The 72,089-nt window shown below is 36.1% G+C and overlaps 3 protein-coding genes and 1 long non-coding RNA gene across 4 annotated transcripts; 2 read left to right on the top strand and 2 right to left on the bottom strand.

Annotated features, from left to right (window-relative positions):
• Nucleotides 1-29,343: 29,343 nt before the first annotated feature.
• On the top strand, nucleotides 29,344-31,063 carry LOC148210056 (aspartyl protease family protein 2-like). Its single transcript, XM_088126660.1, has one exon. The coding sequence runs from the start codon at nucleotides 29,448-29,450 to the stop codon at nucleotides 30,822-30,824; it is 1,377 nt and encodes a 458-aa protein (XP_087982786.1). The 5' UTR covers nucleotides 29,344-29,447; the 3' UTR covers nucleotides 30,825-31,063.
• A 5,502-nt stretch (nucleotides 31,064-36,565) lies between these two features.
• LOC111024409 (uncharacterized) lies at nucleotides 36,566-37,502 on the bottom strand. Its single transcript, XR_002603329.2, has 2 exons — nucleotides 37,345-37,502; nucleotides 36,566-37,228 (listed from the first exon to the last, which is right to left on the bottom strand). It is a non-coding gene; the product is annotated as an uncharacterized LOC111024409 (long non-coding RNA).
• A 2,564-nt stretch (nucleotides 37,503-40,066) lies between these two features.
• LOC111024414 (phosphoinositide 4-kinase gamma 4) lies at nucleotides 40,067-42,941 on the top strand. The gene is made up of 2 exons (XM_022302103.2): nucleotides 40,067-42,087; nucleotides 42,243-42,941. The coding sequence occupies exons 1-2, from the start codon at nucleotides 40,672-40,674 to the stop codon at nucleotides 42,627-42,629; spliced, it is 1,803 nt and encodes a 600-aa protein (XP_022157795.1). The 5' UTR covers nucleotides 40,067-40,671; the 3' UTR covers nucleotides 42,630-42,941.
• A 2,248-nt stretch (nucleotides 42,942-45,189) lies between these two features.
• On the bottom strand, nucleotides 45,190-48,488 carry LOC111024411 (E3 ubiquitin-protein ligase SINAT3). Its single transcript, XM_022302101.2, has 3 exons — nucleotides 47,957-48,488; nucleotides 45,729-46,115; nucleotides 45,190-45,608 (listed from the first exon to the last, which is right to left on the bottom strand). Exons 1-3 carry the CDS (start codon nucleotides 48,152-48,154, stop codon nucleotides 45,279-45,281), a joined length of 915 nt encoding a protein of 304 aa, XP_022157793.1. The 5' UTR covers nucleotides 48,155-48,488; the 3' UTR covers nucleotides 45,190-45,278.
• Between the last annotated feature and the right edge of the window lie 23,601 nt (nucleotides 48,489-72,089).

Below are 72,089 nucleotides of genomic sequence, written 5' to 3'. Positions count from 1 at the left end.
CCTCAGTCAATCTTCTTCTTCTTCTTCATTGGAGCCGCCCGCGAGCTGAGATGCTCCAGTATTGACAGCATCCCCTCATGTTCGTAGGCTATGGTAAGTTATTTCTCCAGGCGATCCAACAAGGTCTCCTTTTGTATCTCCTCACTCAGCAAGTCTTCTGCAATTCTTAAAAGAGAGCATTCTTCTACATCAGCAAGATATTTTACTGAATTAAAAATAGAAAATGTAGCATGTTGATCATTTACTCTCATGGTTAGTTCTCCCTTTTGGACGTCTATATTAGGGCTCTGCAAATGAACAAGAAAGGCCGCCCCAAAATAATTGGGATTTCCTTGTCTGCTTCGTATCGAGGATGCTGAAATCAACTGGGAAAACTAACTTGTCCGCCTGCACTAACACATCTTCAATCTTGCCCTCTAGGTGAGTGATTTACCTGTCAGCTAATTGTAGTGTCACCGTGGTGGGCCTTGCTTTACCAATACTCAACCTCTGATATATTGACAGTGGCATGAGGGTTATGCTTGCACCCAAATCGCATAAAGCATGGCCCACATTCTTTCCCCCAATGGATATTGGGATAGTGAAACTCCCTGGATCCCATATTTTCAATGGAAGCTTGCTTGTTAAAATTGCACTGCACTCTTTGGTTAAAGCTACGGTTTCAAACTCCCCTAACCTCCTTTTCATCGACAAGATATATTTCAGAAACTTTACATAGTTGGACATCTATTCAAGTGTCTCAACAAGTGGTATATTAATTTGGAGTTGCTTCAACACCTCCAGAAAACTATCAAACTGAATGCCTTTGTTCTTCTTTTGGAGTCTCTGAGGGTACGGAGGTGGTGGTTTATACTCAACTGGTGTTTTTACCCGTTTCTGATTTGGTATCTCCCTTGATACTTTCTCCAATGGTTATGCTTCTGATGCTTTTTTCCTTTGTTAATCTCTGGTTCAAGCTGAACTTCTGTCACTTTTATCTGCTTATCTGATGCTCTAGCATCATTCACTCCTTTACCAGTAACAGGCACATTTTCTACAGTTTTCTCTGCTTGGCAGTCTGCTTTGTCTGCTCGCATTTCTGAAGGATATGGTGGGGGTAAAGTCTTCCCACACCTTAGACTTATAGCCTTGCACTATTCCTTCCCTTCTCTCCTGGGGTTTTCAGTGTCACTAGGCAAAGTACTAGGGGACCTATTTTTCAACTCATTAGCCATCTGTCCCAACTGAACTTCCAAGTTTCTTAGTGACGCTACTTGGTATATTGCGTAGCTTTGGATCGTTGCATCATTCTTTGTCATGTATTTTCTCATCAAAATTTCCATAGAATTGGATGAGCTAGCTATTGGCTTAACTCCCTGCTGTTGATTTGGCATTAAGAGACGAGCTGGGTGACTCGCTTTTTTGCTGAAATTGAGTAGTATTCTACTGTAACTGGTTCCCTTGATTCCCTCCCCATTTGAAGTTACGTGTCATCTCCATCCTGGGTTATATATATTTGAGTAGGGGTTGTTTCTGTTAGGATTTCCTAGGTAGAAAACAGTGTTCGGTTCCCTGGGCAAGCATCATAGTGATGTTCACCCTCACAGTACAAACATGAGATAGCCTTAACACTGTTGATCCCACCATTAGCCAAGGATGTTGTAGCAACATTCATGTTCTTGACCATTTGGTCAAGTTAGAAATCTAGGTTTTTAGCGCAACCATTGAATCCTCATCAATAGTTCCTTGGTTGCTTCTGTCAGTTGTAGCTCTTAGGTCTGACCATTGATGACTATTAAAAGAAGTCCTCTATAAAATGTCTACAGCTTATGTATATGCCTTGGATTGTTAGGCCCCATTTGCTGGTCCATCCACCACCATCTGTGTTGCTTCATTCAACCCATTGTAATAGGTTTCAATTTAGATACATCTAGACAGACCATGGTGTGGACATCTTCTTAACAGCTCTTTGAATCTCTCCAAAGACTCACTCACAGATTCTCCTGGTCTCTATTGGAAATTGTTAATATCTCCCCTATACTTAGCATTCTTACTTGAGAGGAAATACTTCACCAAAAAAATTTCAGCAAGATCATCCCAAGAGGTAATAGACTCGGCTGGCATTGAGTTCAACCAGTTCCTAGCTCCATCACGCAGTGAGTAAGGAAATAATTTCAATCTCAGTGCTTCCTTAGACACCCCTTGTATTTTAAATGAATCACTTACTTCCAAGAAGTATCTCAAGTGTAGGTGTGGGTCCTCAGCCGCATGCCTATGAAATTGTCCCATAATTTGGAGCATTTGGAACATCGCAGGTTTCAACTTAAACTTTTCTACTTCAATTTATGGTTCTGCAATAATCAGATCGAAGCCATGAAATACAGGAGCAACATATGCTCTAATTCCCCTTTCTCTATCATCAGCTAACATAACGGCATTAAGAGGAGGAATAGCTTCTAGAATAGCTACCTCTCCCCTATTATTTCCTTCAACTGCTGGATTTTGAACCTCTAGGTTAGGATTTCTTGGTTGTTGATCCATTTGCTCAGCCTCTACTTGCTGTCTACGTTGTTCTCTTCTTCTTTTATGGAAGATGCGTTCTATCTCGTTGTCAAGTAGATATTCCAATTCTTGTAGATCGTGCATTCACCTTCAAGATTCACCAAATAGGAGTTAAAAGAACTCTTTCTAGCACAAGTTTTCTTAAGTAAAAATTAAAGTGTAAAGTAGAATCAATCCCCGACAACGGTGCCAAAAACTAGTTGAACGATTTATAATTCTTGTGCAAATGTACACAACCATTGTAGCAAGTAATAAAAGATCGAACCACTTCGATTGATAACTAAACACTACGATTACTTAAGAAAACAAAGCAAACTTAACAATTATATGGTTTAATAAGAAAGACTATGAAATCTAAACAAAATAGTGCGTAAAGGATTTGCTGAGTAAAAACAAGCAGAGGAACAGCCAAGCAGAGTATAAAACAAGCAGTAGGTAAAGAAGAGTCAGAAGGCTCAACTTGAATAGGTGTAGGATTTGTGGGTGTAATAGTAGCACAAGGGTTAACACCAGAAGGCATAGAAGTACTAATATTATTATGAACACCATCAGGGGATGCAACACTAGAAAAATCAGTGGGAAGAGAAGAATCAGTGGTAGAAGTTGTGGGAGAATAAGAGGCAAAAGAGAAAGTGGAAAGAATAAGAGAAAGATAAGAGTAGAAAGAGGGAGAAGAAGAAGAAAAAGAAGATGGAAGAGTAGATGAGAAAGGAAAACAACTTTCATAAAAAAGACATAACGAGAGGTATAGAATTTGTGAGTGCTCATGTAGTAGCATAAGTAGCCTTTTTACTCTAATGGATACTCAAGAAAGACACACGAAGACATTTTGCGTTGAAGTTTGTGGGAATTGTATGGCTTTAGGAGAGGATAAAAAGTGCAACCAAAGGTTTTGAGATGAGCATAGTCAGGAAACCAGCTAAAGAGGCATTGGAAAGGAGATTTGTTGTCCAATGAGGAGGAAAGAAGATGGTTAATATGAAATACAGCTGCATCAAATGCATAACTCAAAAATTTAAGACGAAGGGAGGCACGAATCATGAAGGTAATGACCATTTGAATAATGTGGCGATGTTTACGTTTAACCACCCCATTTTATTGAGGTGTATAGGCACTGGATTTTTGATGGAGTATGCCATGGGTATCAAGATAAGAACGAAAAGTATGGTTTACAAATTCTCCACCTCCATCACTACGAAAGATTTTGATTGTAGAGGAGAAAATGTTCTCAACAAGAGGTTTAAAATGCATAAAAACATAAGGAACATCAGATTTTTGAGTAATAGGAAAAAGCCAAGTATACTTAGTAAAATCATCAATGAAAGAGACATAGTAATTGTATCCATTAACAGAAATTTTAGGGGCAGGACCCCATACATCACTATGAATAAGCTCTAAAGGAAAGTGAGAAATAGTACATGAATGGGAAAAATGAAGTTTTGTCATTTTGCCAAACAAACAAAACTTACAAACATGATTCAAAGAATTAACAATAGATAAATTAAGGAGACGCATAACAGAATTTATAACATAAATGCTAGGGTGTCTTAATTGATTATGCCAACGAAGGGGAAATCTTAGCTCCAACATGAGCAGCAGGAAGTGGCAAGAAGAAGCAGAACCTGTGGATGACAGAGCAGCCAGAGAATGAAGAGGATAAAGGTCATTGATGCTAGGGCCTTGGAATAAAATCTTGCCTGTGGACTTGTCCTGAACAACAAAGAAATCAGAATCGAAAATAATGAAGCAATTATTATCAAGACAAAGTTGGTGTACAGATAAAAGGTTAGAGGCAATTTGTGGAACATGAAGTAAATTGGATAGGGCAAATTTAGAGGAAGAGGTGTGAAGAATGCCACGACCTGTACGAATTATGGGAAGAGAATGATCACTGCCAACAGAAATATTCTCCTCGCCATTATATTCAGATGCCACGGACAAATTGGACAAATCTGAAGTAATATGTGTGTTGCATCCGAAATCGAAAAGCCATTGGGAAAAGGACATTGCATTGAAATTAGGTATTTGACAACCAAGATTGGTGGCTATAGTGAGTAAATTATACCAAGCCACTACTGCAAGACTCTAAGAGGCTACCATGGTGGCTAGTTGAGTGGGTGGATGCATGCTTTGAAAATTGTAATTCATTATGTTAAAACAGTCAAGAGCATAATGTCCAAGATGGCCACAAATCTGACATGAGATACGATTATCCATCTGTGAAAAACTGGAAGAACGCCCACCAGAATTACCACGGCCTGGAAAATTCCTAGAAACACGCTCGAAATTAAAGCCACGACCCTGATTGCCAGAATGTTTACCATGACCTAGATGTCCTCTACTGCGGGAAAAATTAGGGCTAAATCCATTTGAAGTTGGAAACACACGACATTGAGACGAATTTTGAGAGGCCAGTAAAGTAGTAGTATGAGTGGGAAGATCCACGCGTTTGATTAATTTCTCCAAAGCATATTCCTCCGATATCATTAATACATGAAGTTCATCAAAAGTAACAGTTTAAGAGCAAGTACACATGGAAGTATTAAAGGTTTTGAACTCAGACGACAGACCATTAAGAGTGTAAATGAGAAGATCTTAAGAATCAACAGTAATGGAAACATTAGCCAACTTATCTTTAAGTTCCTTGATGCATTTGACATAGTCATCAACTGATTCACCAGCCTTCTTTAATATGGATTGAAGATCTGATTTGAGATTGACGATATTTGTGCGAGAACTCGAGGAATAATGTTTCTCAAAGGTCTCCTAAATTTCACGTGAGGTAGTGCCACCGACAACATAAGCAAGAGCAGCAGGAGATAATGTTGCGTTAATCAAGGTCATGAGAGTTTGCTGTTTGTTTCCTCACAACTCAGAGAAAATTAGTACAAGTATATACTAAATAACTCGTTATAGTATAAGAAAAACAAGGTCATCTCGTCAGGGAATTAGATTATACCTTGATTTAATATTTTTAGAATACCAAAAGAAAAATAAACAAATGGTTTAAATCAGATTTTTGTATTGAAATTGACTTAAAATAAGAAACAATAGATTGGAACACAGCAGGTTATTTCTAGACAAGACCCTAAAGCATCCAATACAAACAACACACAAGTTACTCAGAAGAAACGATTTGAATGTATATCGAGGGGGATTTCGCTCACTGCTTTCACTTAATGCTATTTATGCAATATCAATTCGCAAATACTGAATGCCCAGATCGTCATGGCTCTATCCCGAGATACCCAAACATGCTTTAACCTAACTCCCACCGTGATTAAAACAAGCAGTAATTTTAATTTATAGGCACGGTAGGGTGAACCTCATTCCTGAGTATTCACCATCCTATTTCAGAGACAAGAATATACAACTAATAGAAGCTATTACACTCAACAAGGACTCTTCCGAGCCTCAAACAAGTAAACAAACTAAATAAGTTGGCCAAATAAATTTAGTGGGATGAAAAGATAAACACAGTTCTATTAAATCAGTAGGTGAAGTTCTAAAGCATAACAAGCATTAAATCTATAGCAAGCTATCCCCCCTCCCGAAGGTGGGATTTAGTTCATAACATAAAAGAGAAAAGAAATGGAAAAGACATAAGAAATCTCCATCCTTAAAGTATTCAGCGGAGAGTTGGAAGCTTCCTTAAGAGCATAATGTGACCCACAAGTAGGCAACCAGTCTCCCCAGCTTCTTCTTTGATGAAAAATGGATGATGACAAGAAATGAATGTTCCCTAAAATCGATGCGTCCCAAAATGAATCACTCTTTGTCCCCCTCTTTTGCGGCTAAACTATATTTCCCTTTTATATCGGGTCCTTAAAATTTAGGGCACCCCCTGGAAGTTGTATGGACGATAAAAAATCAAATACATTGGGTTACTGCACTGTTATACGTGCTAGGGCATCTGGGCAACAATTGGCTCTAGCATAAACGCCTCTTCCAGCTACGCTCCAGCATCACCCTCACGACTTTGGCAGCAATCATTTCGTCTTTACAAATTCTACAATTCCTGCACAAATCATCAATAATTGAGCATAAATCATTATAATTGAGGAAATTAAGAATTCTAAGAGCTTGGGGACCCAACTAAATGATTTCTCATATTTTCCTTAGTTTTTTAACAAGTACCCTCACATTTCCACACAATTAATACCCTAAATAGCCCGCAAGACACTCTCTTACAGAGAGTTATCACTTGCTCACATGCAATCCAGTCCTCGTATGCTGGATTAGGGCTCCGAATCGTAGAATCGGAGGAGGAGGCAAGTAATTTCTCCGGCCGAACAGAGGAGCCATCAATGAATCCGAAAAGCTTGTGTGCTTTAAGAATTGCAGTAAGTTGAAATTTGCAAAGAACAAAATTAGTGGAATCAAGACGAATGGAAATCAAATTACAGATATTAGAGAGAAGAAAGATAGCAGAAGTGAGATCTTTCTCAATCGAAGAGGATGCGATGGCGATATTTTTGGAGAAAAACAAAGAAGTTTCAAGAACACGAGGGAGAAGTCGTGTCAACCAGGTGTGGAGAATACGAAAAAAAAAATTTCAAGATCACAGCTCTGACACCATGTAATCTTTCACTAATTTGTGAAAGAGTTATTCTCCATTTATGAAATCTGTACACTAAAGGGACCAAATCCCGCAGTGGAAGTGTGCGAACGCTTGTGCTTCGATTTTGTTTTAGAAAAACTACTAAGAAAAGAAATCAATGGAAAGAAACAAGAGAAAAGCCTAGCTATAAAGACCGGTCTTCAAAAACGACAATGACGAACTCGACACCACCAAAGGATCTTCCCTGCTATTCTCTAGGCAAGAATCATCTTTTTGAAAGGGAGGGTACTTGAGAGAGAGCTTTTAAGAGACGTTTTGTTCTTGTTCTAAAACACTGAAACACCATCAATTTCTACAAAATGCAACTTTGCATTTTATAGAGATGAGGAAGAGTGAGGAGGAAGTAACCTCCCCCACCCACCAACCTCCCACTCCCTTACAAAATGTGGGAATCGTCATTTTGCATGGAAGTGAGTTGATTTAATTTCAACTAAAATTACATTAATTTTAATTTAATTAATTAATTAATCAATTATAATACTAATTAATTAATGATAATAATTAAATATCATATATTAAATTAAAGTTTTACTTGAATTATATTCAAATGTATATCTCTCTCCTAACCTATAGTTTTAATGTGAATCTCATACGCATTAATTTTAACCTATAGTTTTAATATGAATCTAATTCATATTAATTATTATTTGAATCTTATTCAAATATAACTCATAATATATATAGTTTAATTATGAATGTCATTTATAATTAATTTTATATTATTATGTATCTATATACATTATGTTAATTATATCTTATACAATTAACCTACAATTAACCTACAATCCCTCATTTAAATTGAACAACTCAAATTCTTTCAAAAAACTTTGATCATTGTTTTACCCGTTGTGAGCTAGCGGATGACCTAATGGACCTATAGATCAGAAGCTCAACGTTACGACATTAATCGGTTAAACTCATTAACCACCTTAATCGACATACGTTAATTGTGGGTTACTCCACTAAAAACCCGCAGCTGCATTCTTCTCCCTATAGAATATTTATGTCCATTTATATCAACCATTAACGGCAAGTCAATCCTTAACGAGTGCTCGTAACTCTAGTTGGGTCAAATTACCATTTTACCCCTGAGTTACATCTTGCTCCTTAAATACCATTGCTCCTCTAAGGAACAACCCAGTTATGGTCTGACCAATAACCGAAAGTCCCTCTCGAGCCAGTGAGAGGGTGGGGCCCCTTTTTCAAGTCCCGGAGTCAACACTTAAGGGAACACTCATCTACTCCCCTAAAGTTAAGAAGGAGTGAATTTCGTCTTATGTAGTCATGGTCTCGGCTCCCCACTCAATCTTGTCCCCAAAATGGTAGGACTGTTGAGTCGGCGACTCAGGTCACTCTCACCCATACAGATCAAAGGACGAGCCCTCACTGGCAGGAGTCAATAACTCACTCAGGATTGAGAATGAGTTGTGATGCAAACCCAACCACGGATCCATTGAATGTACCCGAGGGAGCAATTACAAGAAGTAAAGGAAAGAAGATTAAAGAGGCTTTCATATTACATCTTCAAAGGCTAGTTAATGCACACGAGGATACGAAGATTTCTGAGGCTAAAATTCTTTACAATGTTACTTTAATGAGTCAAGAAGAGAATGGAGCAAAGATGGTATGGGAAAAGTTGTCTATTTTGAGAGATGGCACGGAGGACAAAAAAAATGTGCAGATTTGTGAACAGGTGCCTTTACAGATTGCACCTCTTGGGAGTTTGTAAAGTCAAAGCTTGTCAAAACTCATCCAAATGTGAAGCGCCTCCTACATGTGATTTCCAAGACAATTTAAAGTCATTCTATGTTTTTTTTATCCGCATTTAGTTGTCTAGATTGACGTGCAATCAAGTTTTAATTTGCATGTCTTATTTTCTTCAATTTGCATTAAGTGGGATATTGAAAGACTTTTGGTATTCCTTTGTTGAACGACCCTTTAGCCTATTTAAAGGCTTGTAATCACCTTGTTTTGGTAGATTTAACATATTGAAATTCAAGAACTTTTGTTCCTTAACACATTTGGTGTTGCTTCTTTCAAATATTGTTTTAGGTTTTATGTTAAACTGATTCATTGGATTCGTCTTGATCAAGCTAATTCTGGAGTGAGTCGTCTTAGGATCTAGGAGTGACCATCGTAGATTCTAAGTTCGATCTTAGAGTGATTCATCTTCTAACCTTACTCTTGGTTGGAATCATTCGGTAAGTTAGTTGTTTTTGTGAGAGTTTGCATGGAAACTAGAAGGACCTCTAGCTTTGTAAACCCAAGCAACATTGGCGCTTATCATTTGGTATTAGAGCATTGGTTAACATCCTTTGGCCGGCTTTAGAGGTGAAATATCTTTACTTTATGTACTTTTATTTTTTGTTATTTTCCTTTTTCGAAAGTAGTTTCTTACAAAGTGTAACAAGACATACTACAACTTGTCTTGAATTTCATTTATTTTTGCTCTTGGATCATCATAAAAAAATAATAAAAAATAGTAGCAAAAGAGAAAGAAAAAAAACAATAGCAAAAGAAAACAAAACAGTAGCAAAAAAAAAGTATTCAAAGATCCGAGGCACAAGAAAAGTTTTCATCATTTTATTGTGTTTCGTTCCAATTTCAATTTATTGGTTCTAAGATTGAGTCACTCTAGTCTTAGTTTGTGAGAGTCAATCCTTTTATTGGTTATATCAAGCGTTAAGCAACATTGCACCAAATTTTAAGTCAACCCTTACATCTTTGACCTAGTACCAAAAGCCTACCCTTGAGTGATAAACACGAGTGTCCTTGAGTGAAATCTTGGTGAGAAGAGTGGTAAGGTCCTTATTGTCATTATTATTGTTTCTAACAAAATGGCATAGGATGGAGTACCACAAGTACCGCAAGATCCTAATGCGGCTATTCTTCAAGCAATTCAAGGTATGATGGAAATGATGATGGAAGATAGGCAAGAAATGAGAGCACAACAACAAAGAGAAGAATGAGCCTTACAAGAAGATGATGTGTTTTACCTTGCTGAACAAGAAAGACAAGTTGGAGGAAGAAGAAATGGGAGAGGAAGAGGACGAAATAACTTTGCCAACGTTATGCAACCTAGAAGATTGGAAAGATTAAATGAAAATAGGGATGACGAAGTTAAACTCAAAATTTCACCCTTTAGTGGAACGACGGACCCCGATGCTTACTTGCAATAGGAAAGAAAGATAGAACATGTGTTTGATTGCTATACATATAGTGAGAATACGAAATTAGTCATTACTGAATTCACCAATCATGCCGGTGAATGGTATCAAAATCTCAAAGTATAATGGAGGAGGAAGGAGGAGGATCCATTAGACACTTGGGAAGAACTCAAAGAAGCCATGAGAATGAGGTACGTTCCAAAACACTATGAAAGATATTTGAAAACTAAACTGCAAGCTTTAAGGCAGGGAACGAAAAGTGTTGCTGAGTATTATCAAGATATGGAGACCTTAATGCTAAAAATCTAAATCCGAGAAGAAGAGGAAGACACCATGTCTAGATTTCTTGGAGGTTTGAATCGGGAATTTACTCATGCTGTTGATAGAAATCCACTATCTTACCTAGAAGATATGTACCATTATGCTGTCAAAATTGAAGATCAATTGAAGGAAGAAAATGAGTATTCAAAAAGGTACACATCTAAAGCTAATACATATTCCAATTTTAATGCTTGGAAAAAGGCTAGTTTTGTGAATAGGAATGAATCAATGCAACCAAAAGGAAAGTTCGTAGCTGCCAAAAGAATGGAGGGAGAGAGTTTCAATACTAAAAAGAATGAAACTCCAAATGAGGTAAGGGAAAAGACTAGTTCTATTCAATGTTGGAAGTGCAAAGGGTTTGGACACATGAGTAAAGATTGTGTCAATAAAAGAGTTATAGTGATAAGAAATGGTGATGACTATGAGGAACATGAAGCACAATTTGAAGAATCGCAAGAACATGATGTTGAGTATGTTGAAGAAGGTAATTTCCTATCCTTGATAACAAGAAGGGTACTTAATGTACAAATCAAGGAAGAGAAAGTTGAAGATCAAAGGGAAAAACTTGTTTCACACAAGATGCTTAATTGAAGGAAACTTGTGTAGCTTGGTGATTGATACTGGAAGTTGCACAAATATGGTAAGTAGTTTTCTTGTTAAGAGACTTCAACTTGCTACACATCCACATCCAAAACCATACAAACTTCAATGGTTGACAAACAAAGGAGAACTAAAGGTAAACTCCCAAGCTCTTATTCCTTTTACCTTGGGAAGATACAAAGATGAATTCCTTTGTGATGTTGTCCCTATGCATGCGGGGGATATACTGTTGGGTCGACCATGGCAATATGATAAAGAGGTCACATATAATGGGTTGTTGAACAAGTATAATTTTACTTTGAACGGAAAGAAATTTACTTTACTTCTATTGTCTCCATTTGAAGTACATTGTGACCACTTGAAATTAGAGAAGAAAAGAAAAGAATTTGAAGAAAAAGAGATGAGAGAAGAGAGCAAAGGTGAAACTAGTGAAAAAAAAATAGAAGAGTGAAAGGCAAAATGAGAGTAAAAACCAAAAAGAAAAAAAAATATGAGTTGAAAAGAAAGAATGTGAGTTTGATTGTAAGAAAGAGTGAATTGAGAAATGTGTTGTTAACCCAAGAGCCACATTTTGTGCTTATGTGCAAAGGTATGTGTTTAGTAATTGAACCAAAGTCTCATGATGTTTTGCCAAGTGCATTTAAGTCTCTTTTGCAGGAATTTAATGACATGTTTCCCCATGAAGATGCACCTACGGGTTTACCTCCTCTTAGAGGGATTGAACATCAAATCGACTTTATACCCGAGACAACTCTCCCAAATATGACTGCCTATAGGACCAAACCCACCGAAACCAAGGAGATTCAAAAGCAAGTGGAAGAACTCATGGAGAAAGGTTATGCTAGAGAAAGTATGAGTCCTTGCTCGGTTCCGGTAATTTTGGTGCCCAAGAAAGATGGTACGTGGAGGATGTGTGTTGATTGTCGAGCCATCAACAAAATCACGGTAAAGTATCGACATCCTATTCCTAGATTACATGATATGTTAGATGAATTACATGGTGCTAATTTGTTTTCAAAAATAGATCTTAAAAGTGGTTACCATCAAATTCGAATGCATGTGGGAGATGAGTGGAAAACAGCTTTCAAAACAAAGTTTGGGTTGTATGAGTGGCTTGTCATGCCATTTGGCCTTACTAATGCACCAAGTACTTTTATGAGGCTAATGAATTATGTTTTGAGAGAATACATTGGAAAATTTGTTGTTGTATACTTTGATGATATTCTTGTTTACTCAAAAAGCTTGAATGATCATATCTTGCATGTCAAGACAATTTTACTAAAACTTAGAGAAGAAAAGTTTTATGCCAACTTCAAAAGTGTAGTTTTTGTCAAGACCAAGTCAACTTCTTAGGGTTCATTGTTGGAAAGGATGGGGTGAAAGTCGATGAGGAGAAGGTATAGGCTATTCGAGAGTAGCCAACACCCACCAACGCCATCGAGGTAAGGTCCTTTCATGGTTTGGCTAGTTTTTATAGGAGGTTTATTAAAGATTTCAGTATCATAGCATCACCATTAAATGAACTTGTTAAGAAGCATGCTAAATTTGAGTGGAAAGAAAAGCAAGAAAATGCATTCAATGAATTGAAAGATAAATTGACCAATGCACCTTGTCTTGTTTTGCCTAACTTTGACAAATCTTTTGAGATTGAATGTGATGCAAGTGAGATAGGTATAGGAGTTGTTTTGATGCAAGAAAAAAGGTCAATCATGTTCTTTAGTGAGAAGCTAAATGGAGCACAGCTTAACTACCCAACTTATGACAAGGAACTTCATGCACTTGTGAGGACTTTACAAGTTTGGCAACATTACTTATGGCCAAAAGAGTTTGTTATCCATACCGATCATGAAAGTTTGAAGCACCTCAAAAGCCAAACAAAGTTAAATCGAAGGCATGCTAAATGGGTGGAGTTTATTGAGACATTTCCTTATGTCATTCATTACAAAAAAGGTAAGGACAATGTAGTGGTCGATGCATTATCAAGAAGGTATGCTCTATTTTCTTCACTTAGTGCAAAAATTCTTGGTTTTAAGCATATGATTGAGTTGTACAAAGTTGAGAAATCTGAATTTTATGATGTGTATGTGCAATGTTTGGAGGGGAAAAATATATATATGATTATCTTGTGTTTGATGGTATGCTTTTTAGGAAAGGTAAGCTTTGTATTCCTAAGTGTTCCATTCGGAAGTTTCTTGTAAAGAAGGCTCATGGGGGAGGACTTATGGGACATTTTGGAGAATTTAAAACATATAGCATGCTGTGTGAACACTTTTATTGGTTAAAAATGAGGAAGAATGTGAATAAAGTGTGCAAGCAATGTTTCAAATGTAAGGAGGCTAAGTCTAAGACTCAACCACATGGTCTTTACACACCTTTAGAAGTTTCTAGTGAACGGTGGGTTGACATTAGCATGGATTTTGTTTTGGGGTTACCAATAACTAGAAGACATCATGATAGCATTTTTGTGGTGGTTGATAGGTTTAGTAAGATGGCACATTTCATTCCATATAACAAAATGGATGATGATACTAATATAGCTAATCTTTTCTTTAGGGAAGTGGTTAGACTATATGGTAATCCTAAAACCATTGTTAGTGATCGGGATGATAAGTTTTTAAGTCATTTTTGGAAAGTTTTATGGGGCAAATTGGGTACCAAGATTTTGTTTTCTACAACTTGTCACCCACAAACTGATTATCAAACTGAGGTGGTTAATAGAACATTAGGGGCCTTGCTTAGGTCACTCATTTCTAAAAATCTTAAGTCTTGGGAAGAGACTCTACTTTTTATGGAGTTTGCATATAATAGAGTCGTACATAGCACCACTCATTGTTCACCATTTGAGGTTGTTTATGGCTTTAATCCTCTAACTCCTTCAGTAACACCTTTGCCACCTAATATGTTTACAAGAATGCAGCTTTGTCTAAACCCGAATACATCAAAACATTACACAAAGAGATCAAGGAATGGATTGGGAACAAGAATCGAAAGCTAGTAAGTCGCAAGAACCAAGGGAGAAAGAAAGTTATTTTTAAACCAGGTGATTAGGTTTAGGTTCGTCTACGAAAGGAACGGTTTCCAGATCAGCGGAAGTCAAAACTTCAATTGAGAGGAGATGGTCTCTTTCAAGTTCTTGAACGGATCAATGACAATGCGTACAAACTGGATCTTCGAGGTGAGTATAACGTAAGTTCTACTTTTAATTTGGCTGATTTGACTCCATTTGATGTAGGAAATGAAGACCTTGATTTGGGGACAAATCCTTTTAAAGAAAGGGGGATGATGCAAATCCAACCACGAATCCATTAAATGTACCCGAGGGAGCAATTACAAGAAGCAAAGCAAAGAATATTCAAGAGGCTTTCATATTACATCTTCAAAGGCTAGCTAATGCACATGAGAAGATGCAGACTTCTGAGGCCAAAATTCTTTACAATGTTACTTTAATGAGTCAAGAAGAGAATGGAGAAAATATGGTACGTGAAAAGTTGTCTATTTTGAGAGATGACACGGAGGACAAAAAAAATGTGCAAATTTGTGAACAGGTGCCTTTGCAGATTGCACCTCTTGGGAGTTTGTGAAGTCAAAGCTTGTCAAAACTCATCAAAATGTTAAGCACCTCCTACATGTGATTTCCAAGACAATTTAAAGCCATTATATGTTTTTTTTATCCACATTTAGTTGTCTAGATTGACATGTGATAAGTCTTGAATTTTAGGAAAAAGTGTTTACAAATTGTGCATGTTTAGTGTCTTCTGAAATTAAATACGTATGTTTCATGCATTGAATCCGATATAAATGGGACTATTTCTTAAGAAAGACCTGTACACTTGGTTTTGGATAAATAGATGGAATTATGAGGAAATATATATGTTTTATAGGGAAAAATGAAGGAGAAAGCAGCAATGCACCTGCTGCAGATGAACAGAGGCTATCTTAAAGCTAGCAGCGATGCGTCTGACGCATCGCTAACACTCCAAAAACTTCAGCATGGCGCCTGGCGCATTCTCCACCTACGAATAAGGGCTTTTGTTGACCGGGCAGTTGGAAGAAATCTCAACCCATCCCTTGATCGGTGCAACCAAATGCTATTAAGCCCCATTGTAGCTCCTCCACTCAAATACCCAAGATTTTCTCCACCAACTTGCAAGGTTTAGCTTATAAATACCAAGTTCCATCAAGCTTCAAAGGGGAGCTCACTTGACATTTAAATTCCAGCTTGCTTTCTTTCTAGAATTTACGCTTTTATAATTTGTTTTGTGTTTAATTGTGTTCAACATTCTTGGAATTATTTTTGTTGCAATCCCTTTTTGTTGTTATCATTTTCTTTAGATTTTGGTTCTCAATTTTAATTTAGCTATTGTAATTATTTCTTAAACTTAATATGATATTTTATTTCAATCCACTTCTTATTATTTCTATTTTTCATGTTTTTATGAGTAGCTAATTTGCTTTTCCAACCCTCTTACGAATGACTTACTTCCCATCATTTTAATTACATCTATCAGATAGCACGGCGGTTACGCTCAAATTGCTTATCTTGATTGAGTTAATTAATCTAGTTGATTTTACTTGCTGGCCACTTGTTTAAATCACAACAGTTGAGTTTAATTCTGAAAAGGTTAGAGTCAACGGAGTTCATCAAGATAAAATGGGAAGTTACTTAGACATAAGAACTTAAACAAGATCCTAGACATAGGCTCTCTTACCCATTAAACGTAAGTTGGAGTTTTAATTACTTAGGATTCTTCTAGTATTTTACAGACATGTTGTAAATACTAGCCTAATCTTCTAAACAAACCAAAAGCGGTATGGAATAGGAGTTGAACCAGTTTGCAATTAGAGAGTAAATTTAGTGTGATATTCTGATAGGTTTAATTCATTTCTCTTCAAACTAGTCAGTAGTATGAGGGTTGGTTTCAAAATTCTATTTTATTAAATTATAAAACGTGCATTTCAACCAACCAATTTTTCCCAAACTCGATTGCTCATTCAAGCAGTTTACAAAATCAAAATTTTAAAAGAAAAATAGTCCCTGTGGAGACGAACTTGGAATAGTTCCAGATTATTACTTGTGACAGTGTGCACTTGCACTCGTCCCTCTTGCTATTAAGTAGAGGCGCAACAACGTGCAATCAAGTTTTAATTTGCATGTCTTATTTTCTTCAATTTGCATTAAGTGGGATATTGAAAGACTTTTGGTATTCCTTTGTTGAACGGCCCTTTGGCCTATTTAAACGCTTGTAATCACCTTGTTTGGTAGATTTAACACATTGAAATTCAAGAACTTTTGCTCCTTAACACATTTGGTGTTGCTTCTTTCAAATATTGCTTTAGGTTTGATGTTAAACCGATTCATTGGATTAGTCTCGATCAAGCTAATTTTGAAGTAAGTCGTCTTAGGATCTAGGAGTGACCATCGTAGATTCTAAGTCCGATCTTAGAGTGATTCATCTTCTAACCTTACTCTTGGTTGGAATCATTCGGTAAGTTAGTTGTTTTTGTGAGAGTTTGGAAGGATCCTAGAAGGACCTCTAGCTTTGTAAACCCGAGCAGCATTGGCGCTTATCAACGGTGTTACATCCTATGAAATAGCAATCTATTAGTCAATGGTATTACATCTAAAGATTGGCTATTTCGCCGTCCAGTCTTATACAAACTTATTATATAGGATACCCCCACTCGCATGTCTCTACACGAACAACTTGGATCAAGTCGTTTGTAATGTTTACAAAGCGAGCTATATCCGTAGTGTTGCCGGGATAAGGTACTCAGACTTATCTTTATACTACAGACCCTTTAAGTTATTCCCGAGACATTATCCACTTGTGTATCGATGGCATATAAAATATATACCCAGTATATATACTGTCTCGGCCACATAAAAATAACCTTGGATGTTTAGTTTATTTGATTTGGACAATGCAATGTTGTAAACTCAACAACAATTTGATTGAATAAGAAAACATAACTTTATTGAATATAAATTTGTTTTTACAAAATTACAAACTACGAGTTTAGGGCAACACACCCAAAAATCTCCCACTTGAACTAAACTCTAATGGGGTGTACAAAATCATAAATAAAAGGAACAAATACAATAAACTTGAGCATACACTATACCCATACATTTCTCCCACTTGCCCTAGACTAATTGTACAATGCTCGTAGACCTAGACTCTCTAGATGGCCCTCAAACACTTTAGTCGTGAGTGCCTTCGTAAAAGAATTAGCAATGTTGTGCTCCAAAGTGTTCTTTGTGACGATCACGTCTCCTCGTTGCACTATTTCCCGTATAAGGTGGTACTTTCTTTCGATATGCTTGCCTCTCTTGTGGCTTCGAGGTTCTTTAGAATTTGCCACAGCACCACGGTTATCACAATAAAGTGTGATAGGCAAGTTCATGTTTGGAATGACTTCCAAATCGGTTAAGAACTTCCTAAGCCAAACCGCTTCTTTTGCTGCTTAACAAGCTGCAACATACTCAACCTCCATGGTGGAGTCTGCGATGCATCTGAAGGGATCAAATCCCCATCGGAAACGGTTGATCACTTGTTATTAAACTCGATTTAGAAACAAAACAAAACCGGTTTATAAAACAGAACCACTTCTATTTTAAACTAGAGGTTAAGCTTTTTTGGGAAGAAAAAGGCTCACGTTTGAAGCCCGTTGGCAAATGTTTTCCCCCAAGTAAGGATCTTGTGACAGCACGAATAAACGTTCTCAAATGCGCGATTAAACACCACCACTTTGTAACCTTGCTATATCTCTAGCAACAAGAACGAATTGTGGGATCCTCTTTCTCTTAGAAAGGAAAAATGCAGGGAAGATAATAGAATTATCGAAGATAAGAGAGATTGAGAGCTTTTGCTTTAGTAAAATGAAGAAGCAACCCAAAACACATAACTCTGTGTTTTTATTCAAAGATGGAGGAGAGGGTGTAACCTCCCACTCTCCACCTCACCACTTCTCGGCAAAATTGCTGGGATGTGGTGAGTTTTATTAATTAACTAAATGAATTAATTTAATTAATTAATATTATATTTATTTAATTTAATTTAATTTAATTAATTAATTATTAACTATTTTAATTTAATTAATAATTAATTAAATCTTATTTAATTAATTAATTAAAGAAATGTAATTTAATTAAATCATATTTAATTAAACCAATAAATATTTGAATCATATTCAAATATACATTTCCCTCGTGACCTATAGTATTTAATATGAATCTAATTCACATTAAACTTTAACCTATAGTATTTAATATGAGAATCTAATTCACCTTAAATTTTACCCTATAGTTTTAATATGAATCTCATTCATATTATTCCCTCATAATATATAGTTTTATAATGTATCATCATACATTATATTAAATTATGCCGTACACAATTAACTCAAATTTCTTTTAATTAAATTTGAACAATTCAAATTCCTTTCAAGACTTAATGTTCTTAATTACCCTTTACGAGCTAGCAAGGGGACCTAATGGACCTATAGATCAGAAGCTCCAATGTTACGAGATTAGTTGGTTAAACTCATTAACCACCTTAATCAACATACGTTAACTACGGGTTACTCCACTAAAAACTCGCAGCTGCACTCTTCTCACTATAGAATATTTTGTGTCCATGGATATCGACCATTAATGGCAAGTCAATCTTTCACGAGTGTTTGTAACCACAGATGGGTCAAATTATCGTTTTATCGATGTGTTACATCTTGTACCTTAAGTACCGTTGATCCTCTAATGAGTATCCCGGTTATGGTCCGACTAATAACCGGAAGTCCCTATCGGGCCTTATTCAAGTCTCAAAGTCAGCACTAAAGGGAACACTCATCTACTCCCCTAAAGTCGGGGAGGAGTGAATTACATCTTGTAAAGTTATGTTCCCAGCTCCCCACTCGGTCTCGTCCCCAAAATGGTAGGAATGTTGAGTCGACAACTCGAGCCACTCTCACCCATACAAATCAAAGAACGACTCCTCACTGGCAGGAGTCCATAACTCACTCAGGATTGATAATGAGTTGTCTGGTCATCCTATGAAATAGCAATGTGTTAGTCAATGGCGTTACATCTAAAGATTGGCTATTTCCCAGTCCGATCTTATACAAACTCATTGTATAGGATACCCCCACTCGCATCTCTCCACACGAACAACCTGATCGGGTCGTTTGTAACATTTACAAAGTGGGTCGTATCCATAGTGTTGCCAAGATAAGGTACCTAGCCTTATCCATATACTATAGACCCTTTAGGTTATTCTCGGGACATTATCCACTTGTATATTAAGGGTATATCAAATATATACCCACTATATATACTGTCCCGGTTATATGAAAATAACCTTGGATGTTTAGTTTATTAGATTTGGACAATGCAATGCTAAAAATTCAACAACAAATTGATTGAATATGAAACCATAACTTTATTGAATATAAATTTGTTTTTACATAAATACAAACTACGAGTTTAAGGCAACACACCCAGCAGCATCCTTGTTTGATACTTCACCAAACTACTACTCCTCCATTAAGAGTGAATACTGACCCCGATGTCGATTTCCTAGAATTCTTGTCTATTTGGAAGTCAGGGTCAATGTATCTTGTAAGGATCAAATCCTTAGAGCTATGCACGAGCTTGTAGTCCCTCGTTCTCCTAAGATACTTGAGGATTCCATTAACAGCAGTCCAATGATCATATCCTGGGTTGTATTGATACCTACTGACCATCCCCACTGCATAGCAAATGTCAGGCCTAGTACACATCATAGCATACATCAGGTTGCCCACTACTGAAGCATAGGGTATACGTCTCATATCCTCAACTTCTTGAGGTGTCTTAGGACATTGTTCCTTAGACAGATGAATGCCATGCCTAAAAGACAATAAGCTCTTTTTGGAATTCTGCATCGAATATCGAACAAGCATCTTGTTGATATAAGTTGCTTGAGACAGGGCTAGCATTTTGTTCTTGCGATCCCTTAAAATTTGGATGCCAAGAACATGCTGAGCTTCTCCCAAATTCTTCATTTCAAACTCGGTAGCTAGTCATTTCTTTATGTTAGTGAGGTATCCTACATCATTCCCAATGAGTAGGCTATCATCCACATACAACACTAAGAAGGCTACAATATTGTTGACAATCTTCTTGTATACACAAGGCTCATCAACGTTTTGGTCAAAACCATAAGATTTGATCGTAGTATCAAACCTTATGTTCCAAGATCGAGGTGCTTGTTTCAATCCATATATGGATCGTTTAAGCTTGCAAACCTTTTGCTCTTGACCTTGTGCTATGAACCCTTCGGGTTGAGACATATAAATACTTTATTTATTATTGTCATTCAGAAAAGCAATCTTGACGTCCATTTGCCAAATCTCATAGTCATAATATGTGGCAATAGACAAGAGTGTTCTTATGGACTTGAGCATAGCTACAGGAGAGAAGGTTTCTTCATAGTCCACCCCTTCTATTTGTGTGTAGCCTTTCGCCACAAGCCTCGCCTTATAGGTCTGTACCTTTCCTTCAGCGTCTCGTTTTCTCTTATAGATCCATTTGCACCCTATGGGTTTTATCCCTTCGGGTTGATCTACAAGTTCCCGAATGGAATTGAAGTACATAGACTCCATTTCCAGGTCCATGGTTTTGACCCATTTGTCATAGTCAATATATTTCATTGTCTGTTTGTAGGTCAATGGATCCTCGACGCCGTCATCAGGTATGATAACTTGGTTTTTAGTCAAACCACGTAGCGGTCAGGTTGCGACACAATCCTCCCACTACGTCGAGGCACCCTCAATTCTTAAGGTGGATGTGACTGACGTGATGTACTGGCTTCATCAACAACTCTTGTTGAAGTGCCAGCTGGATCAACAACTCTTGTTGACTTGTTTGTAGCATCTTCGGAAATCTCACTTATCACTACTTTGCTTCGTGGTTTATAATCTCGAATGTGGTCTTCTTCCAAGAAACTGGCATTTGTCGATACAAATAATCTGTTTTCTTAAGGGTCGAAGAAGAGTCCACCTCTCGTCTTTTTAGGGTAACCTATGAATAGGCATACTTTTGAACGAGGCTTCAGTTTTTTAGGGTTAGTCACGAGCACATGTCCGGACATCCCCAAATGCAGAACTGACGTAAACTAGCTTTGCGACCATTCCATAGCTCAAGTGTGTTTCAGAAACACTCTTCGATGGAACTACGTTCAAAATGTATACGGTAGTCTCTACTGCGTAACCCCAAAACGAGCTAGGCAACTGAGCATAGCTCATCATTGACCGAACCATGTCTAACAAGGTTATGTTTCTCCTTTCTGATACATCATTTTGTTGAGGTGTACCAGGGGGTTGAGAGTTGAGATGTGATTTCATGTTTTATCATATAGTCTTGGAATCTCAAGTTCATATACTCTCCACCCCGATCAGATCGAAGTATTTTAATGGTTTAATTGATTTACAACTTCAGTCTTGTACTCCTTGAACTTTTCAAGGGCTTCAGACTTGTGTTGCATTAGGTATAGATAACCATACCTTGAATAATCATCTATAAAAAAGATGAGGTATTCATACCCTCCTCGAGATTTAACCTTCATCGGACCACAAAGGTCCAAATGTATAAGTTCTAAAGGCTCTTGGGTTTTGTAACATTTTCCAGTAAAAGGTCTTTTAGTCATTTTGACTTCAAGACAAGATTCACATGGTGGTAAAGAATCGTCTTCTCACTCGCTTAGAATGTCACTCTTAACCAATCTCTCAATCCTATTGAGATTAGTGTGACTCAATCTTAAGTGCCAAAGATATGTATTTTCTTTAGGAGAAACTTTTGCCTTTTAGTTTGAGTTTTAGCACTTTTAAACAAATCAGTATTTAAAATTGCTTTAATAATGGTTGGTCTTAGCACATACAAGTTGTTTTCAAGTTTAGCAGAACAAATATTCACACCATTTCTGAAAATGAACGCTTCATTTGTATTAAAAGAAGCAGAGTACAAATGTTCTAACAAACAAGAAATTGAAATTAAGTTCCTTTTGATTTTTGGAACTAGTACACATTATCTAATAGTATATACAAATTCTTATTTGTAAACAACTTAAACTAACCTACTGCCACAACTGAGACGACTTCTCTCGTTCCGACCTTGAGAGTCATCTATTCGGCTTCAAGCTGTCTCTAAAAACTAATTCCCTGAAACAAAGAACAAACGTGATTAGTGGCTCCTGAATCTAATATCCAGGCGGAATCATCATTCTCCACTAAACATGTTTCCAAAATAAGTAAATCTTGTTTACCTTCATTGGCTTTCTTCTTTTCGGCCAAGTATTTCGGGCAGTTGCGTTTCCAATGCTCGTCCACATTGTAGTGGAAACATTTTCCCTTGTCTGCAACCTTGGCCTTGCCTTTCTTGACAGTGGCAGCGACAGAGTAGGCTTGGGCCCCTTACCACCAACCTTATTCTTCTTGAAAGTCATACTTCTAGAAAAAGAATGTGTAGATTTGGTTCCAGAGGTCAAACCACGGTGGAACCTTTTGGAGGTTGCAATATTTGCCTCCTCTTCGCGTCCCTTATTTCTCATAAGTGATTGGTAGGTCTGCAGCTCATTTAAAAGCGTAGTAAGAGTATACTCCAACTTATTCATAACCGCATTGCAACGGAATTGCAGGAAATTCTTCGGAAGAGATTGCAAAATGAAGCTAGCCTGACTCTGCTCATCTATGACGGCCTCGTTTATCTCCGCCACATAGAAGTGGACATTAGGTTGAGAACGTGTTATCGCACTAATGAGCCCTCCTTCATGCGGGAGTTATAGATGAACTTAACGGCTTCATGTCGAGCCTATGAGGACAGTTATCCAAACATGTTCTACAGCGAGTCCATGATCTCTTTGGCGGTGACCATGTTCTCGTGCTTCTTAGCAAGCATATCAAATATGTCCGCCAAGATGTAGACCTTGGCCTTGTCATTGGCCTTGATCCACCGATCATAGACATTACGCACTGCCACAATGGCATTAGGCACAGGAGCTTGAGGAAATTCCTCTTGCAAGACGAACCTATGATCATCTATTACGAGTATAGTGTTTAGGTTCGATTTTCACTGTTTGTAATTCTCACCGTTAAGTTTTTCATCGGCTAAAAGGGAGATAATAGAAGTCGACATGCTGAAAATAAAAACAAACCTATATCAGTTTCATGCATTATCCATTAGCCCAAACATATTTTAGCAAAAGTAATCAAGCACCCTAACAAAATTATTTTGCAACGACGCTTCAGTGATTTAGAGCAACAGCTTCCGTAGGGCAGACAGCTAATCCTTCACTAAATTGAGACGTTCTCAACTAAATCTTACACGAGAATAACTTTTATTTCTATAATCAATAGTCACTGTTTATTTGGTCAGGGAATTGCTAACTAGCTTAACAATTCTCCGTAACGGTGACCCACCATTTTCAAACCCAGAGGTCTACCCCAGTAATCTCGCTATAGGGAAGGACAATATTGGGGCAAAACCTAAGAGACCTTTAACTATTTCTTGAGTTTGCTTTGGTTTCGATTTCATACAATGGACCCTCCATAGGGATGATCGCTCCAGGATGACACGCAGGTCATGTGTGAAATCTCACGATGCAAACCAATAGCGGAGACCGCAGGATGTGTTGCCACATGTTCTTCTCCCACTTACTATGAATACTATCTCCATTCACCTCGATATTAAACCATGCAAACACCTTCCGTAGGGAGGCCGCACCCAGGGCGACATGAGGCCGAGTATGGAACTCACAGTGTGAACTTTAGGGAGAAACGTGAGAAAAAATGATATGCTATATATACCTTGTATATCAAAAATATACGTTCTCTTTTTCTCCTACTTAGTATTCTAAGACTATGGTATATTACTTAGGAAAATTCTGACTAAGTGAAATTAACTAAGTGAATTTTTAGTCGGCCAATATAACTATTATATTGGAAGTTGTACATTAATATTTTAGTTTATTAAACGTGTTAATAAACTAATGACATTATTGCATGCATATAAAATATTGACTAATTCAACCCCCAGGTCGATTCCCAGGCAAAGTTGTTCTCTTACGGTCAGCTTAAATACCTCAACCTAGACATAACCTTCCTTAGATAGGGTTCCCTTATAGGCACTATTTTATAGTTAATCTTTTATTATTTCATTTTAAATCTAGTTAAAACAAAATAAAAGACTACCCCTAATCAAATTAGAAGATATAACTGATAATTCTCCTAAAGATAGTTATTTGTGCCTATAAGTTGCATGAAATGACTAAAGTTAGTCTGGTCTAGCCCCAAATATTCAGTGAGTGTGCTTAAATTAGAAGATAAATCAATGTTCTCACATGACTAAGAGTTTAATGTTAGCGCTCATTTTAAATGATTTGATTTTGAGCATTTTGCTGCAGCTTTGTTGATGCTACAACATCGGTTCCAAAACGAGACAAAAAAAAAAGAGCAGCAAGCTAGCAGTAAAAAGACTTCTCAACGGCATTCACCACAGTAATTGGAGGTTTTTACCCGGGAGTGAAAGCTGGGTCCCACAAGGCTTGTGTTGTTGCCCTAATATCGGAAGGGGGTATAAATGCAAACAAAAGGAGAAGCCTCCAAAGACACCAAGAAAATTCCCTTTGTTCATTCTTGGAGGAATCCACCCTCACTCCAAGAAAACCTCTCAAAAACAGTTAGAGAAAGTCAAGAGGAGAAGAAGACTCATATCAACAGCTGAGAAGAGGCCGAACACTCCTATTGGGAGCTGGTCTTCAGCTCCTTCTCTTCCTTTTTAGCATCTTTATATTGTTTTTATTCCTACATTTTTTTTTACTCTTCTTATGGCATTGTCTAGCTAATCAACTTGTGTAAGGGAGAGATGTTCTAAACTCATTTTCTGGGCTGTAACTTTGCTGTTTTGCTTTAGTGAAAGTTTGTTTTGAGTTGAAGTTGTTTTATCAATCTATTTTCAATGTGCTTGATCACCATGTTGAAATACCTCTTTGATAATGTTTGGAAAAATATATTAAGGAGTGAAACCCTTCATCTTGAGCTAGAGTCTACTTGAGTTTAGCGTGTGGTGACTTAGGGATAAGCATCACCTAGCTTCGTCATAAAAATTGTGCATATATGCTATTAATGTTTGTCTATAAACGTTAGTAGTAGAAAATCTGGGGTGTTTGGAAGAACATCTTGTCTGTTTGACCACTGCATTTACTCCATTAATGTTGCAGCATAGTTAGAGTGGCCCAGAAGAGTCAACTTCCTCTCTCCTTTGCGCCTTTATTTTCATAAGATCTTACTGAGTGATTGGGATGTTTGTTAGCTCTAGTGAAAACATTACTCGTGATTGATTTAAGATCAATATATAAACAACTTTTATTTCAACACATTTTAGCCATTAGTTGGAAGAAAACCTCTTGGCTTATTGCGTTGCTTTCTTAAGTGAATATTGGGTGTTTGGGCATTTAGTCTCTGTGGATTCGAACTTTTTATTACTTGCTGCGACGATTGTGTATACGTGCACATATAAGAATTGGTAGCATAATCTGAGAGACAACAATAACCTAAGGTCTAATTAATTTTAAATCCCGTTAAAATTAATTAAGTTAGACCTTATGTTTGCATGCAACTCTTTATTATAGATTTTAATTTCTATCTACCAAAATTTTATAACTCTTATAAAATTTAATAAATTAAACCTATAATCATGCATTGACGACATACATTAATATAACAATTATATTAACTAAAGTAATGTCATGCTCAATGCAACTTTATTTTCATCTAATTAATACAACACTTATATTAATCAATTATGAAAATAAAACATGTTATCATACATTATAACTATTATATACATATGATGCATGATCATGCTTAACCTATGGTGGGATTTTAAACTATATGGCACACTCTTATGCAACATATATTTAATCAAATATACATTCAAAATGCATAATAATTAAATAGAAAAATAGACCAGTTTTTGACATACTATAAGAAATGAAACAAAAACAAAAAAATAATAATTAAATAGCAATCATTCACAAGTGCTCGTAACTCTAGTTGGGTCAAATTACTGTTTTACCCCCGAGTTACATCTTGCTCCCTAAATACCACTGCTCCTCTAATGAATAACTTGGTTATGGTCCGACCAATAACCGAAAGTCCCTCTCGGGCCAGTGAGAGGGTGGGGCCTCTTGTTCAAGTCCTGGAGTCAGCACTTAAGGGAACACTCATCTACTCCCCTAAAGTCAAGAAGGAGTGAACTCCATCTTGTATAGTCAGGGTCTCAGCTCCCCACTCAATCTCGTCCCCAAAATGGTAGGAATGTTGAGTCGGTGACTCGGGCCACTCTCACCCATACAAATCAAAGAACAAGCCCTCACGAGCTGGAGTCCATAACTCACTCAGGATGAGTTGTCTAGTCATCCTATGAAATAGCAATCTATTAGTCAACGGTGTTACATCTAAAAATTGGTTATTTCGCGGTCCGGTCTTATACAAACTTATTGTAAAGGATACCCCCACTCGCATGTCTCCACACGAACCACTTGGATCAGGTCGTTTGTAATGTTTACAAAGCGGGTCATATCTGTAGTGTTGCCAGGATAAGGTACCCAACCTTATCTTTATACTACAAACCCTTTAGGTTATTCCTGTGACATTATCCACTTGTATATCGATGACATATCAAATATATATCCAGTATATATACTGTCTCGACGACATAAAAATAACCTTGGATGTTTAGTTTATTTGATTTGGACAATGCATTGTTGTAAACTCAACAACAAATTGATTGAATAAGAAAACATAACTTTATTGAATATAAATTTGTTTTTACAAAATTACAAACTACGAGTTTAGGGCAACACACCCAACATACACCTTACCTTAGTTCCTTTAAATGCACATTAAAGAGAGTAATAACAAGAATATTTCCAATAGAAATTAACAGAAGCTAACTGACTTACAACTACCCAAATAGCTATTACAGATAACAATAACAACGTTCTCCCAACGTTGATTTTAATTAAACTTTGTAATTTTGGTTTTAGAAATTTATGCGGATTCTCTTAAATTTATTTTAATAAAATTTGTAACTCAATGTATCATAACCTATCAGTTTAAGGTTTTGGATTAAGTGATTATTTAACATGATAGAGTAAGAAATCCTATGTTCAAAATTTTCAAGCTCACCACGCAAGGGAGTGTTAAAATATTGATTAAATAATTTAATTTACTGTAACTCATCCATTTAAACTTTTTGAATTCAGTGATGATTTAACGACAATCAGGGGAGTGAATGTAAACTTTGGTCACGGTGATCCAACTATTTTACCATAATAAATGAGAACAAGTTGACTAAATAAATGAATATACTATTTATTATTGTGAGTAGTAAATAAATTAAATAACAATAAATAGTTGCCCAACTTTCAATTACAATAAAATTCATGCACGAATGGGAGAACTTTTAAGATGTGTCAATCCTACTTCGTTTCATTTATTGTGAATACTAAGAGCTAGCTTTGTATTTAAAGGCTTGAGGGTAGGTGCCTTATATTGCGGAGTGAATTATTTAATGTGTGAAATATGTCACTGTTTTAATTTCGTCAAATATTTTGGAAGTTTCAAAAATTCCCTTTTTATGTTTTCAAAATGTTAACTGTCGAGTACTCATAAGTAATTTGTTAAAAGGTTAAATTGCATAAACTATGTTATGCGTAAATCCATCAAACTCGGATTAATAATTACGACTGATGACTCAACAATTGATAGGCCAAAACGAGCATAGCTCAGCGGTAATTGACATATACCTCCAACTATGAGGTTGTGAGTTCGAATCTCCTCCCCAACATGTTATATTAAAAAAAAAACCACTTGATAGTGCGAGCCTAGGCGTTTAGGATCCGTTTAGATACGTTCCTGTTTCTTATTCTCGTTTACAAATTTTATTAAAAAGTATTTAGGCTCTCTTCGGAGAGCCAAATAGGGGATCCAAGCCAAGGTGGGAGCTCCCAACAACGATTTGACCTAACGAGGGCTAGCCATTGACGCCACCGAAGATTACAATATCTCATATGGTTGGAGATCTCAAATATCACAATGCTGCAAAGAATTCCAAACAATATATTAGAGTGATCGGTAGTGTGTATGACAAAATAAGCATATCAAATCGTCGTGAGCATGTTAAGCAACTACATCTATAAATAGAATAAAATCTCACATGCAAGGCATGCACTAATTATAAACCCTAACTACGCTTTGACACATAATAGTCTGACTTAATTATCAAAGTGTTGTCTATCTCTCTAGGTGTACCAAAAGTTTTGTTTTATTGGAGAATAAAAAAAAGTCTTTCAAAAAAACTTGTCTTTAATCAAATAATACAATCTAATTTAAGATGTAAAATTATTGTCGTTGATGCAGGATTTTGGATAAGGTGGTAGGTCGGCGACTAATCTAAAGTAAATGTTTAGTCAATTCAGGTGATGATCACCTGGAAACATAATAGTGTATCATTGTGATACTTGACCAAATATACTCCAAATTTTAGGTTATTATAAGATAATGACGAGCTGAGCTTCGTAAAGTTGCATAGAATTACGTACTTTTATAAGGAGTGGATCCCACATTTCACAAGGAACTTTCGCAAGCTTTCCCAAACTAATTAAGGTGAGTATATGGTATTCACATGTCTAGATTTGTGTCGAGTTGGGCTTTCACTAGACTCATCGAGGATGAATCCCATCTAACCTGCTTCCTCGCTCTCGAAGCTTTTCAATTTTATATCTAACATATTTAATAAATGTAGAGAGTTATCTAATCTTATGTAATTCTCCAAACTTTTCAATTTTATATATAACATATTTATAAACATTCAACTCCCAAATATTTAATAAATCCCGAAACAAGAAGAGAGAGAGTTTCCTACTAAACACATGCTTTATAGTATAAGAAGTTGAAAAGTATAGAAAAAAGGATTTTAAGGTTAGCAAATTAAAATAACAAAAAAGCAAAAGATGTTGAATTGAATTATGAAACCACCCCACCCAACAAAAAGTACCGCACAAACCGCTCTTCTCTCTCTCTCTCTCTCTCCACTATTATAATTAACTCTCTTGTCTCACTCTCCAAAATCACCACTCTCTCTCTCTCTCTCTCTCTCTCTCATGGAACCACCGCCAAAAAATGTTCTCTCCTTCTTCTTCTTCTTCTTCCTCTCCGCCGCCGCCGCCGCCGACTACCAAACTCTAATTCCCGGCCGTCTTCCCAATCCCTCTCCCCTAATCTCCGATTCCGACGAGCCCCAATCGTTGTCCGATTTGGGGGTGGGCTCCCTCACGATTCAGCTCCACCATTTGGATTCCTTGTCTCTCAACAAAACCCCCGCCCATCTCTTCTCTCTCCGCCTCCGCCGCGACGCCCTCCGAGTCGACTCCATCCTCTCACGCGCCGCCGCATCCTCCTTCTCCAGCTCCGTCGTCTCCGGCCTCCCCCACGGCAGCGGCGAGTACTTCACACGCCTCGGCATCGGCACCCCTCCCAGATACCTCTACATGGTCCTGGACACCGGAAGCGACGTCGTTTGGCTCCAGTGCTCCCCTTGCCGCAAATGCTACTCCCAGTCCGATCCCATCTTCGACCCCTCCAAATCCGACTCCTTCGCCCCACTCCCCTGCGCCTCCCCCCTCTGCCGCCGCCTCGACTCCTCCGGCTGCAACCGCCGCCGCCGCACCTGCCTCTACCAGGTCTCCTACGGCGACGGCTCCTACACCACCGGCGACTTCGCCACCGAAACCATGACCTTTCGCGGAACCACCCTCGCCCGCGTTGCCCTCGGTTGCGGCCACGACAACGAGGGCCTCTTCGTCGGCGCCGCCGGGCTTCTGGGCCTAGGCCGTGGCCGCTTGTCTTTCCCCTCGCAAACCGGTCTCCGGTTCAGCCGTAAATTCTCCTACTGTTTGGTCGACCGGTCCGCCTCCTCCAGACCGTCCTCCATGATTTTCGGCGACGCGGCGGTCCCCCGGTTCGCCCGGTTCACTCCTCTGCTCCGGAACCCGAGGCTGGAGACGTTCTACTACGTGGAGCTCCTCGGGTTCAGCGTCGGCGGCGTCCGTGTCCGCGGCGTCTCCGCCTCGCTCTTCAAACTCGACGCCGCCGGCAATGGCGGCGTCATCATCGATTCCGGCACGTCCGTGACCCGTCTTACCCGAACCGCCTACACGGCTCTTCGCGACGCGTTCCGGGCCGGAGCGTCGCGTTTGAAACGGGGCCCTGAGTTTTCGCTCTTCGACACGTGTTACGACTTGTCGGGTCTGTCCGCCGTGAAGGTCCCCACAGTGGTCCTGCATTTCCGGGGAGCCGACATGTCGTTGCCGGCCACCAACTACTTGATTCCGGTGGACAATAGCGGCAGCTTCTGCTTCGCTTTCGCGGGGACTATTTCGGGGCTTTCGATTATTGGGAATATTCAGCAGCAGGGCTTTCGGGTCGTGTACGACTTGGCGGGTTCTCGGGTCGGGTTCGGCCCTCGTGGGTGCACGTGAGATTTGATTGTATAAGATAAGATTCGTCTTTCGTAGGGACAGAAGGGGAAATTAACAAATGGAGAAAAAATTCAAAAGGAAAAATATAGGATTATCTTAATTAATGTCGAGGCTTTGTTTGTTTTTGTGGTGTATTTTATTTGATATCTGTTTTAAAAGTAAGTAAGCCTCTAATTAGAGGTGATTTGGTTTGTTTCAGGTGAACTTTAAATCAATCAAAGATTCTAATTTTATCGATATAGTAAAATCTCGAGTTGTATGTTCTTTTCATTCCGACTATCTAATTTGATATCTGTGTTACATTTTATAAATTTAGTTAATATTGCATGATGAAGGAATATATTAATTTTTTTTTAAAATAAAAAAATTTTGATGGAAGAAATTATGTACACTAACAAAATGAAAACAAAAATATCATGAGTCAACCTCGTTATTGGGCTCAAGCCCAAACATCAACCCAAGTCCAACCAAAGTCTAATCCAAATCTGGTCCAAGGTCAACGTTTTACCAACGAAACCACTAAAGTTCATAACCCAAGGGGTGTTCAAAAAACACGACAACCCCTCATTTTGTTTTAATCCAAGCCATCCAATTAATATTTAGGGATTTGAAGTTTAACTTTTCATCTTCTCTCTTCCATTTGAATCTCACGTCATTTTCTATTTTTCTCCATTTTCACGCTACTCCCAAATCTCCATCTTCCATTTTCTCCTCCTCCTTTCACCCTTGTAGTAGCCCGTGATTGTTGTCGTCGCCACAGTCGTGAAACTTATCCCCATCGTAGCCGTAAACCTCGTTGTCGCCATAGCTCGTGAACTAGTCGCCACCGCAGCAGCTCGTGAATGTCCAGTGAGCCTGTCGTCGATGAGTCATCTGCCATTAGCAAATATGTTCGTCGTCCGCTGTTAGCAAATTCGTCCGCTGTGAGCTGTTGCAGATCCATTTGTCATTGACCCGTCCTTTGTTGTCGTGAAGCCAATCTTACTGAATCAGGAAAGAAAAAACAAAACAAAAACAAACAAAAAGACCAACTCGACAACCCAACCTGGGTTGGGTTGGTCATTCATTTCGGGCCAGTCGATTCCCAAAGATGGTCAAACCAAAAATTTAGGTTGGTCCCAATAATATCCCTAATCTGACCCAACTCAACCTATGAACACCCTTAGCCTAGCTAATTCATGGGCTTAATTCAATGGGCCAAAATTGGATCGAGCTTGAATTAACCCATATAATAAATTATTTTTTAATTATTAAAATTATTTTTCCAAACAAGTTGTTTGAGTTTTAGAATTTGTGTTTTTATTTTATTTTTTAAAAAGTTATCAATTATTATATCATATTTTTATAAATTTATTTATTTGATTTTAAAGAAATAAATTGTATTTCTATATTAATATAAAAAAATTTAGTGGAATAAGAATGACAAAAAATAATTACCTTAAATACTATATATATATAATTGGACTATATTGGATCGAGTCTTTGGCCTACCTAACTTAAAAAACAAAGATCATATCCAATCCAATTTATGGATAAGGTTGGCTGGGTCGGGCCGATCAAATATTGACCTTCGACCAGACTTATATCGAGCTTAGGCTGGACTTGGGTCGGCCTTTGGGCTTCGTGCCCAATGATGAGGTTGATTCTCATTCCTAGTAAGTCAATTTATTTCTTTAAAATAAAATAAATTAAGTTGTAAAAATATGATATAACCAAATTTATTGATAACTTTTTTAAAAATTAAAAAAAATACAAATGCATAAAACAAAAACACAAATTCTAAAACTCAAGGACTTTGTTTAGAAAAATAATTTTTTTAATAATGTTTAATAATTAAAAAATAATTTATTATATGGACTATTTCAAGTTTGATTCAAATGGTCGATCCAACTTTGACCCATTGAGTTAGGCTCATGGATTGAGCTATGGGCACAAGCTTTTGTAGTTAGACCGACACAAACTTGACCTAAACAATGCTTTATGCCCGTAGAACTTAGGCTTGGACCAAACTTAGACCTTTGCTTCTTTGGGTCGGACTGGGTCAAGTCAGCCCAATGATGAAGGTGAGTCGTCAAGAGATGCTGGAAAGTGTTATACACTCAATCATATGAAACAAACACACACTGAACAATTTATGACTCGTTTGGATAACATTTTCGTTCTGATTGATAAACATAAACATTGGGTAACTCTTTTAATTTCTTATTTCAAATTTTTAACAAATATTTTCAAAATTATGTAGAAATTTAAATAAATAAATAAATAAACAATAACAAAACTAAATTTCTTAATTCTAGTTCCCGAAATTTTGGAGAAAAAAAATCACAAAATCAAGTTTCTTTGATTCTAGTCCCTAAAATTTTGAAAAAGATGACATAATCAAGTTTTTTTTATATATTATATTTTGTATTCAGTAACGAGTAGTGTGGTTCAAAATCATTTTTGTTTGTTAATTTTAGTTTTCGTTTCTAATTTTTTCTAAATCATAAATAAAAGCATAATTCATTTCATATTGGCTTATAAAATGCATAATAAATATTAAAAATATATATATAATTAAAAATTTTAATTTGCATATAAAATTTATACTTTTGTTTTTATTTAAATTTTAGAAAACAAAAAACAAAAAATGTCACTAAACAAGTTTATAATAATAATAATAATAATTGTTTAAAATATATATATGTATATAATAAAAATGAAAGAACAAGAAACCATTACCAAAAATCATTCAATTTTCTTTATTAAAAAACATGAAACAAGAAATAAGAATCTTAGCAAGACATTGGACATTCAGCCACTGAAATAAAATATTTGATGGATATTTATGAAAAATTTATAGAAATCAATAAATTCATATATATATATATATATATATTTTTTTTTTTAAATTAACAAATAACTTTTCCATATATATATATATATATATATATATATATATATATATATATATTTTAAATTAACAAATAACTTTTCCAATGTACACCAAAATATCAAGAGTGAGAGATTGAAAAAGAAACTAATTAGTGCAGTGCATTATCTACTAAATTATTTTCGGCAAAAATTCACTCACTTTAGACAAGTTAGATTTTTATTAGTAAAATATACTTTTGATCTCACTTAAAATATAAATTTTTACTTGGTCTTCTGTGTTTTAGAAACTGAAAAAGAAAGTAACTAGTGTAGTCCCAAACCTTTAGAAAATAGTTTTAAGAAGTCTCACAAATTAAACTTTTGTTGATGTGACCGACGTGAGAGTTTGAAGAAAGAAGTGGTATTTACTGACATGTTAATTTTAAATGACCTGCCATTTGATAATAGTAAGAAAAAGTGAAGCCAATGGTTGGAGTGAAAAATGCGAACATAACATATGTGGACTAATTAAGTTGCTTCGGCAAGGTCAAACCCATCTAACTAGCTTGAGGGGGAAGACCGACCTACCACATAAGTCGAGCTGAAGACCAAACCAACGGAGAATTGCTTAAGTGCTCTCCAACCGACCTGAAGATACTGACTTCAAGCCCGACAACCGCCTGATAGCCCTTAACCGCTGGTCGGAGCAGTTCTAACAGCCCTATCCCCCTCCACTACCTATAAAAGGAATACAAACCAACGGAGGATTGCTTAAGTGCTCTCCAACCGACCTGAAGATACTGACTTCAAGCCCGACAACCGCTTGATAGCCCTTAACCGCTGGTCGGAGCAGTTCTAACAGCCCTATCCCCCTCCACTACCTATAAAAGGAATACTTCTCCACTCATTCAGGTACGTCATTATGTCCGAACACGACTTACAGTAGTTCGAACTCTTACCAATCAGAGTGTCTGTTCCCTTTGTGTAAGTCACTCCTGAAAATACTGACTTCGGGCCCGACAACCAACTTGAGGTTGCCTGATAGCCCGTAACTGCTGGTCAAAGCAGTTCTAACAGCCCTATCCCCCTCCACTACCTGTAAAAGGAATACTCCTCTACTTATTCAGGTACGTCGTTCTGTCCGAACACGACTTACAGTAGTTCGAACACTTACCAACTTGGACTTCAGAGTGTTTGTTCCCTTTGTGTAAGTCACTCCCTGTGGGTGGCTCGCTCCTCTTTAGCTCACTCTAGTTCGATGCAGGCTGATCTATCCAAATGAAGGATTTAATGTGACTCGAGGACTTGTGTTACAAAGTAGCTGGGTGAGATAGAGGAAGGATTTAATGTGACCTTCGCACGTGGCAGGTCAAGGATATACTAGATGAAATTTATGTAAATTTTTTTAAGAGCACAGTTGCAAATATGACAAAAACATTTAGTAAAATTAACAAAATAGAAACAACATTTAGTTCTCTTTCAAATGTAACACTTTAATAAAAAAGACGAAGGTACAATTTTAAAATGACAACTTTACCCAAATGATATATATGTGTAATATATCTGACTATTGATATATGTATGTGATATACATCTAATATACTACTGATATGAGTATCTATATACTTGCAATATGTATGTGATATACGTCTGATATACTACTGATATAAATGTCTGATATACTTGCAATATGTATATGATATTTATCTAATATACTACTGATACGAGTATCTAATATACTACGGATGTGAGTGAAAATTTTTGCTATATTTGTAAATTTTAAAAACATGTGACATATTTTGAAATACATAAAAGATTTTTGACAACCACTGTCATTTTCATTTTTTAAAATACATATATAAGCCCACTTAAAAGAAACCAAATAAATAAATATATATATATATATATATATGTAGACAACTCTTAAAAATCCTCCCATAATAAAAATAATTAAAAAATAAAACTAATAAAGGAGAATTATGCTCGTAAAAATGCTCCATGAATTTTTAAGCATAACTCTATTTGTACGATTAATTTATTTGACAGCATAACTCCGCAATAATTGGCATATATCTACACCCTAGAGGTTATGAATTCGGTCTCCCACCCCATATGTTGTACTAAAAAAAAAATTTTATTTAAAAATATTGCTAGGTCAATATATACACATTTTTAATAATAGGTACTTCTTAGAGCAAGACCATAACATTTAAAAGAAAACACAGTATTTAGAAAAACAAAATGCAATATTTGGCCAAGCCAAGCAAAATCCCAAAACAATTTGAAGCTCATGAAGCAAATTTCTTCTCACTGACATCATATCTCCATCAGAAACCACAAACAAATTCATGATTTTAAAAGGAATGACCAGTTGATTCATGAGAATACATTAAAAGAAAATAAGAAAAGAACTCTTAAAAAGTAATAATTATTCAAAACACTTTCTTCATAGAATTTGTTTTGAAAAGCCAAACAACTATCTCAACAGGACATCTATACAATCTTTTTAATGACCATAGGATCTACAGAATGGAAAAATGAAGAAGGATAAATAACTTTCTCAACCTAACCCAAATGAACCACTGCCCAACATTCAAAGTTCATCATAGGATCTATTCATAAAACTTGTTTTTGTTTCTAAAATTCAACTAAGAATTCAACTTTCTTTGTAAGAATGGTGAAAATCATATAAAATTAAATTGAGAGGAAGCATAATTTTTACCCCAGAAATCTAAAAACGAAATGGTCATCCTCAAATCAACTAAACAGCTCAATAGCTGACCTAAGGATCTACAAAAATGAGGAAGGATCAGTGTGAAGGCATGATCAATGAAGGAAGAACGCAAGCAGAAAACAAATGTTTGAAGCAGAGGGAGATGCTACAGAAGAACAAATGTCGGGCGAACTCTAGGTTATCATCCAATGCTAGAATGCAACCCACGCCTTTTATTCATACCCGTTGCTCTTGCTCTTAAGAACAATCTCTGTAGAAGAGGTTGCGAATGTTCAAAATGCGATCACTCTCGCAAGAACAGGGGCCCTCTTCTGTAATTTCTCCTCCCTCAACCTCAAACATCGTCTCTACCTACACAATCTTCCTTCTCAGACCTTTTACTTATTCAACATCATATCCTCGATCAGTGTACTACGCGAAGACTTATATACAGAAAGCGAATCAGATTTCGCTTTGACTCGGAAAAAGAAGAAAGAATCGCGGAATAATGAACAGAAATCGTACATGGCAATGGAAATTAGTAGGTCCAATGGCTGCGTAATTCCAAAATGTTGAGTGGATTAGAGCGTAGAACCTGAATGACGAACCGGAGAGAGCCGATTTGAACGCTGGTACATGGTGGGAGTAAAGCTTTTGAAGGCTCTGCAATGGCGGCTACTTTGGCTCGCGAACTCTCGATATGATCAGAAAGCGATGTCGCTATAAATGGTTGTAACTCAATGATCAGGTTCGCTCCATACGACAAATTTGGGCAACAATGGCCCAAAAATCAAAGACTCCATCATAATCTCCAACAGATATTCAATCGATTCCAATCCTGATACAGAAAGGAATGTCCGACGGAGAAAGTGCTCGATCGGACAGAAATTTTAGGGCTTCGTATTTACAGAACCAATTGATCAAGAAATCAACAGAATAAAGCCATAGATTTACCTGTAACGACAGTTTAGGGATTCAGAGACGATGATCAGGTGAGCGTAAACGATCTCCAAAAGCGAAGCCATGAACTCGAGTGTGCCCTAGGGTTCGGTTCTTCGTCCGAAACTCTAAATCGAAGGAAGCTTCGGAGAATGGAATAATGTCCCTTTGACGTCAACACTCACGTCACTGAGCCGAACGGTAATATTTCATTTGAAATTTGAATATTTTTCAAAGGGCAGCAAATGATTAATAGTTACTTTTGAAAAATTTATAAATTACATGATTGTTTGAGCACGAAATTGGCACTCAACCTTTCGTAAATTTTAACGGAGTAAATGTTAACGGAGAATAGCTGTGCCAAAAAAAAAAAAACACTCTGATGTTCAAGTTAGTTTAGGTCTAAACTAATTTAGTCTCAAATCAAGTCAAGAATCACTAGTATTTATAAGCGAGTTTACTCCTATTATTTATAGGCATTTCACTACCGGTCATTCAATGCCTGCGATATTCCCTCTAGAGATAATGGTGTTGGTGCACCTTGAAGATCACGCAAGTATTAACTATTTGTGGTGGATATGGTGATAATTCGTCCGAAGATTGCATGTATAACCATGCCATAAGATCTTTGGTGCATAATCTGTTTAATGTTCAGTGGCGTCGTTAGACGATCTTCGTATGAAGTTCTAAGTGTTGTTCGACCACTTGTGGCCTTTGTTCGATCATTCAGTTTATGGTTCAAAAGCACACTGATTAGCTCATCGGGATGGCGGCACCTGTCCTATTCAGAACTCACCCTCATCAATGATGGTTATATATTTGAAATTTGATTATGACCCTGTTCACTAATATTTTGTAATTTTTCTTAAAAAGTATTCATCTGGTTATGCTTAAATTTTAAATATATATATTTTAGCCTCCTAATTTTAAAAATAATAATGTTTAAATCTTTATTTTAATGCATGTTATTCCTGTTTTTCTCTATTTTATTATATATATCATTTTGTAGTTCAATAATATGAGGGTGAGAATCTGAAAGTTTGACCTTTTGGTTGATAATATATGTTCTAACTAATTAAACTATTTTCGTTAAAATATTAAAAAGTTTTCTTTTAATATATAATTAGTGTTTTAGAGTTTTGCAAATATAGAATAAATGGAACATTTTGAAACTACATTGACCATAAATATAGACGTTATGAAGGTACATTAACCCAAATGAAAAAAAAAATAATACAATACTAAATGAACATTTTAAAAATCAAAATAAAAATGTAGCGGTCAAAATAAGATACAAACCAAATAATAATTATTTTAGTTCTTGATATTATTATTATTTTTATTTAATATTCACCCACTCAATACTAACTTCGATCAACCTGGCATACATTAAACATATTAATAAACATACTCAAACTCATGTTTTTCATACCTTCAAAAAGGCTATGTTTTTCATTAGTTAAAAAACTAATTAAAATAGTTTTTCTTTTGGTAAAGGTTAGGAAGGTTGAAACTTCATGAACTAAAATGGAATGAAAAAAGATTTAAGAATCAAAATTGAATTTTAATATTTTGAATGAATATATTTAGCACGTGTTTGTTAAAAAAAAATAATGATTTATTTACCGACCTTTCTTTGTTTTATAATCTATTGCCAAAACTTGACTAATATTTAAAAAGTGAATTTGATTAATATTAGTAAAATAAATCTGGAGCGTGTAGATTTGAATTTTCAGTGGAATATTTTTTTAGTACATCAATAATGGGGAAGGATATTTGAATTTTTAATCTCGCACAATGTTACTCTATATATTAATTAGTTGAACATCGAGATTTATTAGGAGAAAAAGTATAAAGTTTTTGAATTTAAACAAAAGGATAGAGTTTGATGCATTTATGACTAACACATAACTTCAATAATCGAAATTCCATTAATGACATAAAAAAATGGCACGGATAATTTGACAAGAAATTCCATCAAATGTTCGTTGTTTAATATCTCGGCTGCTCAAGAAGTTGAATTACGAGCAACCACTATCGGCTACTATCGAACTATACATGTTTGCCTCCCTTAAACGCTCCTGGTGCTACGACTATCACCGATAAGTTGTGTCGAATCAACATCAGGATTAGAATCTATTGTAAAAGCAGCCATTGAACTAGATACATCAAGACTACCTAAATCGTCATCCTTTTTTTCTCCATCCTTCAAGATATTTGATTGGTCTAAAGAACAACAGATTGAGCAGAACATAACAATTGGGAAGGAAGCCACATTATGATTATGACATTTTATTTTGGTCTTGACTTGCTTTGAAAAACATATAGATATAATTTGCATTAAAAAAAAAGACTTTTGGGTGTCGATACAATTCTTTATGATATCTAGATGGCGAGTCTCTTCTTCGATAGTAACCCACCATCGATGATCATGTAAAAAAAGATTAGCCGATTAAGGATATGAAATTAGCCGTTAATTAATTAAGTATAATATTTAAAAAAAAAAAGAAGAGAAAAAATTAAATGAGAATGAGATAATAAGTTAAAAAAAGAATTAGAGGAAGGAGAGGGGAAGATGACTTGGGCAATAATTAACAGAGCAGCCAACAAAGGAGAGGAAAAAATAGCCAATAGGAAATGAGGAAATACTACGAAATAGGGTATCTTTGAATTAAAAAAAAAAAAAAGAATTCGAAAGCCAAAAAGTCAAATATTCCGACGCGCTCCGTATGAAGCTCCTATGGGTACACGCGTTTTGTTCTTGGTTCAACTTGTGTCTCAATTCTCTCAGTCTCACCCAATCCCTAATTTTCTCCAGCAGTTTCATCGTCACAGGGCAAGAACAGAGTTTTATAGCAAATTTCTATATTTGGAACCTGAAATTTAAACATCGAATTTCTCCAATTTCTCCTTGGTTCTTCCTGTTCGGTGAGGAATCCACTCCCCTTTTCGATTTTCCCTCTTTTTTTTTTTTTTTAATCCCTCTAGGTTCGATCTTCTCCTCGGATCAGTCGCCGTGATTGTTGACGTCAAGGAGACACTTCCCCGAAGCCTCCCAGGGTTCGCGTGGAGTTTAATTCCCGTTGGCTTCTGTAGTTCATTGGTAAATTTCATTTTTTTTTGATCCATTTTAGGGGGAAATGGATCGCTAGGGTTTTTTTTTTTTTTTGTTTTTTTTTCCTTCTTTCGGACTTCTTATATCAGTTCATTGATCCTCTTGCTGTGCTTGAGATGGTCGCTATAACTAGAGCTATGACTGTGTTGATGTGATTTCTTGATCATTGGTTCTTTGAATACTGAAGCCTTGATTTCTTGGCTCTTTAATTTCCCTCGTTTTCGAAAATGTCGTCTGCGGGTGTTACTGCTCTTCTCCCAGTTCACAATGAGCAATTACTTTTCCCTAATCGCCTACCTACTCCATTGGGTCTTGAACCCAACGAGTCGATTTGGATATACCTTTCTGTCTCGGGTTCGATTGATCCGATGCCCATCTTTGCGTCGGAATCGATTGAATCTGTGAAGTTGAGGATCCAATCCTGCAAAGGATTTGTAGTGAAGAAACAGAAGTTAGTTTGCGGAGGTCGAGAGTTGTCTCGGAATAATTCGCTAGTACGAGATTACGGTGTCACTGATGGAAATGTGTTGCATTTGGTGCTTAGGCTCTCTGATCTTCAGGTCATTAATGTCAAGACTTATTGTGGGAAAGAGTTTACCTTCCATGTGGAGCGGGATAGGGATGTTGCGTATGTGAAAGAAAAGATTACGAAGAAGGTAAAAGAATTTGTGGACGCCGATGAGCACGAAGTAGTGTGTGATGGAAGGCCGCTAGATGATCATAGCCTTGTAGACGATATTTGTAATAGGAAGGATGCAGTCATACATTTGTTTGTTCGGAAGTCTGCGAAAGTTCGGGGCAAACCTGTTGATAAAGCCTTTGAGCTCTCTATTGTGGCATCACATTTCAAAGAACAATGTGGATCTAAGTTTTCTAGGGAAAATGATAAGAAACAATATAATAATACAGATGAGAAAGTTTATAGGACAGAGTACGATTACGACAAAGAAATTGCATCAAGAAGGCCTCCTCCTAATGAGGGAAGAGGTAGTTTTATGGAGCCCATCATCGTTAACCCTAAGATTGAATTACCAATACCGATTTGGGATATGGTTAACTCTACATTAGATGGCTTAGACCATGGGCATTTTCCAGTTAGGTCTTTGGAGGGGACCGGTGGAGCATATCTTATGTTAGACCCGTCAGGAAAGAAGTACGTGTCCGTGTTTAAGCCGATTGATGAGGAGCCTATGGCCTTGAACAACCCTCGAGCGCTTCCGTTGTCACTCGATGGTGAAGGGTTAAAGAAAGGGACCAGAGTTGGAGAAGGAGCATTCAGAGAAGTTGCAGCTTACATTTTAGATCACCCAATAACCGGCCACCGTTCGATGTTCGGTGACAAGAAAGGCTTTGCTGGTGTGCCTCCTACAGTATTGGTCAAGTGCCTCCACGATGGGTTCAACCATCCGAGTGATAAATCGGTTAAAATTGGTTCCTTGCAGATGTTCATGGAAAACAATGGTAGTTGTGAGGAGTTTGGTGCTGGGGCTTTCCCTACTAAGGAGGTCCATAAAATCTCTGTTTTGGATATCAGATTGGCAAATGCAGATAGACATGCTGGAAATATTTTGCTGGGAAAAGAAAGAGAAGGGGGTCACACCGTACTTATTCCGATCGATCATGGATACTGCTTGCCAACAAGTGTAAGCTTCCCTTGCTCTTTTGCTCTCTTACCTGCACATTGCATATTGTAGATTTTGCATATAAATTCACCAGCTGAGTAATCGGACTGCGATATTAGTCTCATACCGAATTTCGTAGCTAATCCAAGTCAACATTCTCTGTTCTTGTGTTGCAGTTTGAAGATTGTACATTTGACTGGCTGTATTGGCCACAAGCCCAGCAACCATACGATGCAGAGACATTAGACTACATAAACTCACTGGACGCAGAGGAAGATATCGCCCTTCTGAAGTTCCATGGATGGGAGTTGCCACTCGAATGTGCCCGCACGCTCCGCATTTCGACGATGCTTTTGAAGAAAGGGGCAAAGAGAGGGCTGACGCCGTTCGACATCGGCAGCGCAATGTGTAGAGAAACCTTGACGAAGAAATCCGTGATCGAGGAGTGCGTGGATGAAGCAATGGATTCTATTCTCCCTGGTACAAGTGAAACAACATTCCTTGAAACTGTATATGAAATAATGGATCACCGCCTTGATCAGATTGCTGCTTCATTGCCCTGATGGGGAAATTTAAGATCATTTTAGTAACCAATAATAATAGGTGTAATTAAATATGTGGATATGATGTCAATGAAATAATAATAATATTATTATTATTACTACTACTATGTATCTGCGACAGGAACATTTCTGTTCTGTTTCTTCCTCCTTTTATTGAAGCCGCTGATAAGGATTGTCGGCGTCTTGTCAAAAGGCAATTCTTTGGAATTGCTGTCATATTTTGTGCTTGTAATTTTGCCTGCCGAAGGTATTTTTCCTTTGGAATTTGTATCCAAATTAAATAAATATTTGATGGATTTTTTGTTTCTGCAATTTCTCCGATGGGGTTGTGTTATTGCATCTTGTGATTAATTTTTTAGTCTATGCTTTAATCTCTTTCTTCAAGACTGGCAGTTGAAATTGAATAAGAATTAGAATGTATATGCCCACATGAGCATGCCAACCGATCAAATTATTATTTACTTTGTTTCATAGGAATATTTATAAGAATATTTGAGAATATTTGAATAATTATGTTTGTTTTGCATGATCGGTACATAGAAACATGCTTTTACTCGTCCTAGTATAATTTATATGTTTGATAAGATTGTAAAATACAATCATAATTTATACCTTTATTTTATATTTTATTAAATTATTATGTTTAAATATTTGAATTTAAATATGATTTAATATTTTACGATAGATAAAAGATATTAAAAAAGAACAATTTAAAAGCACAATATTACTTTATGTTTTCATTTTTTATTAATGTTCTTGTAGATTTAATTTGGAATATAAATAGTGATAGATATTTTATATAAGTAAATTTGTAAAAAATACCCGCATATCCTAGTCTAAGAGCTAGAATTGTTGATTACAATTGTTATATTCGAGACTAAGTTCATAGAGCATATTTACCTAAAGGATCTTGCTAGCTTTAAAATTACTTTTATGAATTCTTTGAATTACTTAACGTAAATAAGTATGAAATCAAACGTTACAAGACCAAGGTCTTGGGCGTCTTGCTTCGAGAATGGGAATCTCAAGGATAGTGTCGGGCGGCACAGATGTGCTGGTATTGCGCCTCGTAAAAAATAAAAAAAATAAAAAAAGACATTAGTACGAAGCCCCCAACAAAATTCTTGGATCCACCAATGGCTAGACTTTAATTATTCCAATTCAAAGGTGATTCAAGTCCAGTTGTAAGCTTGAGAGACTCGTGTTAGATGTGATATTTTTTTTTTTGTTCAAGTATTCTTTGTTTCTTGTTTTTGTTGTATATGAACAATTGATATTAATTAAATTGACGTCTTAATTCATATTGATTGTTCTACTATTATCCATGAGTTTGTAATCCATAATTGTCATGAATGATTGAATCAAGTAGCAAATAGTTGGTTTGTGTGTGTATATTTATGGCTTTCCATGTTATATAGCTTGCATGATAGACTCTAGGTAAATAAAGAGACAAAATTAATAAACTTGCAGTTATCTCAAATTAATTAATTTTGGTTTATTAATTCACATGGTTCTTAATGCTATTATTTGTTTGATATGGAACGTTATAATACCCAATTGATTCATTAATAAGTGTTGATTTCGATCTTAGTTTAAATTAATTAAATTAGGATAATTAAAATTCGTCGACTAAGTTCTTCGATTAATAAATCAATTTTATGTAAAACCCATATTCAAGATTGGAATAGGATGAATGTCACACATGTGAGAAGTTTTGTAAGATTGATTTTCAAATTCAAATTTTTAGTTTATTATTTCAAATTTGAAATTTCAAAATTCAAAACCCCTCCCTCAACAACCCTTACCTATGTTAAAATGTATTTTGTAAATATAATTTAATATAATAATTTTATTTTTATTAATTTAATAATATTTTTTTTGTTCGAATTTAGTTATGTTAGGTGACTATTGAAAGATCAGTAAAATAAATGAAAGGTTGTATACTAAAATCAATAGGAAATAAATTATGATATTATATCGTTGATTAAAGTTTATTTTATATCGTAGCATATATATAATTCTACCTAATCATTTATCAATGAATCAGTGCATTAATTTATTTATTTTTTAAAATCAGAATTAAAAAATAAAGAAAATTGCTAAAAAAATATAGAGTAAAAATGAAGGACCAGAAGATGTCGAGCCTCAACATGGAAAGAATCTTAAAAATCTATGTGGTAGTTGGACATCCAAGATTGCTTAGATGCCTCATTGAACATTTTAGCATAGGATGTAGAGGTATCTATAAAAATACTTGAATATTTAGACAACGACTCTGAAAAGTTTATATTATTCTACGCATTGAAATTTATTGAAAAATTCATGATTCTAGGAAGAAAAAACTCATTTATTCTAAAATAACATGATAGTAGTTTTGAGAACAAAAAAGAAAAAAAAAACCTCTATAAAATAGCTCTGAAAATATGTTTTGGCTAAACCTTTTTAATCGGAAAAAGCAAATAAATTAGGATGAAAACAGCTTCAGAACGAGCTGAACGATTGACATTGTAAAAGCTAAACCGAATTACAAGAAGTTTAGCTTTGAAAAGGACTTGGGAGCTGATTCAAGATATGATCTCGGCTTGATAAAGTTGAAGTAAATGTTATGCATAATAATCACATACATAAGAGTTTGAATCTAACACAATATTACTGTTTATTTTGTTCTTTCCAAATCCGTCCCGTGATCCGCAGCTTCAGCTCTTTCTTTTCTCCCCCCGAAAAGAAGAGCGCCATGTTTCGCTGTATAATGAGCCCGTCGTGGCTGTCTCTCACTTTCTTGTGGTTGTCCCGAATGCTCCGAGGGTTGCCCTCCCATATGAGCTTCCTGCCATTTCCACCGACCTCAAGGCTGTAACTGTAGTTCCGGGCGTCCGTTTCGTCGCCCATGAATCGGAGAAATGCCATGTAAACCGGTGCCATGCCCAGCTGAAAGGCTTCAAAATGAAGACAGAAATACTGGCCAAAACAGTGGAAGACCTGAGCCAAGAACATAAAATAAGAGCTAGCAATAAGGAAAGAGCGATTTTGAATACTGTCTCGTGCAACAGTTTGAACAGATACTTGCAAACAACTGAACTGAATGAACATGATACTTACGGTTAGCATCCATGTAGCGTTTTCAACTTCGCATGGATTAGCCTTTACGTAACGATGATTAAATGTGCATCCAGAATGCATGTCGACTTTGTGATCATCCCTAAGATGAGAAACAAGGAACGGAATATCCCCATCGACTGGGCAGTCTGATCCAGCATAAGGGCAGGTATATGGTCTAAAGTAACACGCAGCTTCGTGTTTGAGTTTACTGTAGTACGGCAATATCTCCGGGCACCCATACGTGCAGAATTTACAAGCCAGTTTAAGTGATTCAGCTATCTTTTCCAATGCTAGACATCTGATATCACCAAGCTCTTGTCTGCACGTCGGGCAACGGTTGTCGACCCTTGTTTTACATGTAGAACAGAGGGTATGCCCATTGGGACACTGCACAAACAAAACAAAAAGTTTAAACAATTCAGCAATATCTTCTCAACTATCACAAACTGGATAGCCATTACCTGACATTCAAGAGACTCGATATCTTTAACACTACAGATTCACAGGATTGACGAATTAGGCTTCTCATCATTTTGATGAATCCATAGATCTTAAGGTGTGAACAAAAAATTATATAGAATGGTCCTCCTAATTGTCGAAAATATTTGATAGTATACAATCCAAGATATAAACAAAAAATTCAGGCCATAAGCCAAGAGGGGAGCCTTCAAACAATGTGGACAACTCCCAAGCAGCAGATAACATGAAGAACTGAACTAACTTTTGCATAAACCAACATCATATTGCAAAATGGTCGGTTCCCGATTCTCAATATTGCTCCCCCATCAGAAGCAAAGAAAATACCTGTTGTCTATACTAACTTGAATCAATAGCAAATGTAATGTTATTGCTTCCTGCCATTGTCGACAAAGGCTAGAGCTCCCACAGAAGATTAAAATCAAATACACAACTTTATGATGCCTTCTAGAAAGACAAAAAACCATCTGTCATTCTTCAATGTATGCTAATAATCTTCTAAGGAGCATTTTGATAAGTCTCAGATGACTTTATCTCAATATTTCATTAAGAAAACAAGCAGAAAAACAGAGAACAAGTCTTCATAGCACTTAAAGAGGCCAGGTTCTCTCCCTCTTAGAACAAGTCTAAGCCAAAAACAACATAACAGAATAATGAAAAACCTACCCTGCATAAACCTCTACTAACTCCTCCCCAGCACGTCCTACTACCGTATTGACCTATTACAAAATTTGGGCCCACAACAAAACGCACTCCACGAAACTATTTTCTGCAGCCTCCTTCCCCTTTTTCTTCCGTGTGTACGTGAAACCTACGGGTGGTCCCTCTCCTCTATCACATTTATGACGTGGATGCCTATCGGCCCTATCCTAACCGCCTCTTTAAAGCCTTTTAACACACTTAAAGGGGCCTTATGTCATAGGCATAAGAAATGCTCTTAGCATTGGTTTAGTATAAAATGATCCCACATTCTTAGTTAAAACCTTTCATGATATATAATCTAATGTGAGATAGAGAGCAAAAGAGAAAGCTTAAGCCGTTCAACAATATCTGTCAACGATGAGGCACAGGGTTTGCACATACTCGTCGAGCTCCTCATTGCCCCAATCTTCCCTGTAGGCTCCCTGCTCCGCCAGCACGACAACTGTCAAAATCCCAAGAGCAAACAGATGATTTCAACATCAAGCCAAAATAATATACTTAGCCACTTCAGTCTTGCAAGTACCATTGGACCCTTTTTGAAACAAGGAAGGCGAAAACGAAGAAAATTCCTTTCAAACATCACCATCCCCCTTCTGTCCCGATCCCACGGCTAAGCTAGCCGCTCCAGAGGTCATACAGTGGCTTCCCACTTTGCCTGGTTGGCGACATTGATTTAAGCGTACCTCCTTGTATTAATGAAACTAACCCCAGAAGGGGACACCATTGAAACACGATTCCAGCTTCTGAACAAAGTCAACTAAAGCACAAAAAAATATAACAACACTTGTTTCTAATGTACAAAAAAGGTTTTCTAATTTGGTAATGAGCAGAAAGGAAAAAAAAAACGAATGCATAAAGTTCAAAGAAAAACTTCAAAAGAATCGATCGATCGATCGACCAACCAAAGGCCACATTGAACAGAAGATTCCTGTTAAACAATCATCTACTTAATTCAAAATCCCAAATAACCTCCAACAACAGGCCCGCAATTTCAGAACAACGAAACAGATCAGAAACCACAAAAAACGGGCAAAGAAGCAAAAGGAAACCTGATGAATTGGGGGATACATAGAATTGGTGCAGACGGGACATTCAAGAAGCTCGTGGACACTTGTGGTGGTGGGATTGTCGTTATTGTTGATGCGAGGCTTCGAAATCGAAGGAAACTGACAGTGACGTTGAAGGGTCGTATCCTCCTCGTCCATCACGTCCATGGATGGCACGCCTTCGATGCCATCCAACTCCATTTTCGCACAACAATAAAAACCTCTCCCACTCGAAACAATTAACAATGGAAAGAAATCGAAGTATTGGGTTTTGATGGGGAAGCGCCTTCCGCCATTAACATCGCCGAATTGGGGCGAAAAAACACAAAACAAAAGGGAGATGGACAAAATTCGAAGAGTGAAATTGAATCGATGAATCAGATGAAGGAAAGAATTGAAACCGGTTGATCAGAGAGAGGAATTTTAGTGGTTGAGATTAGAGAAATAGGGCGAGGGGATTGTTTAGAAGGCGAGATTAGTTAATAATGGAAGTTTTTTTTTTTTTTTGGTTTCCCATTTTTCTGATGGGTCGGGAGACAGAGATGTCGATGTGGATCGGTTATAAATGAAGAAAGTTTCTTGTTTCTGAGCTGTTCCTTCTCACTTTTATTAATTCATTTTCAAAAATCACCAAAACCAAATTATTATTAATTAATTTGTTTCTCTCTCAAATTATTGTACTTCCATCAAATTCAACGTGGAATTTTATTTTTATATTGTTTTCTTTAAAATAATTATTTTTCGGTTAAAATACTTTTTTTTGGACTCTATACTTTTAAAAATGATTCATTTTGGTCCTGGTGATAATCTCCTATTAAAAACCCTACAGATCGATGATGTGGCATAGACTAAAAACCTAATGGCAAATATGATTAGCCTCAATTACATAAAATAATCTTTTTCCAATAAGTCTTAAGTCTTCTAGTCATAATTAGATATGTTTATTATTCTACTAGTATAAATCCCATAATAATTAATCTAGTTCATAATAATTATTAATATTTAAATGTATGAAAAGTAATTTTTAATCTCCATATTAACCTCTGATTTTTCTACTATAATATTTATAAAAATAATTTATTGATTTTGCAAATTTACAAAAAAGAACTAGAGAAAACATATATCACACTTCCCACAATTTTAAACCCTATGTAAAATGAATCATAAAATCAATTTTCATACCTTCAAAATAAATTTTAGGCTAGTTTAAACGTGTTGGTCATGGTCACAAAAATTCAAAATTAACAAATCCGACTTTTTTTTACTAAACAAGTTAGAACTATGAAAATAACATAAACTGTTAAAAATCCTTACAATTTTGTGAACATGTTTAGGATCTTTTAATTCTAACTCAAAACGGTTGGAAACCAATTGTTCGAGGATAAAATATGACTTGCCATGTGGGGAACTAGGAAAGATCGGTATGCAAGATCTTTTCCCATAATCTTGAAAATACAATGTGGTCGACCTTTAAAGCTTGACCAACCTGATAGCTCGATCTATTCTTGTTGGTTGAAGGAAGCGCCATGTGCTGAGATAAACAATTCGACCTAGGGAATCCATCTAACTAATTCGCCAACGACCTAGCAGAATGGTTATATAGGCTATACCACCTGCCACTTTATAAATAGAAGCGATACTCGGACTTTAGGTACGCACTCTAATTCCTCTACTTGAGACCTAAAATCGGTCTCTTATTGACTTCAGCGTTAGAGTGTCTGTTTTTCTTGTGCAAGTCTTCTCTCATTAAGCTCACTTCGAAAGCTCGACCTTACCCGATCCATATCGATTCTTAGGTCAGATCAAAATTAACCATAACACTGAGCATGTTGCATTGTATAGAAAGACAATGTATAAAGGGAATATCAACTACATATAGAACACTATGTAGATAACAGGAGCACACGAACATCGATGGTTGTGTTTATATAGTCCCTAAACTTTAAAAAATATCTTTCTTAAACTTTAATTTTAAATTCTAATATAACTATTACAGTTAACAACATCAAATAAATGATTTTAAAGACCATTACATAAATGACAAAATAAAATATATATTTTTAGCAAATTTATAATTTTTCATGATCATATTATATGTTTCTTAGATAAATATCGATTGATTCAATTCACAAATCGATAAATGGTAAGATAAAGGTGATAGTTAAAGGAAAAATATTTTTTTCCTTTTATTGAAATGAGACAAAAATATAGAGTTGCACCATCTATGAAAACAAGTGTCATATGGTTTAGAAAATGGGCATGTTATTGTTAAAAATTTAAGGGGAAAAAAAGATATATTCATGTGCCAATTTATTTACCCACTTTCCGGAAAAAAAATATTTTATCCACATGTTTACTTTATCTTACCATTTCTTTGCTAATAGAGATATTATTATTGAGTTAATTATAGGATCACATATGGACTATATAAAATCACAATTAAAAGTTTAAATAAAAAATAGGCACAACTAGGGATGAGCATATGGACTTGAAAAGTCGAACTGGTTGATTGAAATCGACCGAAAATATAACAGTCGGTTGGTTTTGGGATAGGCGATTCGGTTACATTATAATTAAAAAATTACATTTTAATATTTTATAATTATATTAAATAGTTAGGGTTTTTTTTTTTTGTTTACCTTTACACTTTACACCATTACTTTTCAACTTAATAATTATTATTTATTAGTTTAAAATGTCTTGTAAATAATGAAAAACAATGTACAGAAAAAAATTTGAATGAAAATTGTAATGAAAATTGAAAAGCACTATACAGTATATCCTATATACAAGGAATTTGAATAGAAAAAATAATAAGGAACCGAAAAATTAATTAAAAACGCATTTGAAAAAAAAAATCACTGTCGATTTAACTGACAAATAGACCGACCGACCGACTCGATCGATGCACACTAAAACAAATAAAATCATTGGTTTCCAGATTTGGAAACCGATAGTGTTGATTTTTGACAGCGGGATCGGCCAAAAACCGACCTCGACCGACCGGTGATCAACCCTAGATACAACTGTGACAAATCTATAATTTAACATTATCTTTCCAACTAATATTGGATTGGAAATAGATTTAAAATATTTGTATGGAATTATAAAATGGTCTTCAAAATGTTTTCATAACAAAAAAAAAAAAAGAATGTTTAATGCAACCCACACAATAAATTTTAATAATGTATATTAAATAAATTCGAAAGGAAAATTCAGTCTTAATCCAAACTATTTATTTAGAGGTTTAAAAATGTACGGAAGTTTGAATGTTTACTAATTGTACTTAACTCATTTGATTGACTAGCGAAAAAGATAAAAGGGCGATTAAATTAATGATTGTATGCACCCAAGATCTAGGTTCGAGTCCTTCCGTATCCAGTAATTAAAAAAAATAATAATGATTGTAGTGCTAATTACTGGACAAAATATATTAATTTAATATCAATTTTGTTGATTGCATTATGAGGTAGTCCTTTCCTCTTTCCTTTCTCTCCAGCAGCCTTGCCACCTGCCACCTCCCTTCAAATCTCCTCAATTACAAAGATTAAGGAACAATGTCTTCATTCTAAAGTTTGAATCATTCTTTTGTGCCCTCTTTGTAACAACGGTGAAATGTAAAAAAAGTCGAATGTTCCGGTACTACCTTCGTTTCTTTCACGATGTTCTAAAAGAAGAACTAGAACAAGTAGCGTATGAGTTCTAAGTCTAGAACAGCCCGATCTGTAATGAAGGAGTTCGTTCGTTCTTGTTCTAGATCTAGAACGAGTAGTGATAAAGGTGATGGTGATATTTGCTAGAGGAAGGGGAGAATGAGGGAGGGAAGGAGAGAGGAAGATCACATTATAGTCTAGTCATCGCCCTGCTTGTTCGACACATCCTTTCTTCTTTCAACCTTATTAGCATTAGTAGGTAGGACCGGTCGAGAAATAATAATAAATTAATATATTTTACCAAATTGACTAAGTATAATCAACCACTTAATTGCCATGTCATCAGCTATTTTTCAAAATCTCAAGGACTAAAGTGTCATTTCTGAAACTTTAGGAATCATATAAAATGAAAATTTCAAATCAATATATAACGATATAGAAAATAATTTCTGAATGCATAAAACATAAATTTCTTTTACAATAATATTATATAAGGTGTAGGGTAATGTTGAGAAAATCAATCGAAATTATGTAATTGGGTTTGATTCTGGTTTACCTATCCTAAATTTGGTTTCTAATCATAAATTATATCATCTCAATGACAACTCGAGCACAATTAAAGGGATTAAGTCATCTATACTTAACGAAAAGGTCATGAGTTTGAATCTCCACACTCCACATCAACTCCTCAAATTCATTGTTTTGTTCAAAATCTAAATTACACGTGCAATATAAATTCGTGAACTAAAACATAATAGTAGATATAGATGAGGAGAGGATAGCAGATTTTGATATATATGATACAAATAATTGCCAATAATGTGAGTGGCCAAAAACATGCCTTTGAGTTCATAGTGGGCTTCCATTAATTGATGTGGGGAGTGGTGGGTGGGGATATTGACCTAATTGATTGCCAATTATTGTCAAAGGCATGAGAAGGTGTATTATGTGTACATTGCTTGTGGGCTTTCATGCTATTACATTCCAATAGCAACCTTCCAAAGGATCATGTGGGAAAATGTGCTTTTTTTTTTTTCTTTTAATTCCTTAACCTTATAAATGTTTATAGGTTTGAATGTGATTGAGAACCAATATTTACTGCAAAGTTATTTATTTTTATTTTTTATATTAATGGAATGAAGTAAATTGATGTCGATTTCATCCGATAAAGGTTAAATTTTAGTTTCATGGTTCAAATTTAATGCGAAACTTCTTCTAGTACAATGTGATTTGAAGGCGAACCAAGCAAAAGTTGGTGGGCATGTGATAATCGAGTAGAAAGGAGAGGTACATGAATGAATCGACAACATATCTAAATGAGAGGGATCTTGAGATTATGCAAACTTGGTTAAGAAAAGCTTAAAAGAATTGATAGTAACTAATTCTGCTATCATGGCGCATTTTCCTTTTCGATTGTGGCTCAATTAGTGTTGATCTGTAGAGAAAGTTTTCACTCTTGAAAGTAGCCTAAGTAAAAAAGATAGTGCAATCAAGTTACAAGGGAAAGAGGGCCACTAGTACCATATTTGGATTCCAAATCCTTGTTCGAGACCTAAGTCTAGGACGTTACATGCTAGATCCATAAATTTCGTCTAAGTACTTTGAACAAAAGGGTCACCCACACTAGGGTTTTCTAAACGAAGAAGACAAAGAACCTATAGGTATCAATTTATTTTCTTTTCCTTTTCATTTTCAGAATAATCCTTCCACATAGTAAATGAGAGAACCTAATTCTCTCCCTCCTCTTGCCAAGTATGGATAAAGTTGTAAAGGAAAATAATTATGATAGCTGAAGAAGATGAAGTTCTGTGATAAAAGGAAAAATTCCTTAAAAGTAAGGGAAAGACAAAAATTTTTTAGGAAGATTTATTTTTGGGATATGTTGGAACTCACATTTGAATTTTTTTTTGGGTCAAATTTCTATTCATGAGTCTTACCCTTTTTTCTTTTAATGGTTGAAGGATTGAGGTTTGTTTTTTTTTTTTCAATGTTGTTTTCATTAGTTCACAAGTTTTTATTTATTTGTTTTGGTTTTTTTAAATGTTACCTCTAATCTGTATAATAATAAACAAATTTAGATATGAAGTGGCTGTCTACTCTAATTGAGACATATTTCATCCATTTTTTACATGAGAAGGCAAAAAAGGATTACAAACCTCAATTTTGAATACGAAAGCTTGGGCAACTATATACAATTCTATTATTAAAAAGTTTGCAATAGGTATAACGTATCGAAGTTAAGGACAAAATATAATAGGTTGAAGAAGTTATACTATGAGTTTTCTATACTACTACAACAAACCGGGATAGGATGAGATCCTATCACGAATACAGCCACTGCAAAAAAGAATATATGAAAAAACACATAAAGGTACAAACTAATTAATATCATAATCGTTGAATTTAATCTCCTATCTAATTATTATTTGTAATGGTTGCTATTTTTTAGAGGAATATAATATTTATGCTAAACAATTACGAAAAAAAATATGTGACCGTTATGATATATTAGGGGAGATTTTCAACGACGCTACTGGACAAATGCATTGTTAATCAACTGAGATTCTACCTAATTCTAAAGAAGAAAGAGTCTTAGAGAGGGAATTTGTATCTTCCAGGGGCTCGTATGGAGGGCCCTACCCCCATTTCGGCTCTTATAGGCAAAGAAAATGAAGAGTCAGAGACCTATGGAGATTGGGGTGAGATATCAACCTGTCCATCTAAACGTTGTTAGGTTAGCTAATCATAGGAAAGTCGTGCTCATAAAATTGCACAAACTTTTTTACATGTCATTTTGGATGTTGCTTTGAAACTGTGGATTAAGTTGATGTCTGAGAAGCCTGAAGTTTAGGATTCATGAAAATGTGAATTGGAAGTCACTATATCTAATGTTGAAAAGTATAGCATTGAGGAGTGTTGTATGACCAATTTGGGATCTATTTCTGATTTCCTAACACGACTTATGTGAAAGCATGTGAAATTTTATTTTATATGGATGGAGAGCAATGTTCATGATCATATGAGAAGAAAATATCCTAACAATGTTAGGTGTAGGTTCTTCTTTTTTAACTTTTATGGTATTTAGTTACAATTTTTTTTTATTTTGTAAGAAACTACAGATATTAGATACATTCTTTTGTTTTTTTTTTTTTGGTATAAATGCTACTTGAAAGTTTCATTTATTTATTTTTTTGTTTTTGCTATAGTTACTATAAATTTGTTGCTATTTTTTGATCCATAACATATAGGATGCTTTTTATGTTGGAATACAAGGAGAATTTTAGATGAAAATATTGTTGTGCCGTGAACGAAGCCATTGCCTTGAAATCAATTTTGGCACGACCTCGGTGCTATATCGTATGCTCATCGGTTACTCTCCAAGGGTAACACAACTTCGAACTCAAACGTGCACTCACCGAAGTCGAATGAAATCAAAGAACATGCTCAGAATTTCTTTTAGAAAAAAGATGGTAGAAAACAAATCCGATCAAATCACTTCTATCTATCTTTTAGAAGTCACCCAAGGTATATGAAAGAAAAGAAGAAAATGGTTTTATGAAATTATTCATGAAATTAATATGTAACGTTAAAATTAATTAAATCATTATCAATAATAAAATGCAATTAATTTCATAAATTAATTTAAAATGTAATTAACAATTTAATCTTTGTAAAAACCATTTTTCTTTTGTCATTCTTAACAATTACCCACGAATGAAAAATAGTAAAACTAAAAGATATTATGAGTAAAGAAAAGAAAAATAAACTTAAGCATTAATATGTTTCAATTTGAATTAATGCAAAGTGAAGGAGGCAGCAACCTAAGGAAAGAAAGTGAGTCACTCTTGAACTTTCAACACTTATGGATGAGACTCCCTCAACATTTATGGATGAGACCCCCACAACACATTTAGATCTTTGTTTTTCGATTCCGCGATATAAATCAAGTGCTATTAATGGTCATGCACATAAAAACCTCGGGTCATCGTGAAAGTTCTAGAAATTACAGACTCTTTAACTCTTTAATAGAAGGCGGTCCCATCTTCACAATTACGTTATCGCTTCATCAAGTCCATCATAGATAAACCATTAAAAAAACTGAGCTATGAAGACTTTACACATTATCATCAAGTTCATACAGACCACCCAAATAAAGGGCTATGAATTCTCACAGTACATCACAACATAGGTGTATTATCCATAAAGTTCTTACAGACCACCCAAATAAAGGGCTATGGATTCTCACAATATATCACAAACACCTGGGTTTTAGTCTCATACATACTGAAGACTCAAGAATTATCCTCCATGTTAGGTCTTTGGTGAGATGAGAGGATTCACTAAGTTACTCTCGGACTTAACATACTTTAAGGACATAATTTTACCTTTCAACAACTGTTTCACAGTTCTATTTCTCAAGTGTATATGTCTTCTCTTGCCATTGTACACACTATTTTTTACAATCCCTATGGCCACTTGTGAATCACAATGTAGGAATATTAGCATAAATTCCCCTAATCATGATATATTCAATGAAATAAAAAAAAATTATTCATACATTTCTACACATAAGTATGGTAGAATAATCCATATGACATTTTGCTAATATCCATAAAATATAGTTTCTCCACCTAAAAGAAACACATATTCGCTAGTGAACACATTATCGTTATCTATAATACTGTTTGTATTACAATCACCTTCTAATACATAATGAAATTTATTAAAGTGCAAATAGTAATCCAAACGATGAGAGCAGTCCAATAGTCTTTACCAGGATAGTGAGTATATCTACACAATCTAGTCACAATATATGCACAGTTCATGAAAGACATATCATTGTCTATAATTTTTGCATATTCAGATTGAGATACATCATCCTCATATTATCTTAAGACTCATGCTAGCAATCATAAAATAATCAAACTTATGTAGCATATTCTCAATATAGTGTGATTAACATAGGGTGAACTAACTTATTATTATGTTTATTTGTTTTCACTAAGAATTACATCAGCTTCTCCTAAATCTTTCGTTTTAAAATGTGAAGAGAAAGACAACTTGGTATCATTAATAGAGGTGTTCAAAGAACCCGACAACCCAACCACGTGATTGGGTTGGGTTGGAAAGTTCCCAACTCGGTTGGGTCGGGTCGGGTCGGGTCGGGTCTCGGGTTGGCCCTAAAAAAATTTGGGTTGACCCGACCCAACCCGAAATACTAATATATATATATATATATATATATATATAATGAACATATAATAATTATTAATTAATACTTTTACTATTTATGTTCAATCTCAGTTATCCATTGAGATTTAATCTCAACCATTCATTTATGATTTAGGGTTTTACTTTCTCATCTTTCTCCCCTACCTCATTTTGACATTTGAATTTTCTCTAATCTCTTCCTCTCCTCCATTGTTACCCAACCAAGCTTTCTTCTCCTCCATTGTTTTCCATCCGCCGTCGCCGCCTGCTGCACGTCTTCGCTGCCCGCTGTACCATCGTCGTGCGCCGTCGTCGCCCGCTGCACCATCTGCTCTAATCTCTTCCTCTCTTCCATTTCAGATGTGCTTTTTTTCTTTTTTGAATCTGTTTATAGTTTTGATTTTAGATTTTGATTCATAGTTTAGTTTTTGTTTACTTTCATGGATTAAATTATTTTATTAAGTTTCAGATTTTATTAATTTGTTGTTTTCGACTAATTTTTGGGTTGTACTGATTTTGGGATTGGAAGAATATGTACTGATTTTGAGATTGAAATAATAAATTTAATAAATTAAATTAAAAAAAGAAAAGATAACCCGACAACCCAACCCGAAATTTTATGGGTTGGGTTGGGCATCCATTTTCAATTCATCAGTTCCCACATATGGTTCAGGTTGTTCCAAAAAATACCCCTAACCCGACCCAACCCAATCCGTGAACATCCCTAATCATTAATTGTTAATTTATGTTGATAGCTAATTGTTGAAGTGTTCTTTACTTTTGATATTTAACCACAAGGAAATCAAGAAATTGCAAAATCAGATGGTTGACTATTCACGTAACGCCCCGAGTCCCTCAGGTTAGTTAGTCTCGAATCAGGAGATTTTCATTTAATTTTTAAATTAAACTTTAATTAAATTTGTACATATCGGGTTCCGCGGTATTGATTTTATCTTAAGTTGGGATGGGTTTCTTTTCCCTTGGGTTTGGTCATGTTGGGCTTTTATTGGGTTGGTTTGGTTTTAAAACAAAGGAAAAGGAAATTAATAAAAAGAAAAAAAAACACATTAGGTTTCCATCTCCTTCTTCCTTCCCTTGCCCTAGCTGCCCACCCCCCTTCTCTTCCTCTCCTCCTCCGGCAACCGGCAATACCAGCGGCGACTCAACGGCACGTGGCGGCAGGCTCGACGGTGGGTTCTCGTTCCGGTGACCTCGAGCAGACCGTGAACGCCATGTTACGGCAGCACCCCGACGCCCCGACGATTCCATAGCAGCGGCGGGCAGCGACCCACGACGTTCCAGTGGCGGCGAAGTTCGTAGCAGTAGCAGCGGCACAACCTCGCTCCTTCGATCCGTTGCACGTCGAGACCAAAGACTCGAACGGTAGTGATGCGCCGATTCTGCAGTAACAGTGACGGTCCGAGTGGTTTTGCATTCATTCGTGACAGATCGTCATTTGGAAACGGCTTCTGACGGCTTCGGGTCCAAACAACACTCCTTCATCACCTAGGCTCGTGTACAACAGTGTTCGGTAGCTGATTTGGTGTGTCCCCTCTGCTGCAACTCATGGACAGTAGCGTTTCAGTGGCATCCGGGCTTACCCACATCCGTTCGAAGCCCGATTTAGGCTACCCACACCTTGGCGAGCTAGATCTAGGTTACCCACACCTATACGAAGTCGATTTTATGGTAATGAGTCATTTGAACCCTCTTAGAATTGATTTCGAAGGCTGAATAGTATATGTAACTTGCTGTTTTTTTTCTGTTTTAGTGCCTAGGTGTGAGATCGACGCAAAACTTAGGGGCGCGGTTGTGGGTAAGTAGACAAGGGGCGTGTGCGTGCGTTAATGTGTGCTAGTTGGTCTCTAATGTGCTGTTTTGTGATGTTTAATATTGATTTTGATACGCTATTGTGCTAGGTAACTCTCGTTTGTGTTAATCTGTATACTTGGTGTAGTGTTGAATATTCGTCGGTGATAATGGTGGAATTTTGCCTTGCTAAACTGCTAATAATTGTTGTGGGATGATGTATGTTTACAAAGGATGCATGTTAAAATAGAATTATTGTGATTATGTTTTCTTATGATGTGGGCGTGCTTGTATGGTTTATATAAATGTTTCTTAATGTTGCGAGCGTGCTGGTCTGAGTCATATTATTTTCTTATGAGATGTGGGTGTAGTAGAAGCATATTTTCGGACCCGGTTCGCAGGCTAGGGGTTGATGTGGAGTTGGTCATGATGAGGAACGTTGGATTCTTGGGGAAAGTGAATGGGTGAGTGTCAGGGCCTCTGGTATAAATGGTAGGGGGCTGATACGTCACTAATTGAGTATCAAGGCCTCGGGTAAAAATGGTAGAGGGTCGATGCGAGGAGTCTTTTGGAAGGAAAACTATTGGGGCCTTGGGTAAAAATGGTCAAAGGCTGATAGATGGTGAAGTCATCGGGGCCTTGTGTAAAAATGGTCGAGGGCCGATGCAGTAGTGTCGGGGCTTTGGGTAAAAAATGGTCAGGGGTCGACTCTACTCGAAAGAGTTAGCTGTGGAAGGCTAGGATAGCTGTGATAAGCGTAGAGGTGCTTGAGATGTTAGGGAGACTCGAGGTTGGTAACTAATTTATCCATGGTTGTGGTTGTCGTCGGATCTTATAGAGTGTGTCTATGTTTGATTGCATAATGTGATGAAGAGCATGACTATGAATGTTTCATAATTTTGTGTGAGCATGATGTTTGTGTGTTGTTGGTGAGGGCTACTTACAGAGTATATTTTATATACTCACCCCCCCTACAATTATTGTTTCAGGCGAAGGATTCATTGGCGACCATGGTGATGAGACAGAGGAGACATGACGAGCGAGGACCATAGGCTGCGTAGTTACTTTTGCTTAGCTTAGGTTTAGATGGTTAAGACCTTATGGTTTAGTCAATAAACTACTTGTTCTTATCTGAATAATTGGGAGGTTCCCACTCGTTGTCTACTTTATTTCGGAATAGGTGTTTATTTTAGTTTTCTTCCATTCATTGAGTTTGCCTAGTTGGAATAATGAAGTTGCCTCATGGGGTTGTCCACGGATGATGTTTGATTGATATTCTATAGAGTTGATTCATTGGTAAATTGATGAGAGTTGTAGCTTTATTTTATATAATTATTTCACAGGGAGTTGTCATCTCGTGTTTGGAGTGAAGTTTAGACAGGTGGGTAGTTAACGTGACCTAGAAGTGTGTGGGAAGTTCTGGGGCGTTACATTTCAACTCAACTTCATAATCCCACTCAGCATCTCATTCGGGTTTCTCTGCAAATGAGTCTTTACCCATTTTGTTTGTTTCTTTTCTTTGTGTACAAGTTGGTTAGTAGAGAGAAAAATGAGGGTGCAGGGGTGCAATTGAAAAAAGGGAAAAGAAGAAGTTCTTCTTTCTCTTTAGGTAATTGTTTATCTTCATCTTTGAGAGAGTGCGAGGTCTGGGGATTTTAGTAAAGTTTCTTTGTGGACAGCTTTGTATCTCTTGAGAAGATTAAAAGGGATTTGTGTATTTTGGAGTTCTTGAGAATGCTCCGTTCCCTTTGATGCTGTTGTACTCTTTTGATTACCGAAACTAGTGGATGACCGGAAGAAAGTGGATGTAGATCTCAAATTGGATCGAACCACTATAAATCCGTTTGTCAATTTCTTTCCCTATCACTCTGTTTTTACATTTTCTGATATATGTTCATAATTGTTCACTGCATTTTGGTTGGGTTACTGGTTTTTTGAGTCTGTTCAGAGGTGTGTTTCTTATATTTGTGTGAGATAAGTGTTGGGTGTGTTGCCCTAAACTCGTAGTTTATATTTTGTGTAAAAACAAATGTATATTCAATAAAGTTTTATACAATAAAGTTGTTGTTGAATTCATAGCATTGCATTGTCCAAAATCCAATAAACTAAACATCCGAGGTTATTTTAGTGTAACCGGGACAGTATATGTACTGAGTATATATTTGATATACTGGGTATATATTTGATATACCCCTGATATACGAGGTATATATTTGATATACCCTTGATATACAAATGGATAATGTCCTGTGAATAACCTAAAGGGTCTATAGTATATGGATAAGGCTGAATACCTTATCCTGGCAACACTATGGATATGGCCCACTCTGTAAAGATTACAGACGACTCGATCCAGGTCGTTCGTGTGGAGACATGCGAGTGAGGGTATCCTATACAATGAGTTTGTATAAGACCGGACCACGAAATAGCCAATCTTTAGATGTAACACCGTTAACTAATAGATTGCTGTTTCTTAGGATGACCAGACAACTCATTCTCAATCCTGAATGAGTTATGGACTCTTGCCCGTGAGGGCTCGTCCTTTGATCTGTATGGGTGAGAGTGGCCCGAGTTGCCGACTCAATATTCCTACAATTTTGGGGACGAGACCGAGTGGGGAGCTGAGAACATAACTTCACAAGATGGAATTCACTCCTCCCCGACTTTAGGGGAGTAGATGAATGTTCTCTTAAATTCTGACTCCATGACTTGAACAAGGGGCCCCACCCTCTCATTGACCCGAGAGGGGCTTCCGGGTTGTTCATTAGAGAAGCAGTGATATTTAAGGAGTAAGATGTAACTCAGGGGTAAAACGGTAATTTGACCCAACTTGAGTTACGAGCACTCGTGAAGGATTGACTCGTCATTAATGGTCGTATATCCGTGGACACGAAAACATTCTACAGTGAGAAGAGTGCAACTGCGAGTCTTTAGTGGAGTGACCCATAGTTAACGAATGTTGATTAACTCGGTAAATGAGTTTGACCGATTAATCTTGTATCGTTGGAGCTTCTAATCTGTAGGTCCATTAGGTCCCCTTGCTAGCTCTTAATAGGTAAAACGAGGATCAAGTTTTTGGAAGAATTTGAACTGTTCAAATTGCTCAAGGGAATATATGTATATTGATACATTATAATATATAGTTAATTATAAATTAAAACTATATATTATGAGAGAAATTATTTGAATGAGATTCAAATAAAATTAATATGAATATGATTCATATTAAAACTATAGGTTAAAAATAATGTGCATAAGATGTATATTACAACTATAGGTTATGCGAGAGAAATGTTTTAGAATATGATTCTAATTTTATAATAAATAATTAAGTGTTAATTATTTATTTGATTTATATATATATTAATTAATTAATTATTAATTGGATTAATAATTAATTATATTTATTAATTAATATGATTAATTAATAAATTATATATATATTAATTATTATTATTAATTAATAATATTAATATATAAATTAATAATTAACTCCCCTGCAAAATTGCAGGGGAGTGGGCAGTTAAGTGACGTGGGGTAACTCCCCACATCACTGCTTTTTGTTCTTCCTTTTGCAATTCTGCAAAATACAGGAAAACAGAACAGAAAAAAAAGGTTGAACTGCCAATTCTCTCTCAATCGATCTCTCTCAATACTCCCTCTCATTCCAAACGAGGTGCTCCCACAAGCACGGTCTCGAGACCCAAGAGGATAGCGAGGAAGACTCGGTGGTGGTGTTCGAGGGGAATTCGTTGAAGAAAAGTTCTTCAAAGGTATGGTTTTCCCCTGTATTTTCTTCTTAACGGTTTTGACTTTGTTTCCCAAATATCACGAACAACGGTCCGCTTCCACTCCGGGATTCACATCCCTTCAAAAATTATATCAAATTGGTATCAGAGCTTGATTTTTTTATATTTGGAGTCTTGTTGAGAGTTATCTCTATTGTTCATGGCTGCAAAATTTGAAGTAGAGAGGTTTGATGGGAAAAATGTTTTTCTTTATGGAAAAAGAAAATGAAAGCACTACTTGTTCAACAAAAGGTTTCTAAGGCTTTAGACGAATCTCTTGTGTGGCGCGAAAAACTGACTCAGAAAGAAGTTGCTGAAATAAAGGAAATTGCCTTTAGCACCATAATTTTGACCTAGCAGATAATGTCTTAAGGCAAGTACATGAAGCCAAAACTGCTCAAGAGCTATGGAAGAAGCTAGACTCAATATATCTCACAAATCCCTAACCAATAAACTTTACATCAAAGAAAAGTTTTTGGTTTTAAAATGAATGTGTCCAAAGATCTAGAACAGAACTTAGATGAGTTCAACCGAATTGTGCTTGACCTTAGAAACATAGATGAAATGATGTCCGACGAAAATAAGGCTATCATCTTATTAAACACATTTCCTGAATCATTCAATGAGGTAAAAACAACCATAAAATATGGAAGGGACAACCTTACTTTGGACATTGTTTTAAGTGCCGTTAGATCTAGAGATCTTGAACTCGAGAAGAATAAAGTAAAGGATAGTGAGGTGATTTCCCTTGTTCATAAGAGTAAAAAGAAGATAAATGTGTGCTGTTTTCTAACGTTTTAAACTTGGAAACCGTATTTTAAGCTTATTATAGTATCCAAAACCTTTCAGTTTAAGTTATCTTAGGTTATACATGCACATAAGACGTTTTTACATCATTTAGAGTTGATTTCTAACGGAAATTACAATTTTGTGCAGAAAATTTTCGAGCTAGGCGCCTGGCGCCTTCCCCAATCCCGAGATTGCCCTTAATGTAAAACACACATTTTGGTTTGAGTTGAAGCCTTCCCAAGCTTTGTCACGTGTCTTCCATGCATTGAAGGTTGCCAATTCAACAACTAACCAACCAAAAGGTGTTTGAAATGGATGACTCTCCACAAAGCTCTCAACCTCTTAGCCACCTTGAAGTCCCTATAAATTCAGTAGCTCAGTCTCTTTATTCATTATCCCGGGTGATCATTTTAGCTTTAGACATTCCTTCTCAGCTTATTTACATTTTCTCTTTTAGTTTTTGAGTTGTTATTGTTTTAAACCTTGCTTATTTCTAGTTCACCCTTTATTTCTAGCTTGTCAGTCTTGAATTGTAAGCTTTAATCTTGTTTAATTAAAATTCCAGCAAGTTCTTTGTTACTCATCTCTCTCTCTTCCTCATTAATCACTCAACCTTGAGGAATCGACCGAGTACTGCTCCCCAATCTTGAAAGAGAACGGGTTAGGGTCATTCGGGTTACAACTCCACAATTTCCAGCTTGTTTTAATTCTACTCATCTTTTAATCATGTCTTTTACTTCCATTAACTTTAAATTCTGTTTTTCCTTTATTAGCATGAGCTAAATTTATTTTCCCAAGCCCGGTTATGGATAGTTAGTTAAAGTTTTTAAAATCCAACAAGGCAAAAGACATTTTTTTCCTCCCATTTGATCACTTAAAGTTGTTTCCATAAGTTGAAACTTGATTCGGCCAATTAATGTTTTAACCAAGTATCAATACTGAAAGAGTTGATATGTTTTCACAACTTTACTGACTTAACTTTAGAGAGAAATACTTTAGACATAAAGATTTCGCTCGAGTAGCCTAGACATAGGACCTAGACCTAAGGTTACGGTTGGTTTTTACTAAATTAAGTTCTTTTTTCTAATAGACATATTAGAAATGGACTTAAACCTTCAAAATCACTTAGACATAAGAAGATGATGAAGTAAAACCGAAGAAAATTTATGAGAGGCGTCTGGCGCCTAGTTGGAAAAAGTTTGTGTATTTTTAGCTAATTTGAAGTAACTGGGCTGGGTTTATTGCATTGAGTTTTTAAATATCAAAACCAACATTATCCTTATTATTTGTCACCCCAAATTCAATTACAAATTCACCGATCATTAACATTTCCTATAAAAAGACTTCATTTGTCCCTAAGGATCGATACTCGGAATACTCGTTCCGTTTTACTACTTGTGACGGGTGTACACATGCGCTCTCATTTATTTTGAATCCAAAATCCCAAACATGAGGTTTTACTTGCAAGGGCAAAACTAAAAAGAAACCACATAAAAACAATAATAGAAACAAATCCAAGTCTCAAGGCAAGGTGAAAAAATGTTTCTATTGTCACAAAGATCATATAAGAAGGAACTGCTATGAGTTGAAAAATAAAAGAAAGAATGAAAATAAAAGGGAAGATGAAAATCAAAATGCAAATGTGACAGAGAGTTGTGATACAGTAGAAGTTTGATAGTATCAAATGGTAATTTCAATTATGAGTGAATTTTAGACTCCGGTTGCTCTTTCCACATGACTCCTAAAAAAACTTTGATTCCAAAAGGTTGAGGAGATTGAAGGGGGTAAAGTGCTACTAGGTAATCACCAAGAATGTAGCATCAAAGGGATAGGTAGTGTGCTGGTAAAAATGTTTGATAACCAAGTAAGGGAGCTATCTTCAGTCCGATATGTACCAGATTTAAAAAGAAACCTAATATCCTTGGGAGTCTTTGATAAAGCAGGATATATATGCAAATTGGAGAACGACTCAATGAAGATAATTAAGAGAGCTATGGTAAAAGCAAGAGGTAGTCTCCAAAATGGACTTTATGTTTTGGAAGGATCAACAACAAACTTAATTGTGGCATAAAAGACTTGACCACATGAATGAATGAGGTTTGAAGAAGCTGTCCAAATAAGGGTTACTTGGCAAATTAACCATAGGTTCACTTGATATTTTTGAACATTGTATATATGATAAGTAGACTAGAGTTTCCTTTAGGAGAGACACTTATTGTTCTAGGGGTATTTTAGATTATGTCCACGCAAATCTTTAGGGACCAGAAAAAACTCCTACCATGGGAGGAGCTAGGTTCTTTTTGTCTATTATTGATGACTATTCGAGAAAGGTGTGGACATATCTTCTAAAATCTAAGGATAAAACTTTTAGGAAGTTTTTGGAGTGGAAAACTTTAGTTGAAAAGCAAATGGAAAGGAAGGTAAAACACTTGAGAACGGATAACGAGCTTGAATTTTTTAGTAATGAGTTTAAAAATTTCTGCAACAAGGAAGGAATTAACAGACACTTGACAGTGAAAGAGATGCCCAAAAAAAATGGTCTGGTCGAAAGAATGAACCGTACACTTCTAGAAAAAGTAAGGTGTTTAATGTCAAATGCTTGTTTACCAAAAAGCTTTTGGCGTGAAGCATTAATGACAACCACTTACTTGATAAATAGGAGTCCTTCTGCAATTCACTTTAAAACTTCAGTGAAAAAATGGTTCAAACATCCTCCTAATTTAAGTAATTTGAAAGTGTTTGGATGCATTGTTTATGCACATGTTAGAGAAGAAAAATTGGATAAAAGAGCTAAGAAATGCTTGTCCTTAGGCTACCCATTTGGTGTCAAATTAGGTTATAGGCTTTGGTGCATTGGAAAATGTGAAGAAAAATGCATAATTAGCAGACATGTGACATTTGATGAATCTAAAATAGCTCTTGAAAATATTTTAGTAGAGAGTAGCCATGAAAATGTATCGAAAGAAACACATGAAATGAAGCTAGAACTACCTTTAGCAAAGAGAAATTGTACATCAACACAGAACATAAATGAAATCAATGAAAATGTTCAAACTGCTACTGATGCAAATGAGTCTACTGCTACACAAACAGAAAGTGTTGTATTGCCCAATGAATCTGTTGTTGAAACATTAGAACATCAATCCCTTCAAAACTATAATTTGACACGTGATAGGAAAAGGAGAGTTATTCGACCACCAACTGGGTATGAAGTGTTGATTTGACACATTATGTCTTAATTACATAATTGAATGAAGTTGAAAATGAACCCCTTTTTTACACAGATGCAGTAAACTCTAGTGATAAGGAAAAATGGAAAATGGCAATGGAGGAAGAGATAAATTCTCTTCTTAAAAATGACACACCAGAATTGGTAGAAAAGCCCCCTAATCAAAAATTGGTTGGATGTAAATGGATATATAAGTTAAAACATGATGTTGATCCATTACAACCAATTCGCTATAAAGCTAGGCTTGTAGCAAAGGTAAACACTAAGGATAGAGACACCAGAGAAACATACACGAGAAAAGAGAGAAGAAATAAATTCTCAAATTGATTGATCAAAGATGAGGAATAGAGGCACGATTTATAGGTTACAAGAGGAAACAAAATCTAGGAATAACCTCCTAACTCCACTAACAAAAAAGGAGATTTATTTGCTAAAATTAAACACAAAATCTAAACAACTTTAAAACAACTTCTAATTAAGTCCACCTAATCTTAACTTCTAACTAATTCAACACTCCCCCTCAAGCTGGACTATACAGATTGAACAGTTTCAGCTTGATCAACAACCTTTCAAACACAGGTCTCAAGAGTCCTTTTGTTACGATATCTGCAGCTTGATCTAATGATGGAACATACATCAGATTTATAATTTTCTTTTCAATCTTCTCCTTGATAAAATGCCTGTCAGCCTCAACATGTTTAGTACGATCACGATGTACTGGATTGTGTGTAATAGCAATTGCAGCCTTGTTGTCACAGTAGACTTCCATTGAACTATCAAACCTGATCTTGAGTTCTTGGAGAAGGAGTTTCAGCCACATTATCTCACAAATACCATGAGATAATGCCCTGAATTCAGCCTCAGCACTACTTCTTGCAACAACTGATTGTTTCTTACTCCTCCATGTAACAAGATTACCCTATATGAAGGTACAATATCCTGTTGTAGATCTCCTATCTTGAATAGAACCTGCCCAATTAGCATCTGTAAACACCTTAATCTTTCTGTCATCATCCTTTCCGAAAAATAATCCAAGTCCTGGAGTTCCTTTAAGATATCTAAGAATATGATACACGGCTTCCACGTGTTCTTCAGTAGGAGCATGCATGTATTGACTTACAACACTCACTGCAAATGCAATAACCAGCCTAGTTTGGGATAAATAGATTAATCTTCCAACAAAACACTGATATCTCCCTTTATCAATGGGTACCTCATCTAGGCTTTCTCCCAACCTATGATTGGGACTTATTGGAGTATCAGATGGTTTACATCCAAGCATTCTGATTTCCTTCAAGATGTCTAGTACATATTTTCTTTGACATACAGATATACCAGTTCTGCTCCTTGCAACTTCCATCCCTAGAAAATACCGAAGTGCTCCCAGGTCCTTTTTTTCGAACTCCTTTCTAAGTGCCTATTTTAGTCTCTCTATTTCTTCATGATGGTCACCTGTGACAATAATATCATCGACATAAACAATGAGGATGGTGATCTTACGTTGAGAGTGCCTATAGAACATTGTATGGTCAGTTTGAGCTTGGGTATATCCTTGTTTACAAACAGCCTTTGAAAATCGCTCGAACCATGCACGTGGGGATTGTTTTAAACCATAGAGAGATTTCTTCAGCTTACACACCTTCCCATCATACTTATCAATGTCAAATCCAAAAGGAAGGTCCATGTACACCTCTTCTTCCAAATCTCCATTGAGGAATGCATTCTTGACATCCAGTTGTTGTAGTTTCCAATCCAGATTTTCAGCAAGGAACAAGAGGACACAGATTGTGTTTAATTTTGCAACGGGTGCAAATGTCTCCTGATAGTCTACCCCAAAAGTCTGAGAGTATCCTTTGGCCACCAATCTTGCTTTATACCTTTCAATGGACCCATTAGCCTTATATTTGACAATAAAGATCCATTAGCATCCTACCGTTGGTTTATCTTGAGGACGATCAACTACTGTCCACGTATCATTAAGCTTCAAAGCCTTCATTTCATCATCTACCGCATTTTTCCACTATTGATTGCTCATAGCCTCTTGAATGGATTTTGGTACCTTATTGGCTTCCAGATTGAGAGCCAAGGTCTGAACTGCTGCAGATAAATGACTATAACCAATACATCGAGCAATTGGATGTTGATTGTACAATCTCACACCCTTCCTAAGTGCAATATGGAGATCAAGATCATTAGTATTTTCATGAGGCACAAGGGTAGATTGTTGAGTACCTAAGGACGAGATGGATTCATGACTTTGCTGTTGAGGCTGTGGTGACTTCACTCCTCTCTGAACCGTTTGTCGCCGAGAATAAACAAGAGTCTCAGGTTGCTTATCACTTCGATTTTGGTTGACTTGATCATCTTCATTATTACAGGAAATAATAGGAATTGACTCTTCTATCTGAGTAATTGGGACGATCGGGATAGGTAATTTTGGCTGAGGGGACTCGTTATTTAGCCCATCAATCTCAGGTATTTTTGACTGAGGGAACTCAATTCTGGTATTTAGATCGTCAATCTCCCAAAAATTTTCATCAAGACTACTTGTAATAGGCTCAGTCTCCCCCTGAGGGGAATTCAGGGAGAAAAAAGATTGAGACTCAAAAAATGTGACATCCATGGTAGTGTAAAATTTATTGGTGATTGGACAATAGCATTTATAGCCTTTTTGAGAAAGAGAATAACCAAGGAAGACACACTTTCTGGCTTTTGGCTCCAATTTGTGACGTTCATGATCATAAACATGAGTGAATGCAGTACATCCAAATATTTTGAGGGGAATTGTGAGGACAGATCAGATTTGCGGATAGATAGTGAGTAAGGTTTCTAGTGGAGTGTTAAATTTCAGAACACAAGAGGGCATCCGATTAATGAGATAATAAGCAGTAAGGACATCATCACCCCAAAAACAGTTGGGAACAGAATTGGTGAACATGAGAGCACGGGCAGTTTCTAAAAGATGCCTATTTTTCCTTTCAGCTATACCATTTTGTTGGGGGGTAATGACACAGGAACTTTGATGAATGATTCCATTTTGAGACAGTAAAGTTCCCAATGTTTGATTAAAATATTCTGTCCCCTTATCTGTACGAAGAATTTTGATTCTCGTATTAAATTGATTATGAATGAGAGAATGAAACTGTTGAAAGATTGATGCAGTTTCTGATTTTTCTTTAAGAAAATAGACCCAATAAACCCTAGTGTGGTTATCAGTGAAGGTAAGGAACCAACGTTTATCAAACATAATTTTGATACGAGACGACCCCCATAAATCACTATGAATCATTGTGAATGGACTGGATGGTATATACTCAACAGAAGGATAAGATGTACAAGAGTGTTTTGCAAGTTGACACACTTCGCAAGTAAAAAGGTCATCTTTATGAAAAAGTGAAGGATACAAATGTTTAAGATACTGAAAACTCGGGTGCCCTAAACGGCGATGTAAAAGTAGAATTTGTTGTTCTCTAGAATTCGACTCACTACCAACCTGGAGAACTTGTTTATTTCTTAGACTTGGTCCTCTACAGTAGTAGAGCCCTTCAAAGCCATCAGCACTGCCAATCGTCGTTCCCGTTATCAAGTCCTGAACAAACACTTAGAGTCAGTGAACTGAGCCTGACACTTTAAATCATGAGTCAACTTCTGAACAGAAACTAGATTACAACATAATTTAGGCACATGGAGCACTGAGTGCAATGTAATGTTCGGGCTAAGAATAACAGAACCAAAGCCCTTAATAATGGCCGATGACCCATCTGCAAGCTTGACATGTGTCTGAATCAGGTTGGGTGAGTACATGATAAACATATCATGAAAAACGGTCATATGATCAGTTGCAAGATCCACTGATCGGAATGCTGTTGACTTGTTAAAGTTGCACTAAAAATACCTCGCTGTGCCACGAAACTTGACGAAGGAGTAGACTCAACCTCGTTGGTATTTTTTCCATTAAGTTTTGGAGAGGTAATTTGGAGCGAAGTATTTTCAGAGATAGAGATGTGAGGTGTCGTGGATGTGCTTTTAGGGAGAGAAATTGAGGTCGTATTCGATCCTTCGGAACTCTCATCATTGCGCACATCAGTCATTATGGCTGTTTTAACCATTCTGGTGTCAATCTAAACCTAGCTCTGATACCATAAAAACTAGGGATAGAGACACCAGAGAGACATATACGAGAAAAGAGAGAAGAAATAAATTTTCAAATTGATTGATCAAAGATGAGGAATTGAGGCACTATTTATAGGTTACAAGAGGAAACAAAATCTAGGAATAACCTCCTAACTTCCCTAACAAAAAAGGAGATTTATTTGCTAAAATTAAACACAAAATCTAAACAACTTCTAACTAAGTCCACATAATCTTAACTTCTAACTAATTCAACAAAAGAACTTTACTCAAAAGGAAGAAGTAGATTATGAAGAGATTTTTTCTCCAGTAGTTAGACACTCCTCCATTAGAATTCTTTTGTCATTGGTCACTACTTATGACTTGGAGTTGGAGCAACTAGATGTGAAAACAACGTTTCTACATGGGGATTTATCTGAAGTCATCTACATGCAACAACCAATAGGTTTTATTAAATAAGGAACAGAAAAAATTAGGTTTGTTTGCTTAAAAAATCATTGTATGGTTTGAAACAAGCTCCTAGGCAATGGTACTTGAAGTTTGATTCCTTTATGTTATCATGTAGTTTCACTATAAGCATGTTAGATCATTGTGTTTATTTCAAACAGTCAAAAGACAAACCATCTATATACCTTCTTTTATATGTAGATGACATGCTAATTGCTTGAATTAATAAAGTTGAGCTGACGAAACTTAAAGAGGAACTTAAAGGAGAGTTACTAGGAATTGATACTAAAAGAACTAGGTGAAGCTAAGAGGATACTTGGAATTCATACTAAAAGGAATAGAAATCTTGGAACTCTATTTCTTTCTCAAGAACGGTATGCTCTGAAATTGCTTGATAACTTTAGAATGTTGAATTGTAAACTAGTGTCCACTCCCTTGGCAAGTCATTTTAAGTTGTCAGCTAATCAATCACTGCAAACACCTATAAAAGAAAGGGAAATGAGCTTAATTTTGTATGTCAATGCAGTTGGTAGTCTTATGTACCTCATGGTATGTACAAGACCTAATCTTGCACATGGGCTTAGTGTCTTCAATAGGTACATGTCGAATCCGGGAAAGGAATATTGGGTTGCTGTGAAATGGCTTCTTAGATATGTCAAAGGGACATTTCTCAAGGGTTGAAGTACACCAGTGGACAATCTGATGAAGAAATATAAGTTGGCTTAGTTGGCTTCATTCAGTAATAAACTAATCCATCTCCTTTATTCTGCAGAAAAGAAACCCATGTGTCTAATTTAAGAAAATACAAACTCCCACTCAACTGACATACCATAATTTTCATATCTATATGAGCATTATGCTCGTAAACCTTTTATGAAAGTCCTTAATGAGTGGATCCGCAATGATGAAGTTGAATTTCTTTAGACACAAAAATACTCTAAATTTTCTTTATCAACTAAAGCTTACATATTCATACAAAAGCTTTCATTGATGTAATATGGAAAAATAATCTGTCTAAACAACCTAATGACAAAGTTTGGCAACCATATTCTTAAGTTTGTTGTCGCGTACAAAATGAT

This window comes from Momordica charantia (genome assembly GCF_013281855.1).
Source record: "Momordica charantia cultivar OHB3-1 chromosome 7 unlocalized genomic scaffold, Mcharantia_2.0 BLBB01000007.1, whole genome shotgun sequence".
NCBI classification, from domain to species: domain Eukaryota; kingdom Viridiplantae; phylum Streptophyta; class Magnoliopsida; order Cucurbitales; family Cucurbitaceae; genus Momordica; species Momordica charantia.
The sequence above is the reverse complement of the archived record's forward strand: the minus strand, read 5'-3'. Positions and strand labels throughout refer to the sequence as shown.

Bases quoted from the DNA above. Each gene is read 5' to 3' on its own strand.
- LOC148210056 (XM_088126660.1), top strand. From the start codon at position 29,448: ATGGAACCACCGCCAAAAAATGTTCTCTCCTTCTTCTTCTTCTTCTTC.
- LOC111024414 (XM_022302103.2), top strand. From the start codon at position 40,672: ATGTCGTCTGCGGGTGTTACTGCTCTTCTCCCAGTTCACAATGAGCAA. The intron at 42,088-42,242 runs GTAAGCTTCCCT...CTTGTGTTGCAG, and splicing joins GATACTGCTTGCCAACAAGT to TTTGAAGATTGTACATTTGA.
- LOC111024411 (XM_022302101.2), bottom strand. From the start codon at position 48,154: ATGGAGTTGGATGGCATCGAAGGCGTGCCATCCATGGACGTGATGGAC. The intron at 46,116-47,956 runs GTTTCCTTTTGC...TTGTTTGTGCAG, and splicing joins TGTATCCCCCAATTCATCAG to TGTCCCAATGGGCATACCCT. The intron at 45,609-45,728 runs GTAAGTATCATG...TTCTTGGCTCAG, and splicing joins ACGCTACATGGATGCTAACC to GTCTTCCACTGTTTTGGCCA.